At 45.9% G+C, this 72,089-nt stretch overlaps 1 protein-coding gene across 1 annotated transcript; it reads right to left on the bottom strand.

Moving 5' to 3' along the window:
- Positions 1-41,276: 41,276 nt before the first annotated feature.
- Positions 41,277-71,801, bottom strand: LOC306810494 (heparan sulfate glucosamine 3-O-sulfotransferase 3B1-like). Its single transcript, XM_079323167.1, has 2 exons — positions 71,215-71,801; positions 41,277-45,414 (listed from the first exon to the last, which is right to left on the bottom strand). Exons 1-2 carry the CDS (start codon positions 71,655-71,657, stop codon positions 44,796-44,798), a joined length of 1,062 nt encoding a protein of 353 aa, XP_079179293.1. The 5' UTR covers positions 71,658-71,801; the 3' UTR covers positions 41,277-44,795.
- Positions 71,802-72,089: the final 288 nt, after the last annotated feature.

Genomic DNA, 72,089 nt, shown 5'->3' with positions numbered 1-72,089 from the left:
AAAGTGACCCGAAAAAACTTTAGCAAGCTATGCTGTTCCTCTTCTCAGAGGACAGGTTTTTCTTTAAACAAACAAACAAACACCCAAAACTGAAAAGAAAACAAAAAAAAAACCCAAAACACTACCCAAAGAAGGAAACCTCCTAGAAAACTGAAGAAGATATCCTCAATTTTGACAAAAGTTTCATTCACAGTGTTTTGTAGTACGTGCAGTTTTTCAAATATTCTTATGCGCTTTCTATTTGATGCCTTAATTATTGCATCTCAAAAGATATTAGAAGGAAGGGAAAATACTTTGCTTTCTTTTCCAAAATAGACTGTGCTACTATTTAGCATTTGTCCGCTGTTCTGGTGCTGTTATCGCATTAACACTTAGAGATCCCAAGCAAGGTCAATGCCTTTGTCTGCCAGCCTTTGTACAGTCAAGAGACAGTCCTTGCCCCAAAGACCTTAAAATATAAATAGATAAGGCAGACAAAGGGAGAAAGAAAGGAAACATTTCTATTATCATCACAGATAGGAAACGGGAAGATAAAATGCTTTGCTGGAGGTCAGTGACACAGAGCTGGGGAAAAAACACTCTTAAGTCTCTGACAAGTGTCTTTAACCACGAAGCTGTCAAAAAAAGCCTGTATTTCCTCCTGTGTTTCATTTAGGTCCCTGCAGAGATGCCCAGAAAATAAGGCTGTAAGGAATCAGTGCAGACATTCAGAGAGGCTTAGTTTCTAAGAGGAGTTTCTGAAAGGGATATGGCAGAAACGGCAGAAGTTTCACCAAAGCTAATCCAAAGGCAGAGATCGAAACTGGCAAGTCTGGACTCCACTGCTAAGAGCAAACAAGTAGAGAAAAGCAGACCCAGAGCTGCTTCCCAGTGTCCATTTTAACAAAGAAAAGTCGGAAGTGGTGGTTAAGAAGTTACTCTCCAAGGAATAAGAGCAAGAAAAATGTAGGGCAGGATGAGATGACGCAAGAGCTTAAAGTGGTCTGCCCTCAGTGCCAGAGATAGCACAAGGGTATGCCTGGTTTAGTTCCACATTCCCAATAAAGACTGATTCATTAAAAAGACAGTGAGATCTATTTTGGGAAAAAATGAAAAAGCTGAAGGACTAAGTTCATGGCTACTCTTTACACTGCTATACAGAGAAGAAAAAACAAAGGGATAAAAACCCCACCAGGCTTTATGGCATAAGACATTCTGTAGAAGGATTTACACTTCAGCTCCATTCAGTGACTGAAGTTTGCTTTGTCATGTGAGATTTCCCATCCTTTATTCATTTTTCTCCCTGTGTCTTGATGTCAGAGAAATAACTCCCCTTTTCTCCCTCACAGGCTTTATGTCCCCATGCATCCGGGGGCAGCTGGCTCTGAGATTAACTGTGCACAGGGTGGTGGTTCATCCCTGGCTGAGACATGCCAAGCAGGTAATGTTACATTGAAACAGATTTTAAGAGTCTGTTTAGTTACCCTAGGTTGAGTTCTGCTTTCTCTGCTTTCCTCCAACTATATCTGGACAAGGGAATTTGCATTTTTGGGGTATTTTTGAAGTCTTTGTCTTTACAGCGTTGCTGTGTTAGACCACAGCAGGGACATCTATAGTGACACATAAGCTAAGCAGCAAAGCAGGAAAAAACAAGTCACATCTCTTTCACCAAAATCTTTCAGTATGGGGTTTGTGCTCAGCCTTGTTGCAAGACTCTGTTGCTGACACTGGAAAAGGAGACTCATTTTTGGTGTTAGAGTGCCAGAGAGCATCCTGGTCCACATAGCTGCAAGAAGAGCTGGTCCCAGCTCAGCTCTGGATTTTTCCCCAGCCCACAACAAGCAGTGGGTTTTGTCTCAGCCTGGATGAGTGAAGGAGTAAAGCCACATCTGCATCAGGCTGTAGCTGTTGAACCATGGTTGTCTTGCTTGCTCCATGGAAGAAACTCTGCCAGTTTATGCAGGCCACTGGGTTTGTGCTCAGCTTTCCAGGGAGCCCTTTCTAATTAGAATGGTCATGAAGATGGTTCATCTTGCAAGATCAGCACCCGTAGGGATGCCTCAGTGTCCCATCCTGTCTGCAGATCCACACCTGTCCTTTGTCACAGCTGGGCTGCTCAGATCTGGAATCTAATCCCAGAAGGACTGGAAGGGAGGTTATTTTATCTGTTTTCTTTTCAGAGAAAGGCAAACAGGATGGGCATTCATTGATCTTGAGAAGGAAACATTAGCCAAGTCAAACACACAGCGGGCTCTGAAGAAACTGGATGTCCAGGATGTTATGCCTGGATACACCTTGGTATAAGGACAGACTTGGAGAAGAAATAAAGAGATGTAAGTACAGGATGAAGAAAATTTTCAGTAAGTATTGGCCAAGTCTTTTCTAATTTAATGCAGGCTCCCCATGAGAGAAAGGGAATTTGGACTTACTGCTGGCAACCATTAGCCCCAGGAACTTACCACCAATCCTGATGTCCAATCTGCCTGAGTCCCACCTTCACCAATAGTGCCTAGACCAACTCATCCATTCACCAGAACACCCTTGCAGGGCCCTCTGCAAAAAGATTTTCCTCTTATTTACTCTGTGGTGGTGCCCCTGGTAGGATGGAGACGTGACTGGAGGAAGCGCCACACATCTTCAGGTACTGCCAGACATAGATCGGGGTAGCCAAGACAAAGACACCTTGGCAGGAGGTAGGAGCACTGGAACAGTGATTTGTCACATCACACATGATTTTGTGGTGGGAGGGTTGTAAGAACTTGGCACAGGTTCCCCAAAGGAGCTGTGACTGCTTCAGTCCTGGAAGTGTTCAAGGCCAGGTTGGACAGAGCTTGGAGAGCATAGGGTAGTGGAAGGTGTCCCTGCCCATGGCAGGGTGGAATGAGATGAGCTTTAAGGTCCCTTCCAAGCCAGGCTTTTCTATGATTCTATGAAAATGGGGCTGCCAAGAGACAAGCAAAGAGAGCTCCAATGAGCACAGTGAAAAGCAAGGCTCTGGATTTAAGGTCATTACAGTCCTCTTGCAGGAGATATGGCATTTTGAAGTTTCTGTTGCTTCCTAATCAGCACAGATGGTCCCAGAAGGACCTGTGGCCTTTCCCCTTCAGTGGGGTTCTCTTGCCAGACAACTGCAAAGAACAGAAATATAATTAAAAACATTGGGGAGGACTTAACGGAAAAGGGTGATGGCTCCATTTGATCTGAAAGTCAAAGTTTTGTTTGATCTCATTTACCAGTTAGTAGATTAACTAGTTCATTAACTAGTAAATTAACTGACAACTGCCATGGACCTCAAAAGTTTATTTCCTTGCCAGTATTCTGGGGCTTGTACTACCTTCTGTAACAATAACATTGTAAAATTAGATGTGCATTAATGCTGAGTTGCAGAAATTTCACAAAAGAGAACAAACAAACCTAATCGGACCATCCAGGCACTGATAAACACCCCTGAGATCGGTGTAATAAAGATGTGACACTTGCAGGCTTGCCATGAGAGACCTGCAGTTGTGTCCCAGTTTTCCTTATTAAGCCAAGCACCACAGACCTCCACCCCCAGTCAGATCCTTCCTGACACTCCAGCAAGTGGGAAGCAACACACTTCCCATGGAGGTTTCCCTTGACCCAATCCATCTCCTCTTTCTGGTTAAGATCTTTTAGCAACTTATTTTAATGCCAAAACACAATGTTCTTCAGCTCATAGGAGATGTGCACATTTCTTATGGGAAATGAGAATTTGTTTTAGAGTGCTTTTGCTGGAAGAACACATTCAGTACGTGAGGGGGGATTCCCATTTCCCACTTTTCCTGAAGAAGCAGTTCATATTTCCTTTGCAAGTTTTCATTCTCCCAGTAAAATGCAGTTTGTTTTTAAATTGGAAGCTTTAATTGTTTTGAAGTGGCATGCTGTTACCTCTGGGGTTTTAACAGTTTAATAATACTGTTTTGAAAAAACATATAAGAGAAACTTACCTAAATGGGAGCTTTTATCACACAAGGTCATTAAAAGTTTTGGAAAACTCTTGCCTAAGAAAAAATTGCTCTTAAATAGCACCATAGTCCTGCTCAGAGTTAACCTCTCCCTGTTTATTTTATTTAGTTTCTGCAGGAAATTAGAGGCAATCCCAACCTCAGATTTATTAACATACCTTTCTTGAACATGCTACTAGATATTTATGATTGTCAGCTTTGACTTAGCAAAGATTTGAATGATAAACTTTTTAAATGGAAGACTTTTCAAAAATCTCTGTCCAGGATCAGCACCTTGTCAATTTGCCTGTCACAACTGATTCTGTTTGTACGGTTCAAATTTATTCTCATATTCAAGTTTGTACTGAAAATGGAAAGTGTAACTAAGCCATTATGGAGAATTATTATTTTAAAATAATGGGAAAAAGTAAAGCAGGTTCATAGAGGCATTTTTTATTTTTAATTTAAATCAAACAAGCCAAATTTGGAGGTTTACAAAAAATAAAAAGATGTACATAGGAGATTCTCACCACAGATCACTTCATAGTGATTTTCTGTTTCCAACCAGCTCTAGAAGTCATTCAAATGTAGCAGTAAAGAAAAAAGCTGTTTTTACCGAGCACCCTTGGCCACTTCTGCGTCCCTATGCATCTGAAGACCACTGATTCCCAGGAGGAGTGAGCAGTCACAGTAGTCTGGCTTGGTTTAGCACAGTGGAGGGAGAAAAAGTCTTTCCTTCAGAACTTTTGTTCCAAAAAAAGACCCGAAACAAATTTACTCACCTGGGAGCAGCCAACCTGACACTTTATTGAAATGCCACACTGGAGCTAGAGGGAAGAAGCCAGGGGCAATTCCTTCTGTTATTTTCCCCTAGTGTCACAGCCAGGCAGAACCACTCATCCCTCAGGCTCATGAGCCAGGCTTGGGGTGCAGGGGACGCTCTGAGATTTGATGTTTAGGAGGTCTCATGTTTTCCCCAGTGTGGAAAAGCCCAGTTTATGCTTTCAGGTAAAAGAAACCTCATTGCTCTGCTCAGCAAAGCCAGATCTTCTGACACTTTGTGTGTGACCTGCTCTGGAGACCAGCCTGGTATCCAAAAGCACTGGAGATGTTGAACCACAATGGGCTGTTTTCACCCAGACTCAGACTCTGGCATATCATCAGGCTCTGTGGGGATTACAGAGCTGCTGATCAGACAAAGCTCTGAACAGCATCTGCATTTTGGAGGGCTGCAAAGGCTTTAGTGAGACTCATCACAATGCCCAGTCCACCTTGGGAACTCCACAATACACACCTGACAGGCTGGAGAAATGGAGAAGGCCCATTGACTCCCATGCATATCCAAGCAGTGCAGAAAACTTCTTCTGCATGGGGAACACAGCCAGGCCAGGCCACACACCTTGGGAACAGCACATCTGCACATGGATACCCATGATCCTCCCCCACACTGTCACCCACTGACCCTCTGTAGAGAGGGACACCAAGAAATGCCCCTACTGTGAGGAAAGGCAGAGAGAATTGGGATTGCTCAGTCAGGAAAAAGAAGGCTTTGGGGTGACCCAAGGGAGCTACGAGAATGATGGAGAGAGGCTGCTTAGGAGAGGCTGGAATTACAGGCAGTGGGGGAATGGCTTCAAACTGCCTGAGGGCAGCATTAGATGAGGTATTGGGAGGAAATTCTTCTCTGTGAGGGTGCTGAGGCCCTGGCACAGGGTGCCCAGAGCAGATGTGGCTGCCCCTGGATCCCTGGAGGTGTCCAGGGCCAGGTTGGACAGAGCTTGAAGCAACATGGGCTAGTGGAAGGTGTCCCTTCCCATGGGACCATCCTGCAACATCAGTGAGGGAGTGTTACCTCTACACAGATACCTGCCCAACCAGCATCCTTTTGCTGGCACAACAAGCAGGGTTTTCTCCTTCCCAGCAGCTGCTGATCCCGCCTGGCACTAGTTCTTGCATGGAAAAGGAAATGCTTGCAAGAGGAGGGTTGGACGTGGCAGGGTGTGCTGCACCATGCAGCTCCGTGGGCGGTGCTGTGCAGACCCAGAGCTGGCAGTGGCTCTGAGGGCCCCGGGGAGCAGAGGGACAGCAGCCAGGGAGGGGGCTCTGGAGAGAGCAGCGGGATGCAAGGAACCATGTCCCTGTCTTCCCAGGCACAGCAGAGGGAACAAGTCTCCACATGGCATTTCTTACTCTCTAGTGAAGCATTTTCATTTGTGCTTCTTTTTTGATGTAGGACATCTCAGTGCCACAGAAAACGTCTCTTTTTCTCCCTGAAAATGGGCCTTAGAAGCTCAGAAAAATTGCTTTCTTATGTTTGGTTTTGTCCTCTTTCTTTTCCCACAGGCACTCTGTCCTGCCCTGCAGATGAGCGATCTGTTTTCACCTTCTATTTTCCTCATTTGCCTCTAAAAAAAGGGAGATGGGAAACGAAAATCAGGGAAAAAAAATTTGGGAAAATATTTGGGTCAATTTCCTTTTTTTGGTTTTATTCTTTGGTTTTATTCTGAAAATATTCAAAGTTTATATAATTAATTTTTTTCTCTGTCCATATTAATCTTAAACCTGCCTGACTCAAATTGGTCATAGATGTAAGGAAAGAACTTAGGCCATGGTCCAAAAAACAAAAAAGTTTTAAATTTTTTTTAAATCTCCATAGAATATTCTTTTTCAAAACTACAAATAAAGAGTGCTTTGCAATCTCTTCCCTCTGCTGCATTTCTATGATTTTTTTTATTAACCATATTTATTTTTCTGTTTGCCTGTATCAGGACCATCCTTTTTTTTGGTCTTTGGCAGGGGCAGAGTGGATGTCAAACACACAAACTCCAGCCCACAGCCACCCTGCTGACTGCAGCCAGGATCCTATGGATAAGGAGAAACCCAATCTTCAGGAGAGCTGTGAATATTTCCCTGAGCAGTTCAACTCACCTGCTCCAAGTCAGAAGAACTGTTGGATTTATCTTGTTTTATTCTAAGACATATTCTAAGATGTGGGGCAGGGGAGGAGGCAGGAATGGGAGCTTGCATCCCAGGATGCTGCAAAAGAGGCTGGAGAGCTTCTGGGACACCCATGGAACACTGGCCCTCAAGTGCTGCCAGTGCTCTAATCCAGGGGTATTTCAAATTTCAATTATTTATGTGTTCATGCTGTGGGTTAATGCTGACTGACACTAAAACACTGCCTAGATTTAGCTTCATAAAATTTTTATCCCCACTATGAACTGCAAGTCTTTCTCCAATTTCATTTAAAGGAAACAGAGTATTGAAAAGCCTACTGAGGAATTCATGAGCAACTAGCTACAACCTCACTTTTCCTCCTAGCCAAATCCTGGGACTTCATTACCATGACAACATATCATAATTTTAATTCCCTTCCTGGTTGCCACTCCAGAGAAACCAATACGTGCGCTTGCTTTCCTTGCAGTCTGCCATGCACTTTGTAGTGGGTATAAAGGTTCACAGTATTTGCTTCCCAGGGCTCATGATCCAGAAAAGGATGCTGTGTCCTTTTTTGGTGTTAAACACCCAGAGAGAATCTATAAAATTCAGCAAACCTGACTCAGGCAACTCAGGCAATGCCTGTAGTATTCTGACTTCTGGGCATCTGAAACAGTCAGGCACAACCCAGGGCAGTGGAAGCCCCTGGAAAGAGCAAACTTCTAATGCATTGTCGGGCTTTATTGTGCAAAGAGGAAGAGCAGCTTCCACAACAGAGAGAACTAGAAAAGGAAGGAGAGGTCTTTATGAGGACACAGGGTCTCCAACTGTCATCAGTTCTTAATGCAGGGTTTCACTTATTTTGGAAATTATCACACTCCAAAGCATTTACAGGGTTATAATCTCTCTGCTGGCATCTAAAAGAGGGCCTGAAATACCTGATATCCTAATTATTTATCTAGCTCACATAAAATCACTTGTTTGAGGCTGAAAACCTTCAGACTCAGAGCGTGACAGGGAACTCTGGCAGGGGGTCACAGCTATTTGTTGCTGCCCCATGCCAAGAACATTGGTGAGTGAGCCGGCAAGAAGTCAGACAAGATGAGCCAGAGGTGGAGACAGTTGCTTCATCACTTGGGCATGGTCCATTAATACTCTATAAACCTACAGAGCTGATTTGCACCCCATCCCTTCCCAATGCCCCTTCTCCTGGACTGAGCTCCAGTGTTCCCCTCTCAGTGCACTGCAGCAAGGAGGGACACATTGTGTGTCTATAGGCAATAGGCATTCCTGTGGGAAGTAGACTTCCCATTGCCAGGAAATTCGGGGAATTTCCACAGTTTTACTGGGAAGTCCCAGATGTAGCTCTGTGCACCAGTAATTCACCCATGATGGAGCAACCAGAAGCACAGAATCCATGGGTAAGCTTTTTCTAGTGCCCATCACACAGAGGTAAAGGTACAAAGGATCTTCTGGAGCTTGGACCTGCCCTCTAAACTCACTTGAACTACATACATGTATTTATCATGTGCATGCATATATCTAATATTTATTATATATGTATTTATAATGCCCCATTTTGTTTTTGCAGACATCTGGAGAGTCACAACTCATTTAAGCACAGAAAAAGGATGGGAGATTCACCTTTCTTTAAGGGCAGGAACGAAGAAAAGAGCAGGTTGAAATAGTGGAATATATGTAGCTACAAGCCAGCCTTCTCCCTCACTTCTAAAATTCCAGCCTTTCTTCTTGCTGAAGGGTTAAAATTTCTGAACAGAAACCACAGTGTTTTCCTTCTTTTTTCTGAGCTTTTTTATTTAGTTATTCTTTCATTATTGTTTTTCTTCATCTAGAAAGTGATCTAAGTAATTATAATCATAAAATGGATGTGAGCAAAATGGGTATTGCGGAGTTTATAAAACACAAATTTCCTTTTTCTGGGAAATTTGGTCTCTCCCTCACTTAAGCCTTACAAACTCTGCCCAAACTCCTAAGGTGGCACAAACCCCGCAAGGCCCGTAAGGCCTAAAAAGGAAATCATTCCAATATCCAGCTCTCCTCAGCAAATGCAGGATTGCTAACACAGCACTGAGCACTACTGGGGAATGGTGCCCTCACTACAGAGGGGAAGGATCCTCACTGAGCTCATAAATGAGCTTGGCAGAACTGGACATGCACAGAAACATCTTTGTTGGGGGTGAATCATGCAACTGAGCTGGACTTGCTCAAAGCTCACTGATCACCACCAGGCTGAGTATCCAGCCTGCATTAGGTAACACACAGTCAGCAGGAATCAGCTTGTCAGCCAGCAAAGGCCCACATTTGGTTCAGGCTTTTAAACTTTTTAAAAACTGTTTTCTGAAAATAACCCAAGAAAAACTTTCCTTGATGTTCACTAAACTGTTACTAACAAAATATCACTGATGTAAAAACAAGGAATCTTTCTTAAAGGTTGAATGCATCTGAAGTGCTGCAGCCTTTTAATTTTTGCTAGTCCTTTATTTATTTTTAAACTGATAACTATTCTCTGCATTTTAATTTAAGCAGAAATGGGGAATTCCACTGTGATTTAGGAATGGAAAGCACCAGCTCTCAGCCTGAGAAAACACCTCCATTAAAAACTAACTTTTATGTCCAAATTACTAGAAAATCCTCAGAGTGTGTCAGGTCTGAGTCCTGTGTCCCCTGGCTCCAGAGAAGCTTCTCACTCCCCTATGAGTGGCAGGTAAGAAGCTCAAGCTCAGCTTTATATCAAAATATGACATTACTTCTTCCACAGTGTGTTTGTCACCTCAGCACTATGATACAGATTTCATGGGAGATCAGGTATCAGGTATCCCAGGTTCTCTAGTGTCTGAAATGAGCTGTAGTACATCTCAAATAATTCACTTTAAGGTTTTTCAGGGGTATGGACCAAAATCTTCTCTACAGAACCTTCCAAAGCTGCTATTCTGCCCAGAAAACCAATGAAGATTTTTTTCAGAAGATTTTGCTTCATAGCTGCCTCCTGTTCACCAGAGGTTTGAAGCTGCTCTACTGTAAGGAAAGGCTGAGAGGATTGGGATTGTTCAGCCTGGAGAAGAGGTGACTTAATTGTGGTCCTCCAGTACCTGAAGGGAAACAGCAGAAAAGATGGAGAGAGACTTTTTGTAAGAGCCTGGAGTGCCAGGACAAGTGGGAATGACTTCGCATTCACAGAGAGTAGGTTTAGATGGAGCATTGGGAAGACATGTCTCCCTGTGAGGGTGGGGAAGCCCTTACCCACGGTGCCCAGAGAAGTTGTGGCTGTCCCTGAGTCCCTGGCAGTGTCCAAGGCCAGGCTGGACAGGGCTTAGAGCAGCCTGGGTCAGTGGAAGGCATCTCTGTCTGTGACAGGGGCTGCCACTGGATGAGCTTTGAGGTGCCTTTCAACCCAAACCCTTCAGGGAATCTGTGATTCACTGATGCTCAGGATATGAAGATACAACCCTGAGCTGTCACACAGTCTCCCTGCAGTCAGAGTAGAGAAACTGCCAGTGCCAGAGGATGGTGCAGCTCACACTAAAGTAGAGGCTCACGGTACAGAAATTTCCCTCTTCCTAATATAAAGAAAGCAGTGATTTAGAATGCATGTCTACACAAAACTTCCAGCTGCAGCAGCAGGTAAGACAAGTACCACCTCAACCTCATTCTATCTGAGTTCATTTGCTGAGAAAACCCTGCAGAGTTTCCAGTGTGAATTTGCCTCTGTTCTGGCTCTAGGGGTGAGGATCAGCATAGTTGGATGCAGGACAAACAGCCTCCTCACAGGTGACAGCAGGACTCTCTCAGGAAATTATGGAGCTCTGTGGAGTTCCAGGAAGAACAAAAGATACAGAGAAGTGTTGATGACAGCATGCCTGATCTCCACATCAGGTTGACTGATCTTTGTTAAAGGCATCAATGATCTGATTTTCTCCTCAGGTTTTCCTTCAAATCTATAGCCAAGTGCAGAGCATACAGTCGTTTGTTCCTTGGTGAAACTCTGGGAAGGCAGAGGTAGTACCAACAGCACTGTGAAACATCTAAAAAACAATTTATACAACTAAGTACAATTTGTTTTGATATGCTGATTTTTTGGCAACGTGAAGCAGCAAAGTCAGTCAGACCTTTCATTTCTCTAACCATCTTTAAGGAATTTGTAATATTATACTCAGTTATTGGAGAACAGGAGGAAATTGTTTATCTGATTACAAACCTGTTATTAATTGTGCATTTAGAGCACAATCACCTAATCCAAGATATTTTATCCTAGTTTTAGGGAGGTAGTAGTGGAAATCAACAGTCCTGTCCCACTGAATGACATAAACCCACTGTGATCTCAGAAGTCACCTCTCGAATACTAAAGAGCTGGAACATAAAGGCTTTTAAAGAATATAGTTTCCAATTAGGTCATTGGTTTCAAACAGAGGGTGTACTAAATTAGTAACATTTGGTGGCAACTTTATTTGAAGTTCTCATTAATCTTAGTCTTGGATTTGAACTTTTCTTGGCAATGTTCCTTATAGAATTTGGATCCCAGTTATGTCAAAACAACTGATTAGCCCCACAGGCTGAAGGCAGGGGGGATTAGGTAGGGCGGTGTTAGATTTCTTGAAAGGCCTATTTACCTACTCATCTAGCATGACCAAATGGGAGGGCAGCCGGCAGGGGAGACATTTTGGAAAGATTCCAGTGCTCCTGTCTAATTAGGGATCTCCACAGCAAAGGGTAGCAATGAATTTGTGAGAGCAGCCACTGTTCAGATGCAGCTGCCCACTGGATCTGGGCAAGGGCTGAGGGCTTCCCTTGACCTGTGGTGGCTCTTCTGCATAATTGACTGCCCACTTCCTCAGCTCTTGGGAAATTAGTGGGAAGGAAGAAAGACTTTGGGGGAACATCTTTAGGTGGTGTCCTTTCTTCTTCATGAATGGCCTAAAGCAAACATTCCCCCAAAATCAATTGAAATCTTTTCATCTATTCTAACATGTTCAACACCAGGCTTCTGAATAGCTCAGAATCACAAAAACTAATAACTCTTTAGAAACTTCAATAGTAAGTTCCCATGTAGTCTCTATCTAAGAAGCAATAAGTTTACTTAATTACTTCATGAACCACAACCCAGAGGAGAAAACACATGGTGAGTCACAGCAGTGGTATAGCTTGAGAAGTTCTCAATAGGATCTGCTGCAATGAATCAAACGTGGGTGCACTCATGTCCACCATGCACATCTCCTTCCTGAGGCTCCAATTAGCCAAAGAACAGAGGCCGACACCAGGAGGAAATCACAACCCAGCAGCAGAGACTTGATAAGGAGAAGGCTCAAAATTGCATGAGAAAAAAGTGCTCTGAAGCATGAAGCCAGTCAGAAACAGGCTACTGGCATCCCAAGCCAAGACAGTGATCCAGCCCTGATCAGTATTACTTACAGGTCAGCTGGATGCACCCAGGCTTGGCACAGCTTCAAGCCTCTCATCACCTACTACAGCTACTGCTCACTTTGGGGGTACCAGGATGAGCAGGAACTGCATTTCTGGGTGGTGGAGTTGCATGAGGCAGTAGTCAGCCTTCCAAGGCTTGGGGGCTCCCTGGGAGTAGTTCTGCTCCTGCTGGGGAGCTGCCTTGGAGAGGAAGAAGCTTATGAGGAAACTGCAACTGCAGCAGCAATGCTTGGTAGGGACAAATGAAGACATCAGTGTAGTGCTCAGTCACAATAACATGGTATAAAAATGTTAAACTCATCTTTTCCTTGACAGGAAAAAAAACCCCAAACTCTCAGGATTCTGCTTTGAGGAAATTATTGGTTCAGATCTTATTTTATGTAAAACTCTTGCTTCTATCTGTAGACATCCTATCTTAAATATTTCAGCAGTGAACAGAAAGTTTTCTCTTATGACAAAATGCAGTTAATATGTGGCCACAGCTTTTGTTCTCACCATTCCTGACATCCACTTTTCAGTACAGATCCAGGCTCACTGGCTTTCACAGGAATTCAACATCAATAATGCCTGAACATATGCAGAGGTGTTTGCAGGATCATGGCCACAACATTAGTATAGAACTCACTTTAATAAGTCTAATTAGGGTCATTCTGCAGTAGTGTGAAAAGTAGCACTGATACTTATTGGCTGGGCAGGGAGAAATGACAAGTACTTTCCCACAAGTTAGTGACCTCAGGGTAGGACTTCAGAAATCTCTCCTATAAAACTGGAGCCACAGAAAACCAAGTTGGCTGCATTTAGAGGAGCCATGGAAATACTTTTTTTTTTTTTTTTTTTTTTCCCAGCAGAACTTTTTTGGCTCTGAGCTATTTCTTGCATACTTTGGGGCTCAGTAATGTCCCTCACATCATAATGCCAAATTAAAGAAGAAAATAACCAAGAGGAGGAGAAAAAGTGTGTAAGAGCCATTTTTGAAGGATTAAATTCTAAAGAAGGCAATATTTTTAGGGTGTTGCACAGGTAAAAAAAGAAGTGTCTTGTGGCGCTTGTTGTCTTGCCTTCTTCAGCTGCAGCTGGAGGACAGGTGACACAAATCCAGTTCATTCACATTCTGACTTTGGGACCATGTTTTGCCACCATTAATGAAAGTTTTCTCAACAGAGCAGAGGCATTTCCTCTATTTTTTTCTCATTCCTCTGTCACAGTGGACCTACCACACAATTCCAGAAAAGTCTGAGTTTGAAGGGACCTGCAGAGCACCTTGTTCCATCTCTCTGCCATGGGTGGGGACGCCTCCCACTAGACCAGGTTGCTCAATGCCCCTTCCAGGCTGTCATCAAAACAAAGAAAGCCATCCAAACCCACAAGGTGCTGTGAGCTTTCCAGCACTGCTCTCACCGACCCCAGCACATATCCAAATCTTCAGCAAGTCCAAAAACCATGAACTGTCCCTGAGCACTCCAAGGAGACACCAGCAGCAATTTGAAAGCTGGATGGTGTCTCTGTGTCTTTCCTGGGGTGGACCAGAACCTTTCCGGACCGTGGGATGCTGCCAGTGCTTCCATCAGGTTGAGATAGGGGCAGGCAACACGTGCTCTGCAGGAGAGAGAAGGTGGGAGTTTTCCAGAGTAAAATATTTCCTCTGTTTCATGTTCAATTAAAAATCACTCAGTGGCTCACAGCAGCTTCTCATCAGGCATATTGTGAAATCACTATTTCAGCACAGTTCACAGCCTTTTGTGGAAAGGAGAACTCAGTTATTTAGTAACTTCCCTGCTCGCCCTCAGGAAGGTCAAATACTTTTGTTCCCTGCCAGAACAGTGAGAGTTATAAACTGCATGAGGGAGAGGGTGTTGGGAACTTGTACCTAAGGCAGTCAGTGCACCTGGATAACCCTTCAAACAACCCTACAATGCAGGGAGGTCACGTATGGTGTGGAATATTATGGGATTGATACATCAGAGCAGGGAACATCCAGCAGTGCAGGAGGGCAGCTCAAGAGCTGAGTGCTACAACACAAAGCCAGGGGTTGAATGCTCCTTCACCAGATTTAAATAAAATCTGCAGCTTAAAACCAACAGGTAAGTGGGCACCAAGAGGAGCTGATCCCTATTAATTTCCCCTTGGTAGCCTTTTTTTCTGTTAGGAGATGGAAAACAGTACAGTAAGGTTCAGGTTTTCTCCCTCACAGCTACTGGCACATCTGGAGCACGATGTGGGACCAGCTTTGCTCCCAGGCTGTTGTCAGCAGATGCCTCAGCTTGTAGGGCCCTGTAAAGCTTGTACGGGCTCGTAACACTGCAGAAAACCCAGGGCTTACTCAGGAATAAGATTAACTTGCCAAGGAACTTCCCTCTCCAAGAGAATATTTATGAATAAATTTTGAAATAATAAGGGAAAAAAGTTACCAATGTTATTTTTATGCTGTTTTGTGTCCAGAGTTTCAGGGATATTTATTTAACTGTTGTTATTTTTGACAGCTCAGGCAAGTTCATGTGACACAGACACTACAGGGAGAGAGAAGCTGAACATATCACTAATTGTTGCACTGTTTTCCCACAAACCTCATTCAATTTCCAACCAGGAGCTTAGGCAATAAAGGTCAAAAAATACTCCAGGATCAGAAAATCCACAAGAAAGAGAAGGAAACAACTTCCATTGTTGCTACATATTCGTTAACATTTCATTTCACAAGAAATCAATACAGCCCAAACATTTTTGCCAAAAACACAAAGGAACAACGATTTAAGGGCTGCAGAACATGGAGATTTTTTTTATCACTTCATCAAGGTATAAAACAAATGCTTTCCTCTGCCTCCCTGTGCATTCTGAAAAATATTTGTCCAAGAAGAGCAGAAATTTATCTTCAGGAAGTTTGCTGAGGGAAGATAGTGGATGAACAGAGAATCAAGAAAAGCATTTTGAACAGTGCAGGCGGAGATGTCCAAGCAGCTGTTCTTCCCAACATCATCTCCACCTCAGTTTGCTTGCTCAGCCTGACAATCAACATCTTATTATGCAGGCTCAGCATTTCTCTGCAATTTAAATAAGGAGGTGGTAATGGTGTGTGATCTTCAAGGTCACTTTTGGGGAGCTGTCTTTAGCCCAGTGATTACCAGCCATTTAGGACTAAAAATGAAAATTTCACTAAAGTGAATTACATCCTGTATGTATAATACACTGCAGCAAGTGCACTGGACATGATCAGATGGCAGATCCAACTCAGAATATTTTAAATGACGTGCATGGAGGTTTCTGGGATCAGGAAAACTTGCAGTGTAGCCCTCAGAGAAAGAGTGGGCTCCTTTCATTTATCTCCAGGTATACAGATCTATAATTGTAGCATTCTCTTCCTAATGTAGCTGGATACATCAGCCTATTTAGAATGTATTTCCTTGGAGGGTCTTTACCTTGCAAAAGCAGAATTCCTCTCTGCCACACACAGGGGAGTATTACATTCTGCATATCAAAAGATCCTTTAACTTGTCCTAAACTTCCATTCTTTCTTTTCAAATGTTTTTATCTGAATAGAGTCCTGGTTTGAAAAGACAGGTATGTGCTAGGGAAGAGCAGTGCCTTCCCTCGAAATGGAGCTAATAAACCCCTCCCTCTGAATTAGTATAATTTTAGAATTAAGGGGCTTTTAGGCAAAGATATAGAGATAGGAATAACAGTTCTTTACATATATATATAAATGTATATATCTATATATTTATATATTTATATATACATATATATATATATATAAACAAAGCAAACAAAACTATGAAATTAACTATCAAATTACTATGAAAAGAGCACCAAACAGAACAGGAACCCAGTAACAGTTCTTTTGGTTGTGGGCAACTTTCCCTGCAGTGCAGCTCCTGTCCCAGCTGGCAGGCAGCGCCCGGCAGCTCCTGGTGAGCAGGGCAGGTGCGTTGATCCCACAGGCAGCTCCTGGTACCGGGGCAGGTGCGGTGATCCCACGGGCAGCTCCTGGTGAGCAGGGCAGGTGCACTGATCCCACAGGCAGCTCCTGGTACCGGGGCAGGTGCGGTGATCCCACGGGCAGCTCCTGGTGAGCAGGGCAGGTGCACTGATCCCACAGGCAGCTCCTGGTACCGGGGCAGGCGCGGTGATCCCATGGGCAGCTCCCGGTACTGGGGCAGGTGCGGTGATCCCACGGGCAGCTCCTGGTGAGCAGGGCAGGTGCGGTGATCCCACGGGCACCTCCCAGTACCGGGGCAGTGCGGTGATCCCACAGGCAGCTCCTGGTACCGGGGCAGGTGCGGTGATCCCACAGGCAGCTCCTGGTGAGCAGGGCAGTGCGGTGATCCCATGGGCAGCTCCCAGTACCGGGGCAGTGTGGTGATCCTGCCTGGCTGCAGGGATGCTGGGAGTGATGGTGGCTGTGTCCTGGATGGGAAGGATGGAGGAGAGACGCTGCTCATGGATCCTTAGGGTAGTGTCAGTCTTGGTGCTCCAAGCAGGATGCTGGAGATGGCAGGCTGGGGCAGGAAAGCCCCCGAGCAGGGGTGCAGGGTCCCACAGCCGAGGAAAGGCAGGTCCCAGCATTGGGGTGGCAGGGTGAGGTTTTCCAGCTGCCATCCTCTCCGAGAGCCAAAACAAGCGAGACAGGGAGCGACTGCCCCCAACTCTCCTTTACCTGCCCTAATCTCACTGTTCCCAGTCTTCCCCCTGCCCCGGCCCTTCGAGAGAAACTCCAAAGAGAAAAAGAAAAGGGAGCCTCCCCCTATCACTAGCCATCTTAGGGTGTCAATGGAAAAAATTCCAGACAGAGAGGAGAGGGAAAATAAATGGAAAACCAACCCCTAACAAGAGAAAAATTTTCTTCCTCCACTCAGTAACTGGCTCCTGAATGCTTTAGCCAACAATTTCCTAGGACATCACAGCAATTCCTGTGATGATTAATGGTGTCACCAAAGCCAGGCTTTGATATCACAGAAGAAGCAGGGTTCTTTTGAGGAACAGATGAATTTATTTATTTATTTAGATTTAACCAGTGTTGACAAATGCCACATCATGTGTATTTATGAAACCATCAGGAAGAATTTCTCACCTCCTAGTCAGATAAACCAAGGTCTGGGAAAAGAAAAAATATTTGGCAATGCATATTCAAGTCAGTGAAAAGAATGCATAGAGGAATTGGTGATCTTACTGATAGTGAAAAAAGGTGACCTAGATCCATGGGCCCACTAGAACATGGCAGCAGGAAAGTGACAAGATTGTGGATGGAAGAGAAACATATTTAAATTTAGCTGCCAGTAATTTCCAATGGCAACTTTTGATGTCTTTCCCCATTTCATAAGGACATAATAAAGAATGACTTGCAAAATTATCGTATTCTTAATTCCTATCAAAATTCATACACTATCACCTCTCCTTTGCAGATAAATCTAACACATCCTAAGCCAGGGCTGTGTCCCTGACTTGACTGGAAGTGGCAGAACCAGCTCCAGAGCAGAGTGTGCTCTGGGACTTCGTGAGCAGCATTCAGGCTCCCAGGAAGCCTCACAATGCTGCAAAGAAAATAGTTCACAGTGTCTGAGTAGCACTCAGATTCTTGGGGCTTGCATTTATTAACATGCCAATTTCTTGGTTAAGATGAAGGGGGAAGAAGTCTTTCAAACAGTGTTGTAAATGGGATTTTTTCTTTTTTCCTCAGTAGAAAGACAGCTTTTGTGTGTTAAGTGTATTCCTTCTGGCTACAAGAAAATTTTGAGCACAATGCCATGTGTACAGGTTGTTGATTTAGAAAAGAACTTCCCCAAAACCAAAGTCTAACATCAGGGACACAACCCAAAACCTGAGCTAGCTGTGGTTAGCAGATTCCTCAGCCTTGCATGGCCTTGCATGTCACCCAACTCCTCTTAGAGTCCAGCAGAATGGAACAGCTTGTCCCATGAGTGTCCATCATGGGCACATGGACTAGCAAACTTCAAAGTTACGAAAGAATTTTGTGCTCCTTTGGAGGCAGTGGCCAGGACCACAGTGTATACTGGACAGTGTTTGTTTAGGTGTTTTTTTTCATAGTGAGTACTGGAAGTACTCAGTAACAGACACAAAACACCTCCCTGGCTTCCAGCAGTAAAAAAGCTGCAAGGTTTCCCAATCATTAAAAAAAAAAAAAGTATCTGTCATTTTTCCAAAAGAGATATCATAACAGTTGGAAACATTACAGCTGCTCCCTCCAAAAACCTGTGTTGAGGCATCAATCAGCCTTATGAGAACTTTACCAGTTACTCCTAAAACTACCTCAGGACTGAAAAAAGTTCTATGAAATGAAGAGACTTGGCCTGAAAGGTGACTGTGACTGGAAAAGGGTAGACCAGGATATCATCACCACCTGGCTGCTGGCAGAGCTGTTCCACTGAGAACTCCATGAGCAGCTGCTCATACCCACAGGATGCCCCAGTGCTATCTTGGGGCTGAGCCTTCCACATCACAGCATCACATATCATGAGTGTCCCAGCAGGGCCATGTCTTCTTCTGCTGACACCATTTTTCACACTGCTTCTTGTCACTGACCTCCTTTCACAGATGAAGCAATATCTGTACTGTGAGGTGACAGGAGCTTGGCTTTGGCCTCCAAGGAGCCAGTGTTGAAGGTGATCCAGAGGCTGCCTCAGCTCAGGTTGCTGGTTGTAGTGCTCTACCTCAAGCAGGATCACCCTCCCAGTGAAGACCTGTACCTTGCACTGAGTGGAAGAGGCAGTCACAGCGCCATTATACATTAAATTCTGTGATGCATTCACAAGAAAAATGTTGAAACTTTCATGAAAGTAAAAAGAAGGCACAGAAAAATAACTGTGGTGGGTGTGATAAAACTGCAGTGCTTCTCAGAGTGGCTATAAGGCACAAATTTGGCAATCTTCAAGTCTGCCAACATGTTTTGATCAGACACACTATGGCAGAACATTCAATGCCACCTTTACATTAATTTTGAGATTAGGTCTGTCCTGGTTTGAAAGGACAGGTGTCTGCCAGTAAAAGCAGAAGTTTCTCTTTGAAATAGAGACTTTAGTTTCACTCCCCGCAAGTATTATAATTGTTTGAATCAAGGACTCTGAGGCAGAGTTAAGGGGGGTGGGAATAACAGCTCTTTTACTAATATATCTAACCGTACAAGCAGAAAACAACAGCAGTTGTTAAAATTGCTAACAGAACAGAATAGATAATTCGGTGTCAGTCCCTTTAGATGCAAGCACATTGTCTCTGTGCTTAGTCCCAGCCCGGAGCTGCCGAGGGCAAGTGGGAACGGAGGCAGGAGGGAGGGGTGGGGGGCGGCAGCGGCCATGCCGGTCTCGGTGGGAACGGGCTGGAGCGGTGGCTCCTCACTCACCGTTTGTGTCCAGGTGATCAGCTGTGTCCGCAGAGGCAGGAGGCTGGAACGGGGCAGATGCAGGGCAGGTGATCGCAGAGGGTCTGGCTCTCCTGTGCTCCTGCTGCGTGGGCTGAAGATCCGCAGTCCTCCTCCGAGCTCGCCGGGAACATGAGTCGTCCCCCCCCCAACCCCGCCAGAAGCCCGAGAGGCCTCTCCGGGAGCCGTTCCCACTGACCCCTTTTGTCTGGAGTCATCAGAGATCCTGGGTGTAACCCAGCAGCTCCATTGGCATGATAATGGGAAAAATTATTTCAATTGACACAGTAATAGAAAAACACTCAACCCCCAACAAGGTCACTTTACTTATCCTGATGAGACCTCTCCATAGAGAATGGAGGAGCCACTGACGTGACACACTAGCACTGATGGAGGCTGAACAGATGGCAAAGAGGCATCCTGGTTCAGGCAGACCTCAGGAGAAGCCAAGGAGGAATTATCTGACTTGTAAACCATGGTAGGAGCCCAGGGCTGTGCCTGCAAGGGAGAGCCAGCTGGTGCTCCATGCCCATCCAGCCCTGGCCACTACCAGGATCATGCCTGACCCTGCACCAGCCTCATAGTTTTCTTTGCACCATGGCCCCAGCCTCCCTTCTCCTGGAGCAGCTCCAGACCCATGGGGTGGTTTGTTCCCACATCCAGCAAGCAGGAATGTGATGCTACACAGCAAAACATCTGATTTTCACCTAAGATTTCTCCAGAGCAATGGGGAGAGGCCTGGATAAGCATGTCCTCTCAGCTGGGCAGAGGAGCAGAGGACACCAGTGCTGACAGCACTGTGACCAAGAGACACTCACAGGATGTGCTGTGGAGCCACACACTTCTGGCCTTACTCAGCCAGGACAAAAGCTCCTGGAATCTACTTCCTATTGATAGGCCTTAAACCTTGAGAGGCAACTGAGCAGCAGGAAACACACAGTTCAAGCACATCAGTGATTTAAACTACCTTGAAATGTCCTTAAATCTCTATGTGTTGCTCAGTTTAATGGTGTCAACTGTCCCAGCACTTCAGAAGATTCCAGCACCCCAAGGTTGGGAGCTGGACCAATTTGCCGAGAGATCACAGACAGGAGATTAAAACCTAAAACATTAAGACCCTTCTGGGGTTTGAGTTTTCCCCCACTTCCCCTCTCACTGGAATCAAGAAGTACAAAGAAGCAACTGTGGAAATAAAACTTAGTTTCTCTTCAGAATGTTACTTGAACTTTCAGAACCTTATATTCATTCCCATTGAGGGCAAAGATCCAAGATAGTTATTCTTGTACTTAAACCATGTTCAGTCATCCTTAGCAATTAAGGGTACTAGATCAAAAATTAAATTTATTGTACCAGTAGCACAACCACAATGGATCTTCACAAAATTTAACCACATAGAGAAGTGGGTTGCCTGAGATCTGCCATTCAAGCAGGCCTTATTGCATTTAAATATAGAATCATAAAATATAAATTAAGAATGGGGATGGCCCTTTGTCTACCTAGAGGCCCAGGAAATATGTTTGCCTCTGATACAGTTTGCAAATTAGCATTTTATAGGACCTGAGATGCTGCCTGACACACAAAATACTTTAAAATTCTGTAAATAATGTAAGTAAATTAACAAGAGATAGTGACTGTGATGAATAAAACATGAGTACCTTTCCATTTCCTCTGAAGCCTAGAGGAAAAAAGTGACTAGATTCAGCTCTTTGGGGGGAAAAAATTGCAGGAACTTGCAATGTTTGGTAGAACACACAGATAATTCAGAGAAACACTGAAAAGTGTTCACTGAAACACTGAAGCATCTTCTAGTTATGGAAAAGCCAGGGTTTTGTGGCAAAGACAAGTCCTTTGAGTTGAGTTTTAGCCTTGTCCGAGCAGTCCAACCCCCATCAAATGCTTGGGAAAATCATCAGTGAGGAGTCTTTCCCCTTTCTTGCTTCTCCTGCTTCCCCTTCATTCACCTGGTTCCTCAGAGAACGCTGGTCATGGGCACAGCTCAGGGGCTTTGTCCTTCCAGCATGGGCTACTGAGCCCTGTCAAAAACTTCACTTCTTTGCAAAGCAAGTCAGAGCCCAGAGAGCCAAGGAAGAACAAGGAAGTCCAGTTCTATAGCTGTGAATTGTGAGTGTAGTATGAAGTGCATGACCATCACCAGCCCCAAACTCATCCCCACGTTCACACAGGATTCTCCCTGCTTCCTTAAGCCCATCTGGAAGCCTAGGTGCAGCCAAGATGTCCTAGCATGGTTTTGTCAACAAGGTGGCTGTCAAGTAGGTTTGTCTGGGAACAGAAGTGAGCTTGGACCTCCTTTAGATCAATTGTCATTGCCCAGTTCTTTGCCCACCCTTTAAAATAGAGAAAAGTGCCATGAGGATTTGATAGGACACTGGACAAGAAAATAAGTTGTCCATCCGTGGAAAAATCACACATCCCAAAAGGGAACTCTGAGGTCAAAGGCATACAGCTGGTGAGGCATCTGGTCAACAAAACCTCTCTTTTTTATATACAATTTGGATCTGGCCTTGAAGCCCTAAGCTGACATCCCTGGCTAGGGCAGAGTGAGAATCTTGCAGCAGCATGCCGGCTTGGAGGCAAGAGCCTTATCAGATGGGCTGGAAATACAACAGCAAGAGCCTCTCCCAGGATGTTTTGGCTTGTGATCCAGAATGAACACCTGGAAGCCAAGAGGAGCCTGGAATAGATTAAGTGAATTGGCCAGACTTTCTCATCTTGTTGACACGCTGCAGGCTTAATTTGTGCTTTGGGCAGGGTTTCTGAGGGTTTCTTTATTTGATTCAAACCAGATAGTCCATCACCAATCCCAAACTCCTGCTCAGATCAACATCACCCAGATGCTGTCCCTGCAGAAAGCAGTCATTGTGACAAGAGCATCTGACAAAGTCAAACACACACACAGATTGGGGTTTGGTTGCAGACAAAACCTTGCACAATACTCTGCTTTTTCTCTTCCACCTTTCATTCCCCTCTTTCACTCTGCTACATTTCATTTTGCTTCCCCAGATCACAGGAAGTTCAGCTACCAGCTCTACAAGAACAAATACCACCAGTACCTCCTTGGAGAGCCCAACCCAGAGCCACAACACATGCCATGGCCAGGATGTGGCTTTGACTTTGTGTCCCACCACCCCAGACAGCAGCTTATATTACTTTTCCTTCTGAACAGCAATGCTTTTCTCTCAAAACCATGGACTAGACTCCAAGGTCTCACAGAAGTCATATTTATGTAGCTATCTCATGCCTTTAGGAGATGTGAGGCTGTACAAGTTGGCCCAGATGACACCAGTGAGGACATACACACACCCCCACATGCAACCACAGCACTGTCCTTGGAACCACATCCCTGTTTCTCCCAGTACTCACTAGAGCTTTCTCTCAGAGAATACAGTGTCCCATAAAATAGAAATTAATTTAAATTGAGCTGAGCAGCAATATTCAACTAAGAAAAGCATAATGTGGTGGAGACCCAAAGCAGCAACACCACAGGTATGAAGAAAGGTCCCTCTCTATGCTGTACCTAAGCCAAGTGGTTCCTGGCCAGGGAAGTCCCAATGTGACTGTTTGCATTTACAGTAGCAAATAAAAGCCAGATACTTCAAGAGAAAGGCAGGTTTTGCCCCTTCTCTTGCCATGGGCCCAACATCTCATCAATCATTTCCATATGGTTCATGCTGATGCTCTATGCAGACATGAAACTGCTGACATCAATTACCAAACAAGAAAATGGATGAATTTTATCAAATACCATTACTGCCAGACTGCCTGTGCGTAAGGTATTGCAGTGAAGATATAAATCAGTAACTACATGGTACAAAGTGGGGTGTATGGCCCTGCTGTTAGGAGAGAGCTTGGCTCACAGGTGAGGGAAATGGTTCTGACCTGCTTCCAGGAAGGCCTCTTGAGTCTTTGCACAGCCAGGTTGAGCCAGGGAAGAATCGAGTTCTACCCCAAATGTTGTCATCTATGTATTTTATGATTTTGGGCAAGATACAGCCCCATTTTTACCTCAGTTTCTCTAATTCAAAGTGAAAGTGAACCAGCTGACTTCTGAGAACTGCTTTAATATTCATGGGGAAACAAAATAAAAACCTAACAACATTAAAACCTCCCCCAAATGAAAAAGAAAATAAACCCAAAAAAGTCAAGTGGAGGTTTTACAGAATCATCAGTATGCAGAACCAACAACTATTTTTTTTCCTTTGTAACAGCAGTGATGTATAAAAACACTCACAGACTCTTGCAGTTAGTAATGGGAACACAGAAGAAGTGTAGGTTTCCCTATTTAATGATTTTGGTCAAAGCTGTCCCTTCCTAGGGGCTTTTCACTTAGAGGGTACAAGGATTTAAAGTTAATTGTTTTACAAGCAGACAGGATGGGTTTGTTGTTGTTAAAACCATTTTCCATTGAAAATTGCCCAAATAATTTCCCTTCCTATCCCCCTTCCCTGTTCCCCAGCACTTGTATACTAGCACTATCAGTTCAGCTCTAGCTTTGCTTAAATGCCATTGAAAGCCAGCAGGAAAACTGTCAGAATTACCTGTGTCATTGTTTTTGGAAAGTTCAGTTTTCTTGTTTTCTTTTGGATCAGGACAGTAACTCACAGTTCACTGAAGCAGGAAGCCTGTGGCTGCTCCTGAGTTCTCAGTTTCATTTTAGCATTTCACTGCTCGGGAGAGGATTTGTATCCAGGGAAGCTTCTGCCACTATCATGGTGCTTTTCTGGAAGACCAAAGGCCCAGTGAACCTCAGACTAAGAATCCCAGAATGGTTTGTGTTGGAAGGGACCTTAATGACCATCTCATTCCAACTCTCTGCCATGGGCAGGAGCACCTTTCACTAGATCAGTTGCTCAAATTTGTGTGTGAATTGCTGGGCCAGTGCTTTTGAGGAAAATTGCCATTAAATCCAAACCAAAGCTGGCTATTTCAAGCTCAGGGACACTTGGACACTGGCTGGGCAGCCCAGGGCTAGCTGCTGACATGGACATTGCTGCTATAGGGGAGGCAGAGCTCAAGGGGGCTGCTCAGCCAAGTCTTCCATAATTTGTTATTTCTGAAGCACAACCCAGTTTTTACCCGGAGCTGCTCCTGGAGGAGATCTTGACTTCAGACACATCTGAGAAGTGTCCTATGCTGCAGGAGCTGTGCTGCAAGCCCCAAGTACAAGATGGTGCATAGGACAGAATTAATCAGTCCGCTCTGAAGAAGAAATTCTCCTCTCTAGGGAAGGAAACAACTTTGCCTGATGAAAAATTAAAGAACCCCTGGCCTGGTGGTTTCCTCCTGGGGTGAGTTGAAGCAGCAGCCTAAAGAGAGAGGCAAACCTTTCCCCTTACATATAAACTGCAGATACACTGCCTATCTCAGAGTTTCCTCAACAGATTGTCCTCCTTGTTCCCCTAAAATCCAGGGGGATGTTCATTCCTTCCCCTCTCCAGAACAGAAACAACTAAAAGAGAAACAAATCTCAGATAATTTTCAGTTAATAATTTGCTGAGACTGAATTTTCGGAGCTGCGCCACCCCAGACTGAGCCAACCAGCATCTCCCTCATGCAGGATGAATGTTTATCACTCTGATTTTGGAGGAAGAGTTTAATGTGGGCATTTACTGCTGACAGACCAAGGCTGCTATGTAGTTACTGAGAAGAGAAGCAGCTCCTTTGGGATTTCACCTTTTCTCCAGGTTCAAGGGGATGGGAGCATTGTCCTCCTCACAATACTGTTCTCGCAGGAGTAGAACAGGGATGATGCAGACATTGCCCCGCTGTGGGCGCTCGCTGCTGACACCCCACAAGCAGAGCAGTGGCTGTGCTCTCCTGGCCCTCTGTCCCTTCCCAGAGGGAGACTCAGCTGGTGTCTCTGCCATGCCAGCACATCCAGAGGCCAGGGAGCAAACACAGCACCAGGGTCTGACTGTCCCTGCTTCATTTACCACCACAAGCCCCTGAGTAAAACCAGTGGGACTCCAGCAAATGGGGCAGCAGCAACGCCTGAAGAACAAGGGGAGCTTTATTCAGACACCTGCTGCTCTGCTACCAAACACAAACAAAGTCATGAGCTCTCTATTTTCTTCTTTTATTACCCACCTTAAAAAAAAAATAAACCACAACACTGGTCAGCCATGGGATTCCTGTTTTTTATGGAGCCCATCCTGCTATGCTATTGCTCCACAAGGACGTTACTAATGCCATTTAAAGGTCAGGTTAAAAATGAACCCCACCCACTCCATAGGCAAGGACTATGAGGAGTTATTCCAAATGTGATCCCAGCAAAACCTAATTCTGCCTGGCCACATGCTGGTGAGGCCAAAGCAGCAATCACTCTGCATCCTAGCTATAAAATCAAATTAAATAAAAGATCCCATTTCACCAGGGGCCTAATACTAATTTGTGTAACATTTCCATTATACACTGCTGCCTACAGAAAACATACACTAAAGCACTTTGACGATTTAACAGGGAACATTCCAATAGGAAACATTATTTGATTTTCCTATTAAGCTGCTCGGGGCACATGCCCGCTTAATAGATGTTAATTACATTAGCAAGGCTGCAAATTAAGTCCTTCTGGAATCCAAGTGGCTTTTACAAAATTTCTGTAGGGACACAAGGAAAGCAAAAAACATATAGAAAATTGGAACAAAGCCATTATGTCAACACTTTCTCAGCAGTAGCTTTAAAACACTTTAATGTATTGGTGTGTTCTGCTTTCACATTTCCAGAGTGGAATTTTCACAAATTTCCTGCTTGGCAAAATAATTGGAGGCATCTCATGATATTAGAATAATGGATTTTTATTTTCTTGATGGTGGAAAGAATGGTTGAAACAGCAAAAAGGCAGTGTTTCAGTTCAGTCTTTTTGTGAAAATACTTCATATTTCCCTAATATGTGCTTGTGCCCTATTACATCCAATGGGGATTTAAATACACACTTTAAATTAGCAAGACATATCTGACATATTTAGCCTAAATCAAGATCTAATTACAGAAGATTGTTGACAAATCATTTCACACAACATGTAAATGCGAGTGAAACAGTGAATCACTTACATCCAACTTTCCCAAAAGAGAATTACTCTTTTGGAGATAATTAACTTTGGCCTGAATGTGTTAGAGCCAACATTTACGCCTCTGCTTCCACAGACAGCTCACTCCAGCCATAGTTTGGAAGTATTCCCCATTTTCTGCAGACTGCTAAGGGAGCCGACACATGGATTTGGGATTTCAAAGCTATAGAAATTTACTTCTGGCTCTATCATTGATATTTTGAAGGTACAATTCCTCTTCAGTTGTGCTGACCACTCTTACATATAACTCTATTTTCTAGGAATATGCAAGAACCTTTAAAGCTTGGTGACAGCCTAAAAAATTACCCTACTTGCAGGCAGGGAATGATGACGCATTTGCCAAGGGCAGTTGCAGAACTGGGGCTCCAGTGTGCTCCTGCGGCCACCAGCCCTTCCACAGGAAGGGCCAGAGAACAGCCCTGGTGGCTGTGCCTGGCTCAGGGATGGCACAGACCCAGCAGCACACAGGCTGGGCAGGTGAGACCCATCTCTGGGGTCAAGGCCCTTCCTACGTGCAAACAACAGGAAGAGCACTATTATATGTAATGCAAACTCCTAAATCTTAATTAGCCACATTGTGTCTTAAATTCAGCAATGAGGTGATAACTTGGCTCTGAGCAAACCTTTCTGTTCATTTAAAGATTTCAGTGTTAGAAATGCTAAGTACAGGCACTTGAAGCATATCCCAAACCCTACCTTAATCCCTTCCATTACTCTGAGCTGATACGATTTCTAACAGATGTGTTGCACTAATAATTATGATAAATTTAAAGGAAAATTAGGCCTGGATGCAAGTTTCTGGAGAAGTGGTAGGTTATAGAGCTCATCACAGTGGCTCAGGGATGTTGGACTCAGTTACCTTGGTGCCCATTTCCAATTTTAGTGATTGTATGATTCCAAGGTAAAGGACCCTCCTGAACCCATTTTGTCACTGTCAGGCTGGGGAAGCACCAGCTTTATCCCTTCAGTGCTGTCATTTCTGGCTGATGGGTTATAGCCTTGGAGGAGTTTTATCAGCCTCAAGAGAGGGAAATCAGCCCTGAGGTTCCCATTCATTCTCACTTCTGCAGTGCTTGGTAGCTGAAACAGGATTGTCTGGTGCTGGGTTCTCCTGTGTTACAATTTCCTATCAAAGTGACAACAAGTATGATATCTTTCTTCCAAAACAGGTGACTATACTATGGATAAGCATCCTGAAGAAATGTTTGGATTCCCCATAGATTGGTGAACCTCCACAGCTCATTATTTTGAATTAAACACAACGTCTTGGTCTGACATATCTCCATACACAGTGTAGATGGAGCATCTGAAGCTGCTTTGATGTTCCTCCCATGAGTCTGGCAAAACCGAGATCAGTGTTTTCCCCAGATGTCCATCCCTAAGACCTGGAACTTCCAGAGCTGCCCATCTCAGCAGCTGGGAGAAACCTGCTCTCCCAGGACTCTCCCAGTCCTGCTCCACACATGAGCTATAACCCATGTCTCCCAAGGCGTGAAATTATCTCGTTGTAAGAAGGGGTCAGAAAGAGGTGAGAAACCAGGAAAGATAAACCCTGAGGAGGAATTTGATCCCTGTGTGTCGTGACTTTGCTGTGGGATGTCCCCATGCCCAGTGAGGTTGTCTCCTGGTGCTGTTCCCCACCTGGGCTGCAGGGGGGCTCGGTGAAGGTAGGAAACAGTGGAAAGGTCAGGTATTTAATCCTGATGTTACTGAGCAGACCCTGAATTTGAATGGGCTTTGTTTAACGCTGCTCTGCCCCTTGGATCTTTCCCTAACCCTTCACCAGCTGCAGGCTGAGGGCTCTGGCTATGTTTCCATCCCAGGACAGGGACATTCCAGAGAGGAATAGCCATTTCTCAACATCATCCTGAGGAGGCAAAACCAAGGAACTGTGTGTCTCAGCACCAGACTCTCATCATCCTTTAAACAAGCTGGAACTGAAAGGTGCCATTAGCAACCCATGTCCCAGGCAATTGACCAGGTTCTGTCATTTGGGCTAAAGTGTCCTTTAGACTAATTGGCCTTTTCCAGAGGCCAAATACTACTTGTGAACCCTTTCTTAAAACTACATAAAGCCAATGACATCTCCAGTGTGAAGGCATTCTGGTTCAGAACATCTAATTAAATACATGATAACATCGACACAAATTCTGCTTCACTCTGGGAGCTGTCATCACACAGAACCACTGTTTCCTGCAGTTCTTATAATGAAATCCATTGTATTTGATATTTTTATTCAGTCCCTGCCACAAGGATACACACTAATACAATGCAACTTCCTGATTTCTAATTTAACTCAATTTCTACTATAGTTGGAAGAAAAAAAAAAAAAAAAGCGGTGGGGGGGGGGGGGAGCTTTATAAATTACCCAATTGTAATTAAGGCCTCAGAAGTAGAAGTTAATTCAAAGCAAAACAGGCCTCTCTCTCCTTTCCCTCATTTGCAATAGCAAAGCTGACTGAGAAGCACTTAAGATATTACTCAGCTCAAGTGATGTGTCAGGAAGGCAGCTCTGGCTGCAGATCATCCACTGAAATCAGCACTAAACCCCCAAAATCACAGTGGGACCTTGGACGGTCTCCAACCTCCTACTGGGTGCTGGGACAGCTCAAGGGACTGAGCTTGGCTTGACAAAACAAAATTGTGTCTTCACAAAACCAGAGTGTTCCATAGAGTGAGTGAGTGAGTGTAATTATGCCAGGTGTTTTATCCAAAAATAAGCATCCTGTGGGAAACAGAGAGCTTCATCAGAGCCAGCCAAGGGCTAGAAAGGAGAGAAAACAGGTTTCTGAGCTAAGCCCAGGTGATACTGCTTTTCTGGCAAGTTTTCCCAGTAGCCTTCTGCAGTGGGAAAGAAACTGTGGATTTGAGGAGCTGATGGCACTAAGGATGGCAGAAAGGTAAAGCTCTTTGACGTGTGTCTCAGCAGCAATGGGCTCTGCTCAGCCCAGGACAGCCAAGCCAGCACAGTCAGTGGGCACCATGGGGGACAGGGGAGAGACATTCCAGCCTGAGGGACATATTCTGTTTCATCCCCCAGCTGAAACCCAGATACTGTTTTTCACATGGCTAGGGGCCTGCCCTACCCTCAAGGTGCACAGAAAAGGGGCTTTTGACTGACAGCTGTGGGTCTCCTCCAATGGGTAATTCCACAATTCTAAAGGGCAGAGGCACTGGAGGTACAGCTCAGCCTACTTCTAGGAGGAAGGGGGTAAAACTGGAAAAAACCCAACCTTTCCACCTCAATAAATGCCTTTGTGTCTATTCATGTCTATGCTCTAGAATGGAGAATTTAGTTCTCAGAACTAAAACTTCTCCTGCTACAGAAATTAAGAGGAATCAGAGCTGCATCTGGTCATCTCAGGGACTGCTCTCCTCTCACTCTGTTAAAGCCCCACTGACATCAGTCAGCAACATCTGAAACTGTTTTGTCACTGTGAAAATATGCCAAATTTTTTTCCTTTTGATTTAAACTGTTCTGAAATCTTGTACATCTTTGGTTCCTTCCTGTAAATAGCACTAATCAGTATTTGTTTGGGTGTTCATGCTCTTTGCTTGCCAGGATTGAGTCAGGTGCCTTTCTGCCATCCAGCATCACATTTATTATTATTCCCATTTATTATTTATTTAATACACACTCTGTGTCAACTAGGGTTCTGTTTTTGTGAACTCTATACTAATGTTTTTGTAAGCAAAATCTAAGAATTACTGGAGACACAAAACCTCTTCATTGAAGAGGAAGATTGTCTCAGAGATGTTTTTTTTTTCCCTGTCCTGTTTTGTGCTGTGTTTGTTCAGGCTGAAGAAGAGGAGGGTGAGGGGAGACCTCAGAGAAGCCACAACTCCCTCCTAAGGAGCAGCAGAGAGACAGCTCTGATCTCTGCTTTCTGTGGTCAAGGACAGGATCTCAGGGAATGGTAGGAGCTGTGTCGGGGAAGGTTTAGGTTGGATATTAGGAAAAGGTTCACTGAGGAAAAGATGATCTCCCTCAGAGGCACTGCCCAGGCTCCCCAGGGAATGGCCATGGCCCTGGGGTTGACTGAGCTCCAGGAGAGTTTGGACAGCACTGCCGGGGATGCCCAGGGTGGGACTGTTGGGGGTCTGTGCAGAGCCAGAGGAGGGACCTGATGATCTTTGTGCATCTCTTCCAGCTCAGAATATTATGTGATTCTGAGACGGAGAATTTTTTATCCTCTGGTAGGAAACACTTCAAAAGTTTATTGGACGAACAGCTCAGGGTCTTCTCCAGCCCACTGATATCCTCCCCAAATCAGAGTTCCATGCGAGCCCAGTCTCCAGGATCTAGAGAAGTTTACAAACAGATGAACTGCTCCAGTATTGAAAGTTTCCCAGGCACTGCACAAGGGCACTTCAAGCAGAGACAGCCACAAGACACTTCAGATGTTTTGCAATAGAAACCCCCTGTTTCTTACCCAGCCTTACCACCTTTATGCAGAAGATTTCACAAACAAGACTTCTTCAATTACAGTTGAGGGACATGGGACAAAAAATATATGATAAAAGAAATCATTGTACCCTTTATCAGCACAAAACCAGCTCAGCAAAGAGATTGACCAGTGAATATCAACACAACTGGGGGCAAAAAGGGAAGGGAAAAAGCCTTCAATCCATGGGAGCAGGAGAGATTTCTGCCAGTTTTGGGAACCACTCCCTGGAGAAAAGCAGGCTGGAGACTAAATGAGAGGGAGAGGGAAATGTTGCATTGGTTATGGTCTTCTGCTGAACAGAGAAATGGCTGCTCATGACAGGCATCAGAGCAGCTGATGTTACTGCTGATCTGCTGCAGAGAAAACACCCTCTGCCCAGTTTATCAGATCTGCCCTAGGAATAGAGATCAGCCTTGTGATTGTTTTAGTCCAGACTCATGTCAACCCCACAAGATGCCCATTCAGGGATATAACTGAGCTGCCTCTTCTCCACGCTCCTGAGCCAGAACAAGGAACTGGACTTATCTATGCCCATTTCTTTCTTTGGGAAGGTCTAGGTGTGAGGATATGATGGGCATTTTATTCTCCTTGTGCTCCAGGGCAGTACAGGAACATAATCAAATCCACCATGCTCTGCAGCACCTTCTGAACAATCCCTCATGGAAACCAAAATTCAGTACAGGTGTGTCCCAGATCCTTTCCCAGCACAGCATTCTAGGGGCAAGGGAGCAGCCTGAGCAAACACAGCCAAGGAGACATTATCACATTACGTTTTTCTTTATCCAGTGGTAATTGAAGATCAGGCCATTAAAACACAGATTAAAGTCAGAGGGTCACACAAGATAGGCTAGAAGGAGCCTTGAGGTCATCTGAAGCCATCCTACCACTCCTCAAAAGGCTCATTTATGACAGATATTTGACTTCTTTGGAATAAGAGGGAAGTTTCTGACTTTTATTTTAAACAAAAATTTTCTTTGGCTAACTACAAAATACTGATTTCATTTCTCTTATATATAAAAAGTCTCTACAAACACTTTTCTTCAGGTAATTTCAAAATGGAATTGTGTCTTGGTGAAAAGAGATACTTCTGAACTTCTACATTGTATTTATCACAATTATTCATCAAACAAAAACTCCAGGAGCTCATTCTTCTGTTGTTTTTAACCTTTGTGGTCAGCTAATATATTGCTGTTTTCATTTAAAAATATTTAGAATTTCCTGCAAAAAGAAACCATTCCTACTTCCATGGGTGTGTGACATACTGTGGCACCAGGGGAGCAGTAAGGACACAAAAAATTTGCTCTCAAGAGTTTTGGTGCAATGAACTCTTTCCACATTTTTCTCTCATTTGGTTTTCTCCTGAGTTCCTGCTTATGTTGAATCAGGATAGGGGGGCTGGCAGGGAGGGAAGAGGGGAAGGGAGCATCTGTATTAAATACTTCAGAACTTGTCTGAGAGTTGCCAGCAAAGTGTGAATATCTGGAGTGACTGATGTGGAAGTGTTATACCATGTTTCCCTCCCATAATTACAATTTCATCATGTAATAATAGGTTGTGATTGATTGTGACCCTTCACTGCTGCAGAATGTCAGTGCTTAGGAAGAATTGATTGGTCACTGGAGCTGTCATTTGACCATGCAGACCCCTTCCACCAACTTTTAGAAGGAGATTGAAAGTACTTTTTAATAAATAAGGCCTTAAAAGATCCCAGGTCACTCTCAGGAGACTCCTAGCCCCTCCCTACCCTCATGGTGTCAGCTAGCAGAGCAGGAGGTTGCTAAACAGCTGTTTCAAAGGCATCATTTGAGTGCTGTGAACCTCCAGAGATCCTTCCTCATCTTAAACCCCCACCAGGTGGGGAGACCCTGGTGAAAGACAGCAGGGATCACCCTCTATGAAACCCTCCATAGGGACAGTTTCTGTTGGTGGCTCTGACACCAGGACAGTTCCTGCTCTCTAATCCTTCTGGAGAGCAGGAGTCCAGTCCTCAGATGGGATTTGTATTGCTTAAATGCTTTAAAGAACTGTGGACTGCCAGCCAGGAATCCACCTTGGATTGCAAGCATTTCCACAGGCTCCCTGCCCATCCTTGGGTAAATCCATTTGCACTCGTGGTGCAAGGATGAGATTTCACCTGTCTGAATGGCAAAGTTTTTGGGGACAAGGACTGACCATTCCACAGGAAAGCTGTCCTTCCATCCCAAAGGGATCCAAAGACCTCTTGGAAATTCCTTCAACAGCCACAAGGACCTCACACTCTTTCCATCCCTGTGAGAACCTCAGCAGCTCCCCAGGTGACTTTAGGCACTGCTTGATGTCAGTACATTAATAAACAGAAATCTGCTGTCTGACAGTGCCTTGCACTCTGCCAGAAGTGTTGTCAAGCAGCTATAACTGCCCATAATTGAGCTCTCAGAAGTATCTGCCCTGAGGTGAGCCTCAGGAGAAATTTTACAAATGAAGATAATAGATGTTTATGTTACATGCACACAGAGTGTGCTATGATCACTCACTTGATAAATCCACCTTCAGCAGTGGTTGCAACATCTTTGTCCTCCACAGCTGAATTTAGGGTCTCTCTAGCAGCATTTATGCCTCAGCAAGCAGAGGAGGGCTGCTTCTTGCCCTGCACTGAGCCATGCCTGGAGCAGGTCACAGCAATCCATTTAACAACATATACATCCCACAAATATTCATAAAATTCTGAAGATTTCCAGACAGGATTCATTATCTGCAGGCATTTACCAGAACATCTGGAGAAACAGGGCCAGCCACATTGTAAACACCAATCAGTTCTGCTCCCTTGAAGTCAACACAGCTATACCAGCTTGCCCTTAACAAGAATTAGTCAGTCTTTTCTGAACTATAAGATGTTCCTGAATTTATTCCCAGGTTATATCATTATTTAAACTTCAAAACAGGAGAGTGAAGGTGGTGAACAGCAAAGAAGACATGTAAGGATCCATCTGTAGCATCCAAGTGCTGCTTCAGAATTAACAATTCTGTCAGGGTAAGGTAAGGCAGATTTGGAACCTCTGCTTTCAGGATGGAAACAACAAAAAGGTTTTCTGGCAGGGTAAGCAGCTTGCCTAAAACCCTCCATTGAAACAATCCAGAGCATAAAGAAAGCCTTCCAAAACTCAGAACTTTGTTTCAGCTTTTTCGATAACCTCCTAAAAGCGTTGTGAACCTCTGAAGAATCAGCAAAACTGCCCAAACACCTGGGGCTGAAGTGTTTTGAGGTAACAATTTCTGAAATCATTGGTCCTGAGATCCTAAATAGGCTTCTAACTAACATTGTAAGCAAATTGCTTCTATATTTTGAAGTTAGAGACCATAGAAAAAAATTCCTCATCAGTATTCCATAGGAAAACGAGTGCAAAGGGATCAAGTTGCTATTGAAAATAGGATTTACAGAATAAGAAAATGCTTCATCATAAATCCTTTGGAGTATCTGCAAAATGCCAAGAAACACCCAGAAGATCAAAGTCTCCCACCATTATCTTTCCTTGGGAGGGGAGAAAGTGGAGTCTTTGAGACAGTCAGGACTTCTGGAGGTGACCTTCTGCAATGACCCCATGGTTTGGTCTGTGCAGACCCAAAGAGAGTCAGTCATCTTTAAAGAGCTGCACACAAGCACGAGGGTTGATCCTTTCACAGGTGGTGTGGGCTCTGCTACAAATGGCAACGCAGACACTCAACAAATGTTTCATAGTCTCCTGTCCCACAGGTATTCCAGTCCTTGTGTCCCAAATCCCAGCACCTTGACCTCCTTACTCCAAGATGTCTTGCACAGGACACTGCATCCCTCACAGTGCTGGAATCACATCCTGACTGCTCACTGTTTTCACCTCTGATATGTAAACACTGTATTTTCCATCACGGTACTTGAGCATCCAAGTTGCCAAACATGCTCTTAAACCAAGGGGCATAAAGCAAATATACACAAAGGAATATAATGAGATCTGCTCAGATATCAGCTGGGATTCTGGGCTTTTACCTGCCTCCTGATGCAGAGACACATCCAACAGTCAAGGTCCTCACCCCCCAGCTCCCACTGTCCCATCTGCCTGCCTTCTGCTCGGCCAGAATTAGCACAAGTTTTAGTGCCACTCTGTTTTCTAAAAAGATGTTTTCTTAGTATATAACTACATGGAAGTTTCTGCAAAGCAGGTGTTTGTGGGTGAAGTGGATTTTCCGTAGGAAATTATAAAAATCTGGGAAGGAGAAATGAGTCAAAAACTCCTTTGGACTTTAGAGGCATTTCCCTTGTTTGGATTTTGATTTTCAGGTTTTGTTTTGGCTTAGGAGGAGGGGAGAGGATGTAGATTAGAGCAGCTCTGCATGTCCTACAGCAGGATATAAACATGGTCTGTCCTTTGCCCACAGAGATGTGGGATCCTGGACTGAGAGCAGGTTTGTCAGACCCTGTCCCAGTCCTCAGCAGATCATGGAGTAACCAGAATTCTCTAGCCTTGTGGGCTGCAACCCACAATTAATTTGATTTACCTGCTTCCTTTCCCCTTGTTCTTCCTCAGCAGATCATGGAGTAATCAGAATCCTCTAGCCTTGTGGGCTGCAACCCACAATGAATTTGATTTACTTGCTTCCTTTCCCCTTGTTCTTCCCTAACCTCAGTTTTAGAAATTCATCACTGGAGCCTGGTCATCCAGGAGGGCACAGGTGAAAAAATATGCTGGTTTGGGCTGGGATAGAGTTACTATAATTTTCTTTATAGTAGCTTTTGCAGGGCTGCAATTTGGATTTGTGCTGGAAACAGCATTGATAAACCAGGGATGTTTCCCTACTGCTGAGCAGGGCTGGCGCAAAGTTAGGGCCTTTTCTGCTGTCCACCCCACTCCATCCCACTACTTAGGAGGCTGAGGGGGCACAAAGAGCTTGGAGGAGGCACGATCAGGACAGCTGATTCAAGGGATATTCCAGACCGTATGGCATCATGCTCAGCATATAAAGCTGAGGAAGAAGGAGTAAGGGAAGACATTTGGAGGAATGATGTTTGTCTTCCCAAGTCACCATTACATCTGATGGAGCCCTGCTGTCCTGGGCATGGCTGGGGCATCTGCCTGCCATGGGAAGTGGGAAATGTATGATTGGTTTTGATCTCCTTTCTAACACGCCTTTTGCTTTACATATTGAGCTGTCTTTATCTCAAGCCACAAGTTTTCTCAGATTTACTCTTCCAATTCTGTCCCTCATCCCAACAGCGGACAGTGAGCAAATGGAGTTGAGATCCTGCCTGGAGTTGAACATTTCAGAGAAGACAATGGTAAAACCAAGCCCACTATAACCATGATGAAGCACTAAGAAATGCTGAACTGTAGGTGATTCATCTTATCCCAATTTCACTCCTGTGGCCAGTCAGCCATATTCAGCTTATATTACACATCTGTTACCAAGGTGGGAATGTTCTTAGTTTCAGAAATACCCTTGCATACAAGGTACCTCTAAGCAGCTCCAGCTCCTGCAAAAGACAAAGAAAAGCAATATTTGTCTCTGTGCAGTGCTTCCTTTCCCACTCTCCACACTACCCTCCAGCTATCTGTTCACTGCCTACAGCTCTCTCCCAGCTCGCCCTTTGAAGGGCGTGGATCTCTGCCAGATGAGACTCTGCCTGCCTGGCCTTCCTGGCTCTGCTCCCTCTTGCTCTCCCCAGGGAGGTGCACGAGCAGCTCTTACTGTCTGCCTGGGTCATCTGCTCACCAGGTTACCTTGCAGCAGCCCAGGCTGGTTGGAAGTGACAGTTCCTCCTATGGGAGACACAGAGCTCTGGGTGGCTGAGGGTAGCAGGCTCTGCTTCTGAAGTGCTTGAAAACAATGGGATTTTTGTGGAAGTCAGGCCAAAATATGTAAAGCATCCAACATTTTCTTGCCTTTCTAAATCACCCAGTTCCTTTGTTCTGTAGCTGGGACTGGCCCTTTCACACGAAGGGTATTTGCTGGTGTCTTTAGGTTATACTCAAGGGCTACACTGCTACAGAAACCCCAGGAGAGCACAGACCTCCACATTACAGATTCATCCCTGGTCACCCATGAGCAGCAGAAAACAAGGGTCCATCTCCTTGCCCTTAGAACTATCTGGGATCAGAGGTGGAGTACTGGATGAAAAAACAGTCCTGCTTGGGAGAATCCTTGGGACTTGCTCCAGGGACTTTGGAACAAGCTGAACCTGAGATAACAAACCATTCGTGAAAACCAACACACGAACCAAAACTGTTAAACAGAAATACGAACACTTCCAATAATCAGGACACACATGCCTGGGACAGAATGGTGGATTATCCAAATGAAGGAACCAAATTTTAAACCTCACCAACAGCCTGTATCTAAGAGCCAGGGATCCTGGGAGAAACAGAAAAGCCAGTGATGCTCAGTGAAAAGCATTTGAAAAAATTCCCTGAGAACCACCGGAAAAGGCCTCTTTTTTTATATAGAATAAAAGCCCAAACCAGAGCCTGAATATGCGGTGTGGTCCTAGAAGGAATTTCTCAGGGAGAGAGGATAAGCTGAAGTCCTGGTTAAGACCTGGGTTAGAGTCTACCAGAGTTTCTGGGAGGGGAGGCTGGAGCTGTGCCATGAAACCTAAGATAAACTCCCTGCCCCCTTTCGAGGGTGATGCAGAATTATCTAGGGATTCTCTCCTTATTAAAAAGAAAAAAAGTTCTTTGTTTTAATGCCAAAAAGCTATATAAAAATAGTTCATAGCCAGATTAATGAGAGAGAGTAAGTCATTAGAAATCAAAAATGAGATAATTCTGTTGTAGACATGAGTGATGGTGAGAAATAAATTATATTTGGCTGACACTACTTAATTAGCTGAAATCATGGCGCTTACTTAAATTTTCTTTGGTGAAGCTTTTAAGGTTTTGACACATCAATTCCCAGCTAAATAACCTCAGTGTCAAAGCAACCAGTTGCATCTTCTCTGCCAAGCCATTTTTGGTGCATATTATTTTAAAACTTCATCCCTTTGTTCAGGACTTTGGTGCTACCAGCACATGGTAATTTCTGGCAAAAGGCCAAAATCTAGTTTCTTCCTGAGGGCAGCTGGTACCAATATTATCCCTACCAGTCCCTGGTGGGATGGGGAAAAGTTCAAGGCAAGAAAATTGGTGATGCCTTCACTGCTGTGAGCAGCTCAAATAGCCAGGAACCCTTAGCACTGCTGCAGTGCTGCAGATCAAGCATCTCAGAGGACTTAATGAGCATGAATTAAGCCTCACAATTAGAGCTGACTGTATAAATAGTTGCAAATAATATTCCTGGCGGATGATGCTCTTGAGTTCTTAAGCAAATTGTTCCAGTGAGAGTGGCTGATTGTTGCAATCCTATTTGTAAGCCCCTTCTCAGAGGGAAAGACTAAACTGCAGAAGCAGAAGTAAATATCTAAAAGTCCTGCAGGACTGCATCATGGTCTGCTGGAAAATAAGGGAAAGCAGCAAGAGAAGAGAGCAAACAGCTTAGATGAGAAGAGCTCACAGACAGTGAGAGCAGCCAACCTACCGTGTGTTTGAGATCACCTGCTCCCAGTGAATGAGGCTGCAGGACCCACAAGCAATTAGGTGTTTCAAAGAAATTAACATCAATCTGTAAATAAAGTGGGAGAATCCTGCTTTGCAGGAAGGTCTGAGGACTTGCAATGGCCGTAAGGTATTATCCCAGCTGAAGGTACAGCACTAACATTTAACACAGGAATTCCTCTCTCTAATAAAAAATGGCATTTAACAAGGTGCTGAACAATTGCCTTGCATAGACATGTTTCAATGATTTATAACCAATTAGTCATTATTATTACCTTTCTAAATATATGCATTAGGAAGAGTTTTAACACCACGATTCTTAATCACAGAGAGAAATTGGAAGATAATAGTTTAGCTTCAAATAAAGCAATTTAGATACAGATCCGGTGGATAGGTAACATTTTTGAAGGGAAGAAAAAAATAACAAAAACTGCAATAACCTGGTGTTTGGGGCTCTGGGACTGCCAGAAGCACAATCTCCCAGTCATTTGAACACCAGGCAAAAGGAAACTACATATAGATAATAAAGACATCCTCCTGAAAACTGGTCCCAATGAAAACCTTCTCAAGCTTCTTCAAGGTGCTTTTTAAAGAGTCATCTTGGCCCAAAACTCAATAAATGTGGTTCCACCTATGAAATCTACCAACTTTTTCAATGCATTTGTTAGCATGGACTCAACTCCAAGATTTACCAGCACTTCTTTTCCTCAGAGATCCTACCCAGATCTTTCCCTACTGCTTACAGGCTACCCAGATTACTCTTTCTCATTTCAACCTTCCCTCACCTTCCTCAGGGAGGTCGCAACACTGAGTGCACACATAGATGTTCCTGGCAGTGGCCTGCACCCTTTCAGGTGGATTCCTCCCTGCTCTGTGTGTTCTCATCCCTGCGAAGTGATGCTTCTCTGGGATGCTGCCATCAGCCCAAGCATCTCCCCTAGAAATGCCACATTCACTTGCACAACCTGGAGACCTGTTTGATTTCTGTTAAAGAAATTGTTTCTCACCTTTCTTGTATCAACCAAGAGAAAAAATAAATCCATCTTGGCTATCACCATGTCTAGCAGCTATGTTTCAACCCAGTCTCACCTACCTCTTCATCAATCCATTGACTTCAGGAACTTCCTCCTTCAGCTGAAGTTCCCAGATCTACAAGAAGGCCCTTCAGCCCATCTTCTTCAGACCAAACCCTTCTATGTATCCAGGACCCCACGAACCACAGACATCCTCATCCTTGTCTTCTCGATGCTCTTGCCAAAACAGTGCCTGAGAATGGCTCCCAAACCAAACTGGGGAATGAATCCCCAATATCCACAGGCCCAGGTACAACTGGGAATAGTTTTCAGGGACAGGGAAGATGCTGAGCCCCACAAAGACTCAAGGACTCCCCTTCCCTTTCCTCTGCACCAACTCCCCTGTGAAAGAAAAGCACCCACACTCCTTCCAACCCAGAACTGAGAAGCTCATATAAAATACAGAAATGAGGGACAGGGGTTCACAAGCTGCTCTAAAATCAGGGTGAACTCAGTTGCAGGCTGCCTCCAGGAGTGACATCTGCTGGGGCATTCACACCTGGTTTGGAACAAAGAGAGCTGAGAATGTGGTAAGGAACAGCTCAACTCCCTCCAGCTGAGGTCATCCAGCTGTGCTGCTTGAAAATTACAAGGGAATGTTAAATAAAATCTACATATTTTAAAAATGAGACACCTATAGAGTTTAAGTGTTGCCAGAGTTTCAGAGCAGCTAATTACAGACCTGACCAGCTGGAGGTTTCCATGTTAAATTCTTCCTAAATTGCTAAATTAAATCTTGTGCTCTGTTATGACTTCTTCTCTAGAAGGTCTCTAAAAAATGGACAACCTGAAAGAGTACCATCAATTACTCTGCACCAGATGCAAGGCTTGCAAAGAAAAATGAAAATATTTAAATTAATTTCAGTGGTGTTTGGTACATTATATAAATCTGTATAATTCTTCAGGTGTTGCTTTGTACAGCACTGACCTAGGACTTTTCTGAATTTAGTGATAATGAAGTTTTATGTCAAAAAATGCTGAGTGTGTAGGGAGCAACAGCAACCACTGGCCCCAGAGGCTGGATCAGCATCACTGCAGTAAAAGCAAAGCTTTGGAAAAGTAACTGGGCACTGGAGAGGTCCTCCACTGAAGCTGCAAAGGACTGAGTTTGTCCTGAGGCATCCCTGAGCCCATCCAGGTTTTGCAGCAGGGCCGAGATTAATTGCTCAGACCTCTCCCTCACCTGGCATTGGATGCAGGCATTGGATCAGCCCCCCAGCACTGACTGAACTCAGACACCTCTGCCCCAGGAAGCCTCGGGCTCCAGGGCAGCCCAGGGCTGCATGGCAGCTCCTGCTCAGGACCCAGTTCCTCTGGGCTCAGCACAGCTCCTGGCTTTGCCACCGGCCAGTGCAGCTGCAGGACAGTCCTGGCATGGACTGGGGTCTGGGGGTGCCAGTGCAGGGGACAGCACACCCAGCCTCCCAAATGAACACAGCCGTGCCTGTAACTTCATAAAATAGAGCTTTTATTTGTTCATACAAATAGTATGAATTATCAGAATTTCATTTTCCTAGAAACATCTTTCTCTGTGTAAAATTAATTTGTGTTGTACATACCACAAAATACTCCCTATACTTCTTTTTAGATTTTCTCTTTTGTGGCTTTTTTTGTTTGTTTTTCTTTCTATTTTGTTATTTTTTTTTTTACAAATTGGCTACTACACTATAGAACCATGTTACAGACAACACGTCACTAATAGCTATACTGCACTTCTGGATACAGGACTGAATGAAACTGAGCCATAAATTAATGTTACAATGTGAAAAAAAAATCAACCAACAAAACTTCTAATCACACCTCCAAGCTTAATTTAAAAAATAAGGGGGAGTATTTGAAAAAAAATGCACTGATTCCAATATTAGCAACCAGATGAACACCACAGAGAATTCACCTTCATTGTCGTATTTGTTAGGTAAGGCTTTTTTTACATTAAAAGTCTAGTGCAGACTTCATTATGAAGGATATTGAGTCAGGACTAACAATTGGCTTATAGTCTGAAGAGTTATTCCTCACTCTCTGTATTTCCACTCTCCAACAAGATTGCTCCATGAGAGTTCTTCGCAGCAGGGCTTGATTACACAAATTAAGCCCACTCTCTGCTGTACAGCTGAGGAAGGCATTGGGATGTTAAAAACTTGTTTCCAGGAAAGCAAGGAAGACATAGGGGAAGCAAAACTCTTCCAGCACTGAGCAGCCAGCACACACTCTGGAGGGAAGCACCTGGAAAGGAGCCCATGCCAACACACAGGTCCTGGAGGCTCCACCAGTGAAACGCTCTGGGAAGTGGCACAGCTATGGCTGGTAGCTCACCCAAGGGCCAAGTGGAGAGGCCAAGCTTCCTTCCACGCATTGCATAAGATGCTAGAAGGGCAACTGAGGTTTTGAGAACCAAAAATCACTTGTTTTTCCACTAGGAAGTATTTTCTTCTCAGTGCCTGCAGCTCCTTTCCCTCAGTCACCCAACAGTGGCAGGGTCTGGGATAAATCAGACACACTCCTGCATTCGTCACCTGTCCTGGCAGCAGGAAACAGAGCCAGGGACCTGGCTGGAGTTGAAGCCAAACCCCTCAAAAGTGCATAGATCCACCCAGCTGCTCAGGCCTGCAGCTGGATTTTGCAGGACAGGGGGAAAGCAGGGAGTGTCAGCCTGCACAGCTCAGCAGGTCCCACATCCCACCTGTACCCCCTGAAGTCAGACTGCATTGGCCCAAAGTGCCATTTCTTCAGTAGAAATGGCTCAGGGGAAAAAGAACTTCCCTGTTGGTGGGAGGATGTGCTTGGAGGCAAACCCCAAGGAGGGATTTGCAACCTGCTCACATCAGCTTTGTAGGCACCTCAGCCTGATGATGTTATGATTAAAATCTCCCTTTCCTTGAGGTCACCCATGTGCACTGCACCCCAAGTGTGAACCCACACACGGTAGTGTGAGTCCTTAAATCCCTTTGGAGGTGTGACACTGCTGAGCCAAGCCAAAAGCACTCAGGTTTAAACAAAACTCTGAAGGGCAGCTCTCTGGCACCTGCAGTAGACCCAGAGCCAAGTCTGCTCTTTGCTCTGTCTGCTGTAGCAGGACTAGATCGAGACCCAGACAGAGCAGTCCAGGCTCCGAGGAATATTTTCAACACCCAACAGCCACAGCAGAGAGATGGAAAGGACTGGCAAGAGTGAGGAGGCTGCAAAGTAAAACAAACATTTGGGAAACACCACTGAATGGGCCCCAGCACAGCTGGGCACAGCTCAGAAATGGGCACCCCCATGGGGGAGCTATAGGTAAGTGTGGAGATATGCAGGACATGAATTTCTATGGGCAATGCATATGAAATTAGATGCTATGCCCATTGGTGCTTTTTTTACTTCCAGTTTTACCCACACTGGTTATGGAAGTGCTCCCACAGCAATACCAGGAGATGCTTGGTGCAGTGCATCATTTCAGTGCTGCAGGTAAGGTGTGGGGAGTTTTGTCTGCCCAAAGACATCATAGGTCTGTTTCAGTTAAAAATTCAATGAGAAAATCACTTCTACTGCCACCTTGCTCTGAAAGTGTTCCAGTCAAGCTGGCAGAACCTCTGACAGCAATGATAAGGCATCAGACACACACAGTGCTTATCAGGACCTCCTGAAACAAAACACTGGCAGAGATCTCAGGACAGCCCATCTATCCTGTCATGGAATCCCACAGCAACTGGTTACACCCAAGGAGAAGGATTTAGTTCAGGTTAATGGTTACATGCTTGGAGCCTCCTGTCCTGCCTGGCTGCTATCCCTGTGCTCAGCCAGGGCACCAGGGACTTCCAGGAATACTCTAACCCCAGCATGCCTTCCTACATATTCACCCTTGTTGGTAAAGCCAGCAAATGATACTCCTTGGGAGAGACCACTAGGCTAGAGTACTGGACCGAAAAGTGATGGGAATTAAGAGGGCTAAGGGTGTTGTTCCCCTTGTTCATGTACTCGGAGGTGCTGCGGTGGCCATGTGGCAGGAGGTGACAGTGCCTGTGTCACGTCCTAGGACATGCTCCATACTGGGATGCCAGGCAGACACCTGAGGTTTTCCCAGTTATTCAGCTGGTGTCTTTATTGGGTGGAGGGTGCTCCATGTGCTGCAGGCATTGCATTCTTCCAGCAGTGCCTGGTGTGCATGGGTATTCTTGGAGAGACACTTTTCTGCAAGTCAGTCTGACCAGCACCACACAGCATTTTACATTTGTCCTGCAGTAAAGATTTTAAATGCATAGAGAGACTGTGGGAAAGAACCTCCTGGACAAAAAGAAGGAAGGAAAACTGTACTGAGAGGTCTGCCCATGTAACAGGCTCTGCAGTTTCTCTGCTGGAAAAAGAGCACCTTGCCCTCCAGCAATCCTGAGCAGGAGCCCTATGGCTTGGGGTTCCCACACTTACAGCCACTGGGAAAATATGCTGCTGCTCAGCAGAGGTATATGGGGTGCAGGGATGCCCAGCCTTCCTCCCACTCACCCCAGAGAAACACACACCAGCACTGTGGAACTAACTAGAAAACCTGTGGGATGAAGGAGCACAACAGTGGAGCAGAGACTGGGACACTGGAATAGGGAAAGCAGGTGTTTATAAAGGCCAGATACCCGTAACAAAAATAAACTTGTGCTTTCCCTCCCTCCCTTCCCTCTCTTGCTTCTTTTGATTTTTAGATACAAATTTTGTTTAGGAAAAGTGGAAGCACTGTCTGTTACAAATGAAACCAAAAAGAAAGCAGAAGGGGAAAAAAACGAGGAAAGGAGAGACATTAGAATCAAACACAGTGGAATGTTAAACAGGTTACAGGCTACCATTCTAGTCAGTGCGGTTAGGCAGCTTAGTGAATTAATTGCTTAGGAATTAAAAATAAATTATTATAAAATAGATTTCTGTACATTTCACATACATATATATATCTTTATATAAGCAAACCGTGCTGGGCAAGTAATAAAAGGGGACTTTCCCATGCCGGGCTCAGTCCCAGCCAAAGTCCTGCCCTGTCATCTGGTAGAACTTCATGTTGAAGGGCCGGTAGAAGTCCCGCAGCCTCTGCACCACCTCCTGGTCGATGTCAGGGTGGGTCCTGCCCTTGGTCTTCCCCAGGCAGTGGGGTTTGCTGCTGCCCTCTGCCTTCTTCAGGCATGGGAAGCCCTTGGTTTTGTTAAAGTAGAAGTGTTTGTCAGTGACGATCCTCTTGAGGCCCAGAAAGTCCTGGACCCTGCCCAGCTCCCCTGCAGGGTCACTGATCAGCCTCTCCCCGCTGACAAAGAGGATCTGCCCGATGGGGAAGTAAAGGAGCCAGTTCTCCAGGTGCTTGGCATAGATGCCAATCTGGATGGCGCTCCATGAGGTGTCGATCAGGCCTGTAGTCCTGTTTTTGAAGGTCAGGCTCTCGAAGGTGGGGATGTCAGGTTTCTTGGAGAGTGTCTGGGTGTAGTCCGAGATGGCTCTGGTCACGGGGTCCCGCACCACCACGATCAACTTGGTGCCCTTGGACATGGAGGCGATGCGGGCTGGGGCCTCCTTGGTCACAAAGTAGCTAGGGGTCTTCTCCATGGTGATCTGTCCCTCCAGTGTCTTGGGCATCAGGTCCCTGCCAGTAGAACACAGACATAGGTCACAAGGGCAAGGAAGAGGAACAAAAATATTCATGTGCATTTACACGTATGTTCGCACATAGATATACAAGAATTCTTATCCCTAAAATACCTTCACAGGCCATTTGGATCATACAGAGAAATCAATTTTCCATTGATTTAGGGATTTGGGGAGGATTATTAACAAAGACTGTATTAGAAATCCAGTTGAATAATCCCCCAGTTATCCGTGAGTGGATTAGCTGAGCTATGCTCTGAGCCTGAACCATGGCTGCATGTACCACACCAGCTCTAGACTGGTCAGGATGGAGCCTGAGCTGCACCAGCCAGAACAGCCATTCTGGCTCATGTCAACCCCACTGAGACCTTAGCCCCAATCCAGAGCTCATTTCATATAGGAATGAAAGGATGGTACAGCAGAAAAGCAGGAGATCACTAGAGTATGTCCATTTCACTTTCCCTCAGCATCCCCAATGCAAAACTTTTTCCAACTCAGGCAAGAGGGTGCAATTTTTTCTCTGGCTTGCCAACAGCAGGACTTCACTCACAGGTCCTCTTGCACCCAGTTTCACCCCCTGCTTTACTACTCCCTATCGCCTGTTTCCTCACGTGAACTAGAAAGAGCATCAAGAGCTGCCCATGGCATCTTCAGCACACCCCAGCCCAGGAGACAATGAGGACAACCCACCCCAGCACCGCTCCACAGGCTACAGCAGGTCAGGACATAGGATACAACTATAGAGAACACAACCTTAGTGCATGGGCAGGACATACCTTTACAAGGTACTTAGAAAACTTAGTTTTCAGCAATTCCACTTTATTCCCTGGCTATTTCTAATTAACCACATGGGGAAAGAGTAGGGAGTTTACAGAAAGGATGGAAGTGGCAGGAAGAGCAGGAAGAGTTGTTTTTTTTTTTCCTATCGCTCACTAGGCAAACTATTTTAGACTGTTTGCCAGTTTTTTCCCTTAATAGCCTAAATGGACTCATTTGCTTTTGGTTGCGAGACAGTTGAAAAGGCAAAAGGGGAGTCAGGCACGAAATTAAAGCTATAAAACTTGATTAAGTTTTCAAAGCATCCACCCAGCACAGAGAAATAAGCAGCCAGTGTGTGATCTGCAAGCCTGAAACTGTGCTTTCCTCAGCCATACGACACTGCATGGAGGCTGTTCCCAACAGTCATCTCCTCCCCCATTGCTTTTTGCTTCCCCAGGAAAGATAACCACGGCTCTTGCAATTAAAACAGCCACTGATAATTTGTGCTAAAGCCAATGGCTGCCCTAATTAAGAACTCAAGGGAAGAAAACTGACCAATCTGTTCTGAGGGCAAATAACAGGGGATCCTAGAATGAGAGGTCTGTTTGCACTGAAAATCATCCCATGTCTATGAAATTTGGTCGCTAGTCATTTATGCAATTATTGGTGAGCTTACACTATACCCAATATTTTATTTCATCAGCTTCTGGTATTATCTTTGTGCAATGTGTTTACTGGCAAGGGGCACCCAGTGGCTGCACCTCCATCCTCCCCGTGAGCTGTGCCTAGAGGCTGCGCATAAAGCCCCTTCCCCATATTGCAAAGGTGGGAGACAGTCCCTATGCCAGATCTTCATTGCATTGTGGGAGAAGTGGTGATGAACAAGCTGAACTGTGGAGGAAGAGGATATCAGCTTGTGGAAACCTCCAGTAATGGCCAAAGATGGTGGCAACCCTGAAGGCTGGGATTTCAAGTCCATACAGGTGGAGTTTCACATGCAGATAAAAATAACTCTGGTCTACCAGGTACCTGGGATGTGAGAGCTTCTGGAAGGCAGGAGCTAGTGTGTGTGCCAGAAACAGCAACCAGAATAAAACTCTGACTAATCCTTCACCTTTCTGGCTGACTCTGCAACCTCATAATGCTGTCACAAAATAGGGCCAGGCAATAATGCTCAGAGCAACTCTTTAATTTCTCGTGGGTTGATGTAGATTTCAACATTTGCTCATTAAGGGGTGTCTCCTTTAATGGCCACATTAAACTCAAGTTCTACATCCTGCACTGGCCACCAACTGCTTTTCAGCTTAAGAGGTTGTTTTCCACCCATGAATTTCTTGATGGCCTGGAACCTGCCTTGAGAGGAGAAAGCTTCCCAAAACGTTCTCAGGTTGCCGACATTGCACTGAAGCCCTTCAGCTTTGGGTCAGGTTCATTGGATTGCTGATTCTAAGGGGCCCTGCATTTTGGGACTGATTTCTCCTCCAGGACTACTACAACCAGTATTTATCAGTCTCATGGGAATGATGCAAGGTTTATTTTCCTTCTCTTTGTACAAGAAAAGCATTGGGTAGGGCTGGACTGTGAAACAGGAGGAAATTGCTGGAGATGGAGTGCCAAGTCACTTGATTCGGTTGGGAAACACAGGTTCCTAATTAGCATTTCAGCAAATGCAGAGGAGCACAGCATAACTGGAAGAAAGCAGGGAGTAACTCTTTACCTAAGAGGCATCCATTGGCCTGGTGTCACCCCCTTTGCAGACCAGCTCATCTCCTGGACCCACACTGCAGTTGTGGCTGAAAGCACTCAGTTCTGGGCAAGTCTAAACCTCCCAAATTGTTATTTTTGGACAGGGCCTGAATTCTTAGCAATTTAAGAACATTTTACTGGTGACCCATCAGAGCAAGCAAAGGAGAACAAGGCACATTGGCACACCTACTCAGGTTAGCCAACATAAGCTGAGGTGAGCAAAAACAGAACCTTCAATCCATGTACAAGACCTGGATCCACCAAAAACAGCCCTTGAGCCCTTGCTCCTGCCCTCCCTTCGCTGTACCCACACAGGTGCCAAGCATAGCCCAAAACTAAGACCCTCAAGATTGTCTCAGACTCAGCTTTATTTGTAAAGTGGCTGCATGAAAGGAAGATGGCTGCAGGTGAAGCCAAATACTGTGGCCCATGAATGTGGTTTGAACCTCTGACAACACCACATCCAGGAAAGCAAAATTTTATTGCATGGGCAGGTCAACTGGGAGGAACCTTCCCATGGTTTCTGTAATCTCCCACAGAGGCACCATCCATCAGGCTGGCAGCCAGAGATAGTAGAGCCTCAGGGACAGAAGGAACTGATACATTGGCTAGTCTGAACTCACAGGGGTGGAAAAATCATCAAGAAGAATTTATTCCCATTCAAGTCACAGCTGGAGAAGGGCAACTTGGCCCAGCAGAGCACTGCAGCTTCAACACAACACACTGGACATAGGTTTTGGTGGAAGGAGGACCAGATCCAGACCCAAACATATCTGCTCCTGGAGCTCCAAGACAGCAAGGACCATGCTAAACTACAGCTGCTTTGGGAAAGGAAAGAGGAGTGTCACTGCCCACCCAGGGGGATGCCAGATATCACTGCCTACCCAGGGACACCAGGTGTCTCAGTCTGGGGTTTCTCCTTTGCCCCGAGATCACCCCAGAGGGACACAAAGGTGGTTCAAACCCTGGTTTTCTCTGAAGCAGATGAAGAGAGATTGCCGGAGACGGTTTTCTCTTTTTCCAAGGATTGTTTATTATTTCCTATCTCTGGGACTTTTTGCCTGGCCAGCAGTGGTCTGCTCAGCCTGGCATCCATGGTGGAATCTGCCTGGTGAAGGCAGGCTTATCTTATATAGTTTGTACTATGTATTACATGTTTACAAAATTTTCCCAATACAATACAATTTTATTAAATGGTCCAGCCCTGACCCCATCCAATCCAAGAGTGCCAATGTGTCACCCAACATGGATGACATGGAGAAGAAGGAGGAAAAGGTGTCCACCCCCCAAATTCTCCATCTTGGCCACGTGTCCCTTATCATAAACATTCCCAAACGCCTATTTATCTATGTTCTGAAGGTCTAATTTACACTTTACTAATTTTGGTAGCTTGTTTCCATTCCTTCTGGGTTTGTAATTTTCCCCAGGGGTTAGAATTCAGTGCCTGAGACACTAGGGTCTCACTCAGAGGTCTTTGAGACCCTTGTCAGGGGGGTTTTGAGACCCCCAAGGAGGCCAGGGGTAGGCCCTGGGCTCCCACAAGGAGTTGTGATGATGAGAAGCCATGATGCCCTGGCAGGGTGCAGCCCCGTGGGAGAAAGGAGTAGGATCCAGCAAAAACCTGCTTTCAGCTCAGATGTAGATACAGATCACCCTGGGGCAGCTTGTGACTGCTATGGAGCCTCTGTTTCCATGGAGGATTCACAGGCACCATGGAGACATGGGCAGCTCCTGCCAGCACCGTGTGACACCAGGTGAGAAAGGCAGAGGTGCAGCTACCACTACTGTCCATATGGGAAAGCAAAGGGAAATGAAAGAAGGAATCGGGCTGTGGGAAAAGCAGGGAGCTCAGCTGAGCCCTAGGGGTGGATAGAGACACCACTGAGGGCCATAGCAGAAATTGTAGTAGAAAATATAGTATGAAAACCTTGGCAAGCCACCCCTCCTGCCTTGTTATCCTCCTGCCTTCTGGCAACCTGGAGTTCAAAAGCCTCTGCAGACAGTATCTGCATCCCTATCATCCCATTTCATAGTGACTATGAACTGTCTAATCCTTTCAAACCCACAAATACTTCTGGCCTTGAGAACATGCCACAGCAGAGAGTCCCAGCACCAAAGCACTGTCTCTACTTGTCATTTCAACTCCATCCCCATTTCTCCTCTTGGAAAGGGATGAGGCGTCTGCTTATTGAGCATGGAAAAAGGAAATGAGGATGAGGAGCACCAGCAGACTCCCAGTGTCCTTTATTCCCACCCAGCACAGCCAACAGAGTACTAGTGGGGATCAGTACTGTTGACTAGGGCAGAGCTGCCAGCAGCTGGGTCCCAGTGAGGGGAGGAAGTTGACATGTGAGCACAACTATTAATTTTGCACAGCTATGAACTTTACACAGGCAAAGAGCAAGCCACGAGCCCTGAGTTATTAACATGTCAAGAGGGACAGAGGAAAAGCTTTTCCTTTAATGAACATTTCCTTGGTGAAGCCTGCATCCTTCATAGGCAAAGTGATAGGCTTAGTCTAAAGATGGATTGGCCTACTTTACCTATTAACCACTTAAACTAATGTAATAAAGGTTCTCTTCATTTGAACAGCCCTAATCCCCAGCCCCACACAGCTCTGAAACCTGGAATAAGAAGGGATGCTAAGATGAACTCAGCCAGCCTGTTGCTTGTAGAGGCAGTGGGCAGGGGATTTTATGAGGGTTTTTTAAGTGCAAACGTCTGCAATGTGAAAACCGGACCGAGAGTGAGATAAATTTACAAAGTGGGGATGACAGGTGGCCACATGGTAATCCAATCCTGAAGCCTAATGCCCTTTGTGGCAGCTTTTGTCTGCACAGAGGGGCTGCAGGCTAATCTGCTGTTACTTCTCAAGGAGGAAAAGGCCAGGGGGGCAAGGGGACCCCCACAACCTGTTGCTGCTTTATTTGTTCCAGGTAGGACAGACCAATGCCGGGCAGAGCACAGCAGTGGTGTCTGATTTTATCCCTGTGGATGTCTGTTGGTCTCCCCATGCACCTCCTGGCATGGCGAACACCTGCTGATAAACCCTCCCACTCTGCTGGAGCTGGAGCCCATGGCAGGACTAAGCCTGGGGGGCTGCAGACACAAGTGCCTGCTCCTGGCAGGGGTCACCGTCAGGCTGCCCAGCCAAGCCCCAGCACTCTCAGGTGTCCTGCTGCCCAACAGAAGCCCCAAAGCTGAGCAGATGAGCTTTCCTTTCTGAGGAAGGTTTCATGCCGGATATATTCCTACCCAGCACCTGGAGCCACCCAGCACCACTCTGGGAGATGTTACCCCTGCTCCAACAAATTCAAGTAATGAGTCCCACAGGTAAGTCATAAAATTGGGTTGTCCTGTAATGCAGCTACAGCACTGGCACTTTCCAGTCTCAAACTTCTCTGTTGCACATCACCACACTTCCTCAATCCCCTGTGCTTCCTCTGTTTCCCTTCGCAAAAGGTGACAAAACTCTCTCAGAGGAAATGAACAGCTGTGTAAGAGGTGTTGAAAAAGCAGGAGAGATGCTGCTATGGTCAGGATAAAACACCACAGCACCTGGATGCAGCTATGAGATGCAGGTTGAGGAGCACTTACAGCAATCTCCACAGCAGCTCTGCCAGCAAATACAGCAAGAACCACCTTCAGTGCAGAATTTCTAGATTTGCCCTCCACAGCTGTTCCCTAGAAGCAAGGAAAACACGGGAAATGGGAGGAAAAGCAAGTCAAACTATTTTGAACATCAGCCATATTCATGGAAAATTCAGGTCTGTAACCCAGAACCATTTCTTTTACAACCTAGCACCACACACACAAAGCATCCAACCTATTTCTGGCCAGTTTCTACTCCATTCCTCACTGATGTTTCAAAAGAACAAAATGTGATTCATTTTCGGAAAACCAAATTTTGACAATCTGACTTTTTTTTTCTGGAGAAAGTCCCCCCCCCCTCAATCCTCCTAAGAGTCTGTCCAAAAAAACTACATAAATTAGATTGAAAAGTTATGGCGAGAAGGTGAATAGAAATACAGAAGATAAACACCAAAGTTCCCCTCCCGTCCTAGGGGAATACAGATCTTTTAACCTCCAGAGTAATGACAGAGGGTTTGAAAAGCCAAGATGACACCAAGCTAAAGTACAGCCAGAACCAGAACAACCCAGAACATGGTACAACTTAATGCACATGATGAATTTAAGATTTTTGCTGCATTTTTAATTCACAGGTTGGAAAGCAAACAGGCCCAGTGGTGCCTGCTTGGAACAGCTCTGAGGAACCAAGTGCAGAAGATCAGGGAGATTAAAGCTGCTTGGCCTCAGAAGTTGATGCTTTCTAGTCTGCTGCATCTCCCTTTGTCTTGTCCCCATCCCAGGGGCAGTTTGTTACTCTGTTCCCATCCCAGCACGGTCCTGTTCAGCTTTGCTCCAGCCAGGATCCCACCAAAACCAAAGGGTTCATTTCACACCACAGTCTGTCTGTCACGTTAAGTCGAACATTTTTAAGGAGGGCTTTACTGCAACTGGCAATTCTCACTCTGATTCCTGCTGCTTCTCTTTCTTTTCTCTCCTCCCCATCTTCTCAGTAAATAAATTTAGGCATGTGAGCCAATCCTAACATCTTGAAAAAGAACTATAGACACCCAGAGAAGAATGAAGGGGCACCTCCATTGGTGGCAGCTTTGCCCTACAGTTCATCCCCTCTGCCAAGGTGATACCCAGTTGCACCCAGTTTCTGAGGCAGCATGTTGCTGTCAGAAAGTAGGAAAAATGTACAGTACTGGTAAGAGCAGCCAGGGGCTGGATTAAAATCACACAGCTGTAGCCCCATACTGGCACCTGACCATGAGCAAGAACTCAGAGATGCTCTGATAGTCAAAACTCCAAAGCATCACCAGCTCAGCTCCTGAGGCCATCACAGTGGTCCCATCCCAATCCTACTAGGCCCTTTTCCCTGCATGGTTGATCACAAAACCATTGAACCCCAGTAATATTCCTTATGAGCAAGAACCTGACCATGTCTGGGAAAGAATGTTAAAGTAATAAAGTGTTTTAATTGCATCACAAACCTGGCCACCTGCACACAGGTCAACTGGCTTCAAAATTACTTTCTTGGCTTTGATTCTGCTTTCTGGTGGCAGCAATGGGATGGGGGAATGAGGGAGATGGAGGAAGAGGAAGAAATAGAGAGAGAAGAAGTAATAGAAAATTTCTCTTTGGGTGTGTGAGTGCTTGCTGCTTTATTATTTGATACATCGTCTTACCAAAATTTTCCTTGGCTTCAGCTGCTGTTGCACCACAGACCTGTACAGTAGCAGGCCGTCTCTCCTCTTTTTATGACCAGTGGTAAGAGCAATATGTGTGCCTTTGTCTCAGGCAGGAGTCTGTTGTTTGGGTTGGCAAATTATACAACAATAAAAGGGAATGGCTGGGAACCAGCCTCAGCCTTTTTGAAACGGATGTAACCATATCCGGCTCCATCAAACACTCGCCACAATGATTACACAAACCAGATGATGGGAATTAATGAACTTTGGGGGTGAGGAAGGAGTAGGCAAAGGAGGAGGGAAAGGAAAAAAAAAATGTGTTGGCCTGAAATTAATGTTTTTCCCACCCTCTTTGCTCCCTGGCCCCAAATCTGCTAGGTGCCTTTCACTTGTTGGGGAATTTTGGGGATTAAAGGAGAGAGAGGACAGTAATGGTGCATGAAGAGTACCCTATGTGAAGGTGCTCTGGGACTTCAATGGGACAAAAGAGCCAGTGGCCTTGGGTGGCATCACCACGTACCCCACAGGAACAGGTTTTGGTATGGCTGTGGAGTCCAACCTAAGCTCCTTTGATGAGGATAAAAACCCCATCAAAGGTTTGGGGAGTGGGGAGATGAGGGGCAGCAGCAGATGGGCCCTTTCGGCCTCACTCCATGTAGCGCAGCCATGACACATCAAACAGCCCTGGCAAATCAAAGCAAGCAGTGTCACAAGGAGGGGGCAATACACTGCTGCACATACCAGGGTTTAGGGTTTGGGGTTTTTTAATAAAAGACTGTGTCCACCTCTTCAAAAGACACTGCATTCAAATCAGACCTGGGAGCCACCATGGAGTCTTGACCCTCTTTATGCTGGGACATGGGGAGCTAACCAGCCACAGAGCTGAACAGCCAGTTTGCAGCAGCATTCAAGCACCAACCTGGACAAAGCAGGGCCTGATCCATGGAGGCTTTGTGCCTCTGAGAACAGCAATGGGTGCAATGAGCTCCACCAGCCTCTGCTGCAAATGCAGCCTCCCACCCTGAGCCAACCAAAACATATCTCCCACCCAAATGCCTCTCCCAGCTGCATGAGATTAAATGGGTTAATTAGAAGCAGTCTCATAACCAAGATATGACACGCTATCTCTCACAGGGCTGCTGCCTTCTGTATGTAAGTGCCATATATGGTGTACCATATAGCTGCAACCTATAGGGGAGGAATAGCTTAGATCAGCAGAAACACTTGGTGGGAATCTTGTCTGCAGAGGACAGGCTTATGCTTCCACCAGGAAGCACAGTAGAGAAGCCCAGGTTCCACAAAGACTCCTGGGAGGCTGCTGGGTGATGTTGCCATCACTCCTGGGACATGCCCTTCCTTGGCACTGAAGGCAAAGGCATAAAGGTGGTCTTGGAGATGGCTGATTGGAGCCATCCCCCTTCCTACCTGAGCTCATACTCCATGCAGGGCAGCCTCTGGGGGAAGGCTTCAAGGAGAGGAGATGACCCTGGAAACTTGGGAGAAGAGCATCCTCCTTGCAGACACTCACATGGATGTGCCCACAGGGTGCAGTCCTCCTCTGCTTGTGGCCCTCTCCTCTTCTGTGGCCTGGGGATTTCCAGCCCTGGCCAGAGGAGGGAAAGGGCAGAGCAAGAATGGGACAAGCAGCAGGCTGTCCCCTACTGCTTTCCCAGCTTCCATCCAAATTCAGCTCCAGAGGCCTTCTTTTGTCTGATGCACTTTGTCCACCTAATAAGCCTCAGTTAATCTCTCTTCCAGCCTCTTGGTATCTGTCCCATTCCTGTAAGTCTTCAAGGCCAGGTTGGATGGGACCCTGAGAAATCTGCTCTAGTGTGTAGTATCCCTGCAGGGGATGATATGAGTGGATATTCAAGGTCTCTTCCAACCCAGGACATTCCATGATTCCTCCTGAACCTCTGCATGCACAGCCCATCCAAGGCAAGGTTCCTTGCTTTGCCCATTTTCACCAGACCCTGCTTTGCACCATCACACCAGTCCATCCCTCCCTGCATCTCCAGCCTAGCTCTAAGTTTGGTGAATACCATACCTTCCCTCCTCAGGAAATGTCTTTGCCAGGCTGAGGACTCCCAGGTTACTTAGTCATTCCTCAAAAAGAAATTCCTCCAGCCCTACAGAACAAACTCAGAATGTTGCCACTGTCACTGGGCTGATCACACATCAACTGAACACAGGATGCGGGGATGTGGAGCTTTCTTTGGATTAGGAAGGGCCAAATTTCCCATAATTTTTTCACCTCTTCCCCAAATAACAGTGTAATGTCACAACTGCTAAGCAAGAACTTTCCTTCCTCCTTTGCTGGAGTCAGGCAAGATATTCATCAATGTCCCTAGTTCATTACACCCTCCTCTTCTCCCTGTGTAAACATGGAAGCCTCTTTCTATTCCCCATCATACTTAAAAGCTCTGAACTTCCACTAAATAGTTATCTTCACTGGGGGGAGAGGACTGCACTTTACATATCAAAGGGCTGCTTTGGAGGGATTTACAATAATTTAAGATGAAATGGTAAATATTCTATTCACTCCAGTTCATCTCCAGTAATAATTATAATCCTATTAGCAAGGCCCCAAGAAAGTGATTGCATTATCATCTAGAGAGCATCTATGTGGGTTTCTCAGAGGGGTGGGATGGAGGAGGCTATAGGCAAGTAAAGGAGGAACAGCAACAAAAGATGCAATTGCCAGCATCTCCCTTCCCCCAGCAGGATTTGGGCTCCATTGTCCTGACCCTTCAATAGTGCTTTGCTCTGAAAATAAGAGCTTTTGAGCGCAGTAAGGGGGTGGGGCTGAGATGAGCATCTTGTTCCTCTCGGTCACCGCCGCTCCCCTTTCATGGCCGAGGGTCCCCCTGGTGCCACTGCAGTGACAAAAGGCGCCTGACGCTGCTCCTGCAGCCCCGGGCAGGCGGCAGCGCCACCATTAAAAGCTAATTGCTTTTTATGGGTGAGTTCTTTAGAATATTGCCCAGCATCACTGGGCTGTGCTGCCCACTGCTCAAGTCATGTGAGATTAGAGTAATCTGTCTACATTTCCCCCAAAAAGGACAAAAAGAGTGGTTTTGTTTAAAAGCAGAGCAGGGAGACGGAAGTTCTGTGAAACTCATGATTTAAGGGGGAAAAATCCCCTGAACTCAGCAGGAAATATGACTGAGCTAACTGGCAAACTGGGACTAAAGCCCCTTTATCAGCAGATCGCAGCACCATCTACACCAAACTGTGTGTTTTATTCCTGCTCCATGACACCTCTCAAACACCCTGTGGAGTGTTTAACTGGAATCTATCCCTGCAGGAGTGCCTCAGCTGCACCAGTGCAAACCTCTTTCCTCTCTTCTGGCACCTGAAGGCTACCAGTGTGAGTCCCCAGCACTTCCACCAGAAAGATGCATCTCAGCTCTGCTTGCTCTGGGAAATAAGCAACTACTCCAGAGTGCACCATTTGCAGGCTTGTAACAAGCCAAGATTACTGTCACAATATGCAAGAGTTTATTGCAAACCTGTAGCAACCTTTTTCTCAATAAATTAAATGGACAATAGCCTGAAAGGGAGGAAAGAGGAAGAATTTTAGGCATCCAGAAGGATTTCAGTGCCTACAACTCATTCCTGGTACAAAATAAATTCTCTAGACTGCCTCTGCCACTTGTTCTTTTGCAACCAGAAAGACCAGCAACTTCTCCTCCCTCAAGAATTTATAGCCTAGAGTTAATATCATGTGTACTAACCTCCTACTATGTAAAGATTTGATAGATCCACTTACAGATTCATTGCAAGACAAAGCTCTGCTCTTGAAGAGTGCTAGTTCAAAACATCCTTGCACCAGTAATACAAATTTTGAACTCAGCTTTACTTAGGTAGCACCAAACCTGCCCTCATGAAAAGCTGAAACCAGCATCTGGACTGGGTCAGCACCTGCAAATACAGAATGCCCTTGTCCAGAAAAAAAAACCCTAAGAGTCAGGGTCTGGAGTTTTTGGCTTAATTGTGGAGACAAATAAAAAAGACAAAAACCCAACAGCTCTTGCAAGGCTTTTGCTAGCTCAGAGTAGGCCTGTGCAAAGGAAGCCAGGCTTTGAAGAGGCTTAAAATTAGACAAAGGAATCATAATGGTGGGATATCCCAAACACATCCATGGTACCCAGGTGACAAGAGGGTCTCCTGCAGCAGAGGATATGCGACTAACATAGTCCACACTAACAGAGAGACTCTGATCTCTGGGGTTTGGCTTCAACTCCATCAGAACAACTGGGCTCTTCCCACCACTCCTAAACAAAGCCTCCATCTTGCTGTCAGCTTTCTTGCCCCACAGCAGCCACACGACCATGTCCAAGAGGCACCAATGCCCACTGCTCACACCACAGCCTCTTCCCTCTCATCCCTTCCCTGCCACCAAGGCTGAGGCAACCAGTGGGGCAGGAGCATCAGCCAGTTCTAGTGTCCAATCAGCCATCAAGTCCATAGGCCCAAACAACTCCCACCAATTTGCTCTCTTAATTGTAGCAACAGCATTAATCCTCTTAGAGATGTTAAATCACCCTAGGCACTGCTCCTCACAGGTCTCCTAGACATCTCTCTTCCTCCTAGGTTTTGAGAAAATGCTTCCTCTGCAGAAAAGAGAGCAATATAATCAAGTTAAACCCCAGAGGTGTGAGGATTTGGGATTTGAGGGAGGCAGAAGTGAGTATTGAGACACACAAGGTGGCACTGCAGAAAGCGTTCAGCCTGTTGGTGTTCTGCTGCTGCTCCAGGAGCACCAGGTGTTTCAGGAGTTAGATGCCCAAACCAAGCAGCACCAAACTCATCCAAGGGTTGAAGTACCCACCACTGCACATGGAGCAGAACATCCTCCTGGCTCTTTGAACCTGTGACACCAGAGCACCTTGGGACTCCTGCCCCTGGCTAGGACACCAGGTGGAATTCCTAATCCAGGCAGTCCACAGGAGGTCATCCTGCCAGCCTCATCACTACAGCACCTCCTCTTCCAGGCCCTGCTCCAGGGACTCATTTTGCTGTATGCTGGAGGTGGTGAGCCCAGCAAGCAGGGTACACCTTGATTTGGGCCCAAAGGGCACATCTTGTGTAACCTATGCAGGGGAGATGGTGTACCCCTTCAGTCACCTGTATGGCAGCAACATGCTGCCACACTGTTTCTGTAGCCGTGCTGCAATAGGGAAGTTTCCCTGTTTCCCAGAAAAGTTCAAGAGAAACAACCTCTGGTTTGGGCATTCTAGGGTGGGGGTCCATGCCAGTTACATGGATGTAGATTTTTATGGCACACACTCATAAATTAACTTTCTGGTTAAGTAACCATGTTGTGATCATGGCAGCAGCATCTCTCCAGACACCCAAAAAGCAGCTGAATGTGAGTGGCCAACCCTGGTCCACCACAGCTGACACTCAGAAACACCTGATAAATTTCTACCCAGGAGAGCACTACAAGGAGATAAACTTCCCAGGCTTTGCTTCTCCTCTGGGACACTGCCAAGCTACCACATTTCACCTGCTCCAACTCTGCTAGAAGCTGGAGAAAAAAAAAACTCAGACAAAGAGCCAACCTCAAAAGGAAAATACAAACCACTCCAGCAAGATACAAGTAAGACCATGCTCCCCTAATGCAACACTCGTAAATCACAGACCTGCTGAGAGGTCTTTTGTGTTCTCCCCAACACAGAAACAAATGCCCTAATCTGTGTGCCTGCAAGGGCAGGTAATGACTTACACTGATAATGTTGCCCTTTGTTAATTAAACACCTGCACGAGTGGCCCAGCATTTGCACAGGGAGGACTTTGTTTGCCACCCTGACACACATTCCTCCTAATTAAGCCCAGCCTTCCTGCTCTGGGTCATTACAGCCATGATTGGAGAAAAAAGCCTTCTGATAAACTTTGGAGACCCGAGAAATACCCCAGCTCTCACCCTCTGGATCATAACCCATGCTGGGGGAAGTATCCCCAGTGATTTGTCTACCCTTGGGGTAAGACATGCCAAAATCAGGCTTGAACCACTGTGCTGACTTAGGAGAGGCCCAAAAAGGACTCGTGGTAGCTCTGCTTCTGCTCCTCTTCCTCACCATGGACATAACAAAGCAGGGAGGGGAGCAGGGACACTTTATTCACCCAGCAGCACTTTCCTCCATGCACTGACATGCCCTGGAACATCTGCCCTTTCTGATCACGTTCCACAGGCCAAGTAACTCCAACAAGGTGCTGCCAGACCTCAGCTGTACAACTCCACCTGCCTCTTCAGCAACACCCAAACCAGCCTTGAAACTCTGCAGCACTGAGGCTTCTCCTCAACTGTGGTAAAGGGAAGGGGATGCCCCTCTGACCATGAGAGGACCTTCCCAATGGCCAGTAACAGCAAGGAAGAACAAACACATCAGACAAAAACTGTGAGGGTGCTCAACCACCCAAGCATGTCCTGTGCTCACCAGCTGCTTGTTACCCTCAGCATTTCATTGAATGAGTCAAGAATTTAAAATTGGCTTAGACTTTATTCCCAGCTGAGACACCTAATTAACTTCTGAAAGTCTCCTGCTTCCTTCCCAGAAGGGAAGGGTAGCACCAACCACAACCTGAACCATCAGTAATCTGGGCACTGGCCCGATCAGTGCGACCTTCACTGAGATGACCTAATTTTGCTACCCAGTGGAACTAAAGGCCTGGCAAATTAATACACCAGTGATCCTCTCAGTACTGATCCCTAAATGCATTTTAACACAAATGGGATTGCCACCTCAACTCATTTGTTAACGGATTGTGATTTGCTCTCATAAAAGAGTAGCACTGGAAATCAAGATCTCTCCATGGTAAACAGACCAGGGCAGTGAAATATTTGTCCAGAATGAGTTTTTTCCACCAACATCTCTAGGCCAGGATGTACTTCCTGACTCTTCCCTCCATTTGACACTTCACATCAAGCATCAAAGACAGAAAATATAATTAATTTCCATGCTGGATAAAAACCCAGCATGTTTATTGAGACAATCAGGCTGCAGGTTTGTAGTGCCATCACATCACTGGGCCTCCAATGACACTGCAGGACTCTGGGTAAAGCAGAAGGAACCAAACCAGCCTTGGGAAGGAGAGAAATTCCTGAGGGAAGGAGGGAGACAGGTGCAAATTAGGGAAACATGAAGGAGCAGGTCTGTCTTCAGACTGCCTTTCTGCCCAGTCATTACCTGGGATCATGGCACAGTCATAAACAGTCAATGACATCCAGCCAAGAGCTCTTTAAAAAGCAGGCTCAGCTGGTGGGAATGCTCTGCTGCAAGTACAACAGATGCAAAGCACTGCTTCTCATTAAAAAGGTATTCACATAATTAGAGACTTCACATGGCCATACCAATGATTTGATCTAGTCCAGAGCACTAAGGCACTATTTAAGAGGGCCTGCTAACCATTTCTGATGGCTTGGGTTGTCTTTGTGTGTAAACCTGCCATCTCCTCACAGCCCACACACTGCGATGGCAGGTCCATGGCTATGGTGACAACCAGGAAGGACCTTATGAGCAAAATTACACAGGCCTAAGCCCACCAGCAACCTCCAGCATCCCACCCTGCTTTAATTCAGAGCCAATTTCCTTCCAGAGCCAGCCATGGGGCTGAATTATCCACAAGTCCTTCAAACCCTTGTACATAAAGGGCACTGTGGGCCAGTCTGCCAAGGCCTTAGAGTACAACCCAAGTAAAATGACTTTTTCCTGAACACTGAGGAGTCTGAATGACAGCCATTATTATTCAGATTAAACCAAGTGTCAGATTAACAAATCAATGGGCATAAGAGATATAAAATGGGTGACCATTGAAGCCTTTCAAATACTCAAACATATGGATGAACCAAATGTGAATTGTAATTGACTCACCCACACCTTTGATCTCTACACCCTTGGGCTCTCAAAGAGACAGCCCAACCCCCTCTGACCCAGGCTGAACCAATCTGGGACTCCATTGTGAGTGTCACAAAGTCCTCTCTGCCTCCAGCCCCTGGACATAGATGCAGCCTGGTGCTTGAGAAGTGAGAAAAGCCAGATGTGCCTTGGAGAGGAAGGGGGCTGGAGATGGATAATCTACACCACCAAAACACAATCTCTCACATGGAGCCCATCACCCTGGGCATCTCCTCCACTAGTGCTCAGTGCTGGTGGTGGCCCTCAGTCAGCTGCACGTGCATGAGGAAACAGCCCAGGAAGCAGCAGGAGAGGTGCAGAGCGAACATGGGCAGTGACCGTGCTCATTCCCCCACTGCTCCTGGAGCTGGATGTGGGGTCTCTCTGGTTTTCAAGGATTTCCCTGTGCAAAACCAAGGATCAGACTTTGCTGATGGGTTCAGGGCATGTACATGCCCCTGCTGTAAAATCTGGGCTGGTCTGGAAGAGTTGGAAGCTGCTCTGCCGTTCTCCAACTGCCTTGACAGCACTTAATTACTTATGCTTGATTAAAAAATCTGATTTTTAATTTTCCCTAAGATGTTTCTGCAGCTACATTGAAAATAACACAGAGCTTAGATAAATGTTATCCCTAAATTTTTACATTTGGATTTTGGAGAGAGTTTTAACCAGTTTTAGATAGATACATGAGAAAATAAATGAAAGAGCATTATCAATTCTGATACCATACAAACCTCAGCTCCCCAGGAGTCACAAGTCCCGCAATTGTTTGGGTTTAGTTTCAAGCTTCATTACAAACTTAAGTTTCTGTAGCTCTTCCGGGAAATCCAGCCCAGCTTATTCTTCCCCTTCCATTCTGCAAATACCACAGAGACATGCCTTCAGGGAGGTTTTGAACCCCCCACTGAAGCTTCCCCATGTTCCCCAAGATGGGGAACAAGCTGTTCAGCTTAGCTCTTGCTGTACTGAGTCTCAAAGCAACAGGAGCTTTGGAATGCCTGTTACTGAAGGCAAATGCTAGCATTTATTCCCAGCATGGGGCTATTCCCATATCAGGCACCACCCCTGAGTAAAACTATTCACTCCGGGAAGGCAGAGACGTGGCATGTGCCCTGTCCTCCAGCACCAGCAGTGGGTTTCATGGGGGAACTGGGTGAGGCAGAACAGGCCTTGCTCTGCCACTACAGTTTTTAGGCTCTGACCCAGCTGTGCAGCTGCTTAACCCAACTGGTGAGCCCTGCTGGAACAGCCGAGCCTGCAACAACTGCAGGGCTCACTCACAGAGGAACCCCAGGAGAGGAAGATTGTGGGGAGGAAGGTGGAGAAGAGGAAATTCACAGACTCCTAATCTACTTTAGGACCACATGAGCTTTCTGTTTATATATAGCCTAATTAATTATTACACTGCATTGAGCAGTTTGACCTTGCAATCATCTCTGGGGGGAGGCAGCAGTGGCAATGCCCCCAGGGCAGCCAGCCAAGGCTCCGGTGCGTGCCCGCACACCCACGCGGGACTGGCGGCTCCTCCTGCACGTCTGGCTGGCCGGGCAGCACCAGCCTGTCATTACCAGCTTGGGAGCACACAGCAGCTCCCAGCCCCTTGGCTTGCAGCAAACCCAGGCTGAAACCCTAACCAGCTATTCCACTTCTGCTTTGGCAAGGCTGGTATCTCCTCTCAAGGATTCCTTTCCTGCTCAACACTCTGTATTGGCTATTCCCTCTGCTTTTCTAAATGCCATGCAGATGGCCCAAGGCTCATTAGTTACCAGACCAGCTCAAGAGGGAAATTAAAAGGGGGGTAAAAAAAAGACTTTTCAAGCTGTGTGTTAAGTTGCAACAAGTTCAGCACACTGCACTGGGAAAAAGGAAGAAGGGCTTTGTTAAGCAGATCCTCAACAAGGGGCAATGCCCAGGCTGCCTGGCTTTTTGCAGCTCACTTTGGTTGGTCCAGCCATAGCAAAGAGCAGGAGCCCAGGGATGCGCAGAGCCACGCAGACATGGTGGCTCTGTTCCACTGGTCCCAGGTGAGACCTTCGTGAGCCTGCTCCATTCCAACCCACTTGCAGAAGATGGGAACCCCCTAGCACTCAGGAGTCTGAGATCTGGCACAATTCACTAAATGTGGCACCAGAGGTGTGTGCAGGTGGTTCAGAGCAGAGGCACAGCACCTCAGTGTCACGCAGCACGTTTGTTCCAACATGCAGAGAAACAGGGCACAGCACAGTCACGGGGCCCCTCTGCAATTCCCGTTTAACAACAGCATTCCCAGCCCTGTGTACAAACCAGTTGAGGACCATGCACAGCCACTCTGGGACCAAAGGGCTGGGACACACCTCCTGTTTACTCCAACACCTCCTGATTTCCTTCCAAGTTTAATACACCTTTAGAAAAACAAACTGAAGTCATGCCAAAGCTTCAGGCCTTGCCAGTTTTTAAACAAATATTTAATAGCACAGTGAAGCAGCAAAGCACTTTATGAGGCAGACACTGGGGTTTCATCCTCCCCCTAGTGACAGGAGGATCTATGCTCTGAGTCTGCTCAGCCGCCCCAGCCCCTGGACCCCATTCCAAATAAAAAATACTGCTGCAGCTTAGCCCCAGTGCAATTGCCCGTTCACTAAATGAGCACTTTTCCAAAGGTGTCCTACACCTCCCTGTGCCATTCACTCACAGTTGAAGTTTTAAGTTTTCAAGTTTCAAGATTTTCAAGCTTTAATGCAAGTTTGCATTTGATAATCAAAAACTTAGGAGTTTAATATAAAACTTGTCAAGTTGCTTTATTTAAGTTAATAATTGTAACAGATTTTGGTTTCTGCAGGGATGTTTTCTGCTCAGTCACATGGATACACACTGAGGGTCTGATCTTGAAGCCCTTTCCTAAGCAGAATTCTGGACTGCATTAGACACAGCTATGTCTGGGGACCTGGTTCAGTCTGTCACCACACGCTGCTGAAGACTCATCTCCTCATCAGAGCTAACTTCCCACACAAAGTGTACTTTTTAAAGGAAATCAGTGTAGCAGAATACAATCATACTCAGTACTGTTGGACTATGTGGCAGCACAGGATTTGGCCTTGTCTTCACTTTTAGGAAGGATCTATCAAATGCACATATCTACCTTTAATATTGGCATATAAAATGAAAGAATGTGCACAATAATTCTCCCTTTCTTCTGGAAGAGCTTCCTGCTGCACTGACAGGAATGCAAAGCCCGTGCCAGTTCCAGGGAAATGTTACAACTGCTCATTTTTATTACAAACCAGCCACTTTGGTGAATTCACAGAATACCCATCAGCACCAGCAGAGAAGATTGGCCAAATTACAAGTTTGACTTATAGAATTTTACCAGCACAAGACTCACAAGAAGACCAGGACAAGGGAGGATGACACCTACCAGCACAGGGAGAACAAAGCCGGGCTCCATGTGTGACACTAAACAAGCCACAAAGAGGGCAGGGTCAGCCACGCAGCTCTGCATCCCAGACAGGCTGCAAATTAAACTCTGGGTCAGACCTGCTGCCAAACAGAGCCATGATTCCTTTGATGCCAGGGCTAGGTCACACCATCCCTCTGTAGAGATGTTCTTCCTCCCTCCCTTTTTTGTACAAAGAGGAGTAAACAAAACTGCTGTAGAAGCAGGCTGGTTCCAGGGTGTTTCCAAGGGGGTTAATGCAGATGTAAAGCATTTAGCAGAACCTGAAATTATTTTTCTCTAAATAAAGTTTCCTTAGACACCACGTGGGCAGGGCACTGCCATGCTTACATATCTTGACAGTAAGATTTAAAAAATGGAATTTCATTTACCAGAGATCAGTGTGAGAACTGCAGCAGCACCTGTACACCTATTTTCCTCTAACATTCCCATCAATACCTAAAGACCCAAACACCCAAGTTTCTGGTCTTCTCTGAGTGATTGGTGAGGCCACAGGGCCACAAACAAAAGTTCTGGCAGCCAAGCAAGCCAGCTCACATCTCCCAAAAAGTCCCTCCTCACCTCTGGACCTTCCCAGCACAAGGGCACCACATGCTAAATCATCATCACTGAGTTCATTTTCCTCCCCCTTCAGTGCTATTCCAAAGAGGAAAACCACTGTGGGGAACACTCAGATCCATTGTGACACCAGGAGAGATTGTCCCCATTGGATCACTATTATGAATGGACTAAGGTACAGCACACATCCCAGCCAAGCAGACCCTGCTCTCCCTAGGTGCAGACAGAGTGACTGTGCCCCTGACTGCCTTTTCTTCCCCTCATCTGATTCATGGCACAATGTGATGCACTTCCCTACTTGTCTCTGCACCCATCCCACCACCTCCAGACTGGGAGTAACTCCCTGATGGCAAAGTTACACCACCACAAACACCTGTCCTGAATTCAACCCAGCCTTCCTTAGAGCCTGCTGATAATCAATGTTTTATCACAGGACCCCTTGTTTCCATTAAGAAAGCTAAGATAAAGTCCCTTTACTCTCTTGCCTTTCGGCTGCTGCTGGGCTGAGCACCTTTAAAAAGCACGTGGTGATTCTTGCAAGCTGGTAAACACACAGCAAACTGCTGAAAGACTTGGAATTGCAACAGTTAGGCCAAGCCCTGGTACAGTCATCAGCATCAAGTCAGGACCTAGCATAGTACTTAGTAATTTCCCACAAACCAAGGAAAAAGCCTCTCCAGCCCATCCTCACACCCCATGTGGTGACAACAGCTAGTAGCTGATAGCCCCATACCCACTAATCACACCACTGAGACAATGTGCCCCACTATTTGTTGTTCTTTGAACCCATATATTACCCATCCCACGTGGCCCTGGCCCATTCATTATGACCTGAACCCATTGGTCACCCATGGTCACACCACCAGAAGACATGAATACCCCATGCTGAATGATCACTAAATTATGGGTAAATACCCCCAAAGTCAGGCTCAAGTGAACAGAGCAGCTCAGCAAGAGATGCCTGAATACAAGACATTCCTATCATCAGACAGATTGGAAGTACAGCTCCAAAGAACAGTGGTTTGGGTAGAGTTGCTATAGCCACTTCAGCCAGGGCTTGCTAGATGCTTTGAAAAACAAAGCCTTGTCTGGAAGTGCCTTGAGGTATTCAGCACTTGGTGTGTGTTACAGACACCTGCCATGGCCCACTTGAAAAGAAAAAAATAATAAATCCCAAACTCAGAGCTGAACCCATGAGTTTTCATTCCCATCATTTTCATGCCAAGGAGCACAATGCCCCCAGCAGGCCACGCGGTCCTGCGCTAACACAATTAGCCAGGCAGATCCACCATCCACATCCGTCACCCCCAACGCTTGGTCAACTTTGAAAAGTTCAGCAGCTCAACAGGTGAGGCCATGAAACCCGATCACAACAGACAATGTCATCCCCCCAGTGTCGTGCTGGGAAGAACTTGTCACGTGCGTCATGTCGGGCAACTTGCTTGAAACAGAGCAGTGCACTGAAACCCCAGCAACACGAATAATCTTTGCCATCTGTTTGAACAACTCAACCCTCCTCAGATCTAAAGGAATGATCCCAAGCAAACACAAGGGCCTTGCTGACTGGTTATAGCAGCCTAGCCCTTCTTTTGGGGGCCATTTTCCTCCCAGCGTTACACAGCAGCTCAGGACACATCATAGGGAGCCGCTGCAGTGGCCGAGGGGGCGCTGAACTCCATGCACATTCTGAGGGGACCATTAAAATTCCCCACTTGCTTAAGCACAACCCAATCCAAGGTCAATAGTTGAGTTTTAAAATCTTTTTCACATCAAGAAAAGAAAATCTCAATACCAAAGTTGCTTGGCAAAACTTTCCCAGAGAGCACAACTGTCCCTTGGGAGATGCTTGTTCTGACCCAGCACAACTCACGGGAATGCACTGGAGGAACCAGTCTTTGCTCATTTGTACCCAAAGTCCAGTTGGGAGTATCAGGACTGTTCCCAAACTTCCTGGGGCCAATAAACCATGTGACACTCAAAGGAAACCAACCACGGTTCTGTCTGTGCTGCCGAGTCCATGCCTCACTGTGAAGGCAATTAAGCAGCAGCTATTAAACCTTCACTAAAGCTGAGATTATAGAGAATGGCCAAACACAGGGGCAAAATCTTGCCTTGCTCAAGATTTGGTTCATCAGGAATTCCACCCTAAACTTTTAACCTTAATTTCCTTATTCTTCCCTTGCTCTCAGCCTGTTTCATTGCAAGCACCAGCTTGTACCCCACACATTTCTTGGGAAACAAAAGGAGGCTCGTGGGAATAAAACTAAGGAAGTTTCTTCTGATTTAGGAATTGCTGTCAAGCAGCACTTTGCACACTAAAGGCCAAGCAATTTGGGAGTTCAAGAAATGCATGTTTGATGCAGTTTATTGCACACCACCAGACCACAGGGCCTGATCCTGGTGATCCAAATCACCCAGTCTCAGCAAGGAAAATGAATTAAGGCAACTTAGCAATAGTGAGAAGACAAAGCACCAGCATTTTAAGAATTTTCCATAAGAGAAAAGAAGAAAAAAAAGGACAAGAGGTCACCCTGGTGCATTGCTAGTCCTGCTGTCACAGTTACAGCCAGCACAGTCACAGTACAGGGGTTCCTAGCAGAGAACTACAGACTTGAAATATAAATCAGTGATGTTGAGTAGGGCTGGCAATGGCCCAGCCCAAGGCAGGAGGGACTGGGCATTACAGCCCACTGGGGTGAAAATAATAATAATAAAAAGAAAAAACCCAACACATGTAATACTAATGACAATCATTTTTTGTTGCATTAATTATAGGACAACAGGCTTTCAAGTCCCTAGGACATTTCAAAATGCATCAGCGTTGAAAAAAATGAAGAAAATAAAATAAATTCAACAACTGATTTTCTAGGCTTGCAAGAAATGCTTCTTTCCTGCCCACCAAGCTCTACAGAAAACCCCAAAGAGAACAACAACATCCCTGCAGGCTGCTCTGCCAGACACACGCACACAGGCTGTGGAGCTGAACTCCCTACTACCACAAAGAGAAAACTTTTCTACCATCCAAAAATTCAAGGCACTTCAAAATACTAGTTTGAAAGAGTGGCTGGATCCCATTTCTTCTCTGTCATGCTACATATTTTCACTAGAAGCAGTTAACATGCTGCATTCATTACAGGGGGAAGAAACACTGCCATGTGCATACAGAAGTTATTTTCACCAAATTTTAGTTATCTCAGAATAAAAAAAAAAGAGCATTTAATTTTTCCTGTTTTCCTCCTGCTCTTCAGGAACGATACTCAGCACCACTTGTTTGTATTTTGCATTCCACACTACAGAAACAAATTTCATTTCACTTCACAGAAGATGGAGCAAGAAAGAAGTTTGTGTTCCCTCCTTCTAAAGTTATTTTTGATAGATGAAAACTTCAGACAGAAATAAGTAGATAAACATGATTAATCGAAATCACCTCCAAAAATAAGAATTAATCAAGCTAAACAGTTAAATCTGATGCCTCTGTATCTTGAAAAATCTGAAAAAGAAGATTTTAGACAGCAGGAACAACTTAAACAAACAAAAACAAATATAAACATATTTAGCCAGTTAGCTAAAATATCCTTCAAATGAGACATGTCAAAAATTATATCTTCGTCTTTTCAAAGCCAGGCAATTGCATTTGCACTGCACTCTGACTGTTGAGGACACATACCCCCCCAGTTCCAAAGTACAGTTGATGTAAGCAAAAGATCTGAAAAACAGAGATGAGGCTTGCCCAGCTCACAGCACGATGCTGACACCATGCAGCTTTTATAGCACCTTTAATCCAACTGTACTGAACCACTAATAAGAAAATATAAACACTTCTTATTGATACTAATATAATAAAAAAAAAAAAGGCCTCATTAAGTCTGGGAGAAATAAACATGTTCTTGAGGAAGGCTGAGAAGCTAAGATCCACTGAAGTCAGCAAGACCTTGGAGTTACTACCATATAGGATCTGACTTCTAACCATAAAATTCATAGGAACAAACTTCTGCATCTAATTCTAATTAAATTAGAAATAATGCACCATATATAACAACTTGTCTGCTGGTTTTAATCCTCCCCCAAGTATTTTGCATTATTTAGTCCCCCCTAATTGACCAGGTCCCAGTCCCACAGCAAGACACACTCCCATCTTCAGGGTGAATTACACATGACTGATTTCAGGACTTCCAGCATCACTTACTCTTGCTGCTTGAGAGCATCACTATTCAGACCTCAAGATTTGTCAGATTTCAGCTAAAACAGCCCTTTTGCAAAGATACTACTGAAAAACCACAGTGAATTTGCAGAGATAGGACCCATATTGCTTAAAATTCAGCAGCTGATAAGATTAAGCTTTAGGAAGTTAAACACAATACCTGTTTTCCAAATTTAAAAATAATGTGTGTCCTTTAAATAGTGGCTTTCACCCACTACATCTGGGATAACAGATGAACTCAAGCATAAGCATTATTCTCTCCTTCTCTCCTTCCACCTCCTACTTGTAAAAGATTAATCAACCATTTTATAGTCTAATTTAGGTGTCTAATTAAAAACAGAGTTCAACACATACAGTATAATTTTGCTAATAAATCCTGACAGATTTTCTGCTCTGTTACATGTAAATTCTCCTCCGAAATGCGAGATTATTACTTTTTTAAACTCAGCTGAATTTACAAAGACTTCATTTGGACTGCTGTGGGACAAGATGCTACATCGTCCACCGAGATGACAGAATTTCCTAAAACGAAACAGCTTTCAAAAATTACTTCCTCCTCATTAGATCTTATCCTGAACACATTTCACTAAATGCTAAAGGGTGGCAACACTAAAGAAAGAGACATAAACCTAATCGGACTTGCCGGGTGGGAGTTTCAAGACTACAAAGAGGTTACAATTCGTAACTTCACAGCTCGCATCTAGCTTCAAAGTTTCCATCTCTGCTCCTTTAGCATTCCTGTAAACACGCAGTAAAAAGACATATTCAAAATACTCCTGATAAAGAAACTTAAATCGGAAAAGGGCGAGAATGGCACAGAAACGGAGGTCGCCCCTCGCTCGGTGTCCGATCGCGCTTCTCCTCTGCACTCACCGCCACCCGCTCCGCTCAGCCGAGCCCACCCGCACATAGACATCCCGGACAGAGCTGCTCTTCGCAAAATCACTTAGAATTGCATTCATCCTTACAGGATGCAAGCCAGAAATTTGTCATTTTCTCCCAGTCCAAAGGGTTCATCCCATTTCCGACGCGCCCGTTACCCACTACAACCCACACCGCTCCCTCAGTCCAGCGCCGGGCTGGCAATCGCGACCTCGGGCAATCAATCAGCTCCAGAGATGATTACGGGGTAGCAGAAAATTAACGGAGGCTGAACGCAGTGAACGAGCGAGGAAGTTTTATCTGGAACGCGGAGTTGTCGCCTGCCAGTCCTAGGCAGCGCTCCCGGAACGGATCCCTTCCAAATGTGTCAAAAAACTCCCAAACGGGTAAACCCTCCCCACCGCGCCTCCCCCACACGAAAAAAAAATTAAAAAAAAAAAAAAAAAAAGTCAAATCCCACCTCAATGGGTACCAAAAAAAAAAACCAAACAAAAAAACAAAAAAAAAACCAAAAAAAAACACAAAAACAAAAACAAAAACAAAAACAAACAAAAAACCAAAAACAACCCAAACCAGAAAAATCCAAATGGGTCCAAAACCCCGCAAACATGCGGTCGCTGAGCGCACCGCCCGCCAGCCCGCGCAGACACGGGAGACACACCCGTCATCCCTCAGCAACACCCTGAGCTGGAGTAAAAATACGCTCCAGCAAAAGACCTGGAAGCGGAATAGGAGTGTTTAAAAATATGAAATTAATATTTAACCTTTATATGGAGATGTAACACGGTTTAGGTCGCAGAAAAACTACAGACGCCCCGCCGCCGCCTGGGCTAACGGGGACCGAAGTTACGTTCTGGGTTTATTACACTTTTAGGGGTTGTTTTATCCGGGGAAAGCATTTTGCGAAACATTTCCTCGTCACCCCGGGCGCTCCCCAACCTGCTCCGGAGCCCGGTGCGGCCGCATCCCCGCACCGGGGCGGGGAGCGCAGGACGGCGGGGACCCCGCTCAGCCCCGTCCCGCCGCGGGGCACTGCCCGCCCCGGCCCGGCCCGTACCTGTACCAGGCGAGTCCCCGCTCGTAGTTGCGGTCGAAGAAGTGGGGCTCGGCGCCGACGGCGCGCACGTCGGGGTGCACCCGCAGGAACTCCAGCAGCGCCCGCGTCCCCCCCTTCTTCACGCCGATGATGATGGCCTGCGGCAGCCGCTTGGTACCAGAGCTGTTGAAGAAGCTGGAGATGGGGCTGCCGGCGTCGGCCGCTGCCCGCTGCTCCTCCAGGCTGCTCTCCTCGCTCGGTTCTCCCGGCAGCAGCGGGGGCAGCGGCGGGGCGGCGCGGGGTGGAGCGGGTGACCCTCGAGCCGTCAGCCCGGCGCAGGAGCCGGCGCACGAGTAGAACATATAAAGCCAGAGGAAGAGCATGATGAAGAGCAGCAGCAGCCTCCGCCTCAGAGGCGGCAACGCGACGGGAACATCGAGGCAGCGGTTCAGGCGCTGCCCCATATGCCCGCGGGGGCACCGGGATGCATGGCTGGAGCCCGCCCGGCTCGGCTCGGCTCTGCCCGGCGCCTCATGGGCACCCGCGGGACCTCAGCACTGCCCCATCACCGCCGAGTGCCCGGCGCTGCCGCCCGCCCAGCGCCGTCTCCCGCCGCCGGCAGCGCAGGCAGCGGCGGGGCAGGGCCCGGGGGCGGGGTGCGGGGGCCGGCGGCGCCCCCAGCCTATCACAGACGCGGGTTCTCGCATAATAAGAATGGGCGGGGCGAAAGAGGGCAGCGGAGGCGCTTATTGGCTGACTGAGGCAGCAGGGGCTGGGGCAGCACCGTCTAGGCGGCGGCTCCCCGTTCGGCGCTGCCGGGCCGGCTCCGCACAGTGACCGGGCCGTGTCCTGCGCAGCCACTGCCACGCTGGGACCTCCCGCGCCTCGTTCCCCCA

This window comes from Erithacus rubecula (genome assembly GCF_903797595.1).
Source record: "Erithacus rubecula genome assembly, chromosome: 20".
Taxonomy (NCBI): domain Eukaryota; kingdom Metazoa; phylum Chordata; class Aves; order Passeriformes; family Muscicapidae; genus Erithacus; species Erithacus rubecula.
The sequence above is the reverse complement of the archived record's forward strand: the minus strand, read 5'-3'. Positions and strand labels throughout refer to the sequence as shown.

Coding starts and splice junctions, on each gene's coding strand:
- LOC306810494 (XM_079323167.1), bottom strand. CDS start 71,657: ATGGGGCAGCGCCTGAACCGCTGCCTCGATGTTCCCGTCGCGTTGCCG. Junction 45,415..71,214: donor CGGGGACTCGCCTGGTACAG/GTACGGGCCGGG, acceptor TTCTACTGGCAG/GGACCTGATGCCCAAGACAC.